Here is a 64,397-nt window from a genome sequence, read left to right as displayed (position 1 = left end):
GGGGGGGGGGGGAGCCACTCGCATCTGCCTCTGAGTGGCTACTGTGCTCTCAGCTGCAAACTGTTATCAGCAGTGTACACACAACAGCGAGGCTGAGAGTGGCAACCCTTACCATAATCAGCCCTGTGAGGAGGAACGTGCTCACAGCCATCATGGTGAAGCTGTCTAAGAACCAAGTGCACCAAATCACCCCATTAGTTATACCCCTGTTCTTCATAGCCTCTTTCAGACGCATTTCCTTCTCCAGCACTATACTCTTCACAGTCATGGAAACGGAATATATCCAAGCCAGCACCATGAAGATGGGAAAGGCGCGGTTTAAAGTGATCATGAAGCTACCAAATCAAGAAGAGATATTAATTAAATTTAGGTAAAACAAAGAAATATTGAGATGAAAAGCAAGAACAAAAAGGAGGGGGAGTGGAGAAGAATGCATTTACTAAACATAGGACTGGAAATTCTCAGTCTAAACATCAGTAACACAATGCTAGTGAACTACATAAAAAACATAAATATTAATGAACTAATAATAGTTGCTGCACTCTCATGAGACAGATAAACATTATTTCTATTTTGCAAAAAGATTCTAAGTGTTACTGAAGGGTACAAGTCATGGTGGCTCATGAAAACACATCTCCCTTCACAGTGAATTACCATAATGTTTTTGCTATGATGTACAAAGAATATTTTAAGACATATGTTAATGTTAACAGTTTGGGAACTTCACTGTCTTTTTATGCTCCCAAGATTCACTGGCAAAAGAATTAACTGAATTAAGCATCAAAAGCATCAGATGCTGCCAGCAAGTCTGCTGAAATTCATACAACCTATGACTTGGGGAATGAGTTGGGATTGTCCCACACAGCACCACTTAGAAATTGTGCATGAGAGTCTTAAAGCACCCAGCAATTCAAGTATTCATCAGAATTAAGACAAACTGCTTGTACTCACACATCATCCACAAAACATGGATATGGCATTTGCTGCAGATAAACTCCTAGTGGCACCTCAGTGTTGGTTTGAGTCTTTATAATTCCATGCTCAATCATGTCTTGAAGATATGCAAATCCTCCCCAGATATAGCGTAAATCATCCACAGGATCAGCTCGTGGACCAGGATCCCAGTACCTCAAAAAAAAAATTCATATGGAAATCATCTGGGTAAACAGTGGCTTTAGGGGAGGAGAAGAGGAGAAATCAATCAATCAATCTTAGCTACTGTGATTGTAGGGGCATTGCCTGGAGTTGTCTTTTGTAGATTTTGGTCTGTCAGGCCACACTGCTTGAGAAAGTATATGACCTGGAAAGTTCCTTCATTTCCTTTAATTTCCTCTACACAGAATAACAATTCTGGCCAAAAACGTACATAAATTAGTTACGTAGCAGAGTAACTGTTCTAGAACAGTATTTGGAATACAGTATCCTGGGAGCTTAAACGGAAATATCTGGATTGCAGATTGCAGACACCATTATATTCCTCTATGTAGACAGTTCCGAGGAATAATTTCTGCTTTCCCTTTAAGTGAATCCATTTGAGAGGGACTTGAGGAGGAACAGCAGAGGAGTTCTCTTGTGCAGAGGGAGGAGCGCTGGGTCACAATCCACATAGGATTTCCTTGTTTGCTTCTCCCAGTGATGGAATCAACTAAAAACTTAAGCAGGTTACCGAACAGAATTCTGAGCACAGCCATTCTCTTTGCCATGTATCCATGCATGTACCCACTGCCTGGCCTAACTGCCAAAAGAGTGACAGGACTTGGGTAAGTACCTGGCAGCCAGAGAGGGATTCTGCACTGCACTGAGTACTAACCACGGCTGTGGGATTTTATGCACGTATCCAACGCAAGTTCTAATGTCCTTATGTCTTTCATATTCCTGTTAGGGCAGGCAAGAACTGAGAAGAAACCATCACTTACCTGTCTTTGATTTTGTTTGTTTTCTCCACTGCATCTATGTCCATCCGGATCTTGTATTTCACATGTGGTGGAAGATTGCTGGTTCCAGGCTCTATGTTTGAGAAAATGATACCAGCCCAGAATTTGTTTTCCTCCAGCAAATGAAGAGCTTGATGAGTCAGTTGAGTTTCATCAAGACAACCTTCAAATTTATCCAAGGTCAAGCACTACAAAAATTCACAAAGAGAAAAATTGCATGAGAATAAATTAGTAAGAGGTGTATCATAAAGCAGACATCAGTGGTTGAAAACAGAAAAAGGAGGCATGTTCATCTGAAGCAGCTGCTATTTTCAGCTTTAAAAGCTTATGCTGAAACTATTAAAAGTTGACTCTCCTCCTTCCTGAAAGCTTCCCCATTCTTAGTCTAGTACTTATGCCAAATTCAAAATGTACAGCATTACCAATCTAAACTCAGAAACATCATTCTCCCTCAAAAGAACTGTAAACCTCAGATTTGGCATTGCTGTGGTCAATCTGAGTGGACGGAATAGTTTTGAAAGCATGTTATTCCTGATATTTAAGGCCCGCTTCTTTCTTCAAGCTCAAGAAACGTCCAATCCTGACAAGTAAGAAATCAAGCAAGGGTAGCAAATAAAGCAGCAGCTGCTCTTGCAGTTTGAGTATTACAGGGCAAATTTAAATGCACCTTTACAGAAATTATAGCCAGTACTAGGTTCAGCCAAACCCTACGGTGCTACATTTAGATAGAATGAAACAAAATAATTAAAATTTATTTAAGCCACTGTAATCATGCAGCCATGGAAATGTGATCTCTGCCACTTGGACTGTACTTGGAAGGTTGCCTCAAAATACAAATACCTGAATTGGAAGGGATAAAGATTCAGCACAGATGAGGATCCAGTATCAGGAAGTATCTCCACAGTCTGCATCCAGGAGATAAAATTAACTCAGCCATAAAATAAATCTGGCCACAAGAGTTTTTTAGCAGTCCAGCTGAATCAAAACACTGTCCTTTTTCAAGTTTTCAGGTGTTTTTTTCAGCCTAGGAACTGCCTGAGTGAACACCAAGGAGCTGAAGGATGACTGATCCATAAGAAAGGCAGATTAGCCATGGACTTCAGCTGAAAAACACTTTGTCAGGCAAAGCGCTGGGAAAGTCAGAGCATAAATTCAAAATCTAAAGTCTCTTAGGCATTTATTCCTATTTAATGTCAATCAACTAGTCAACTGATCTTACTATTGCGTCCCTACTGAATTCTGACATGTGATTAACCTGCTGCCTTAACACACTTCAGCTATCTCAATAATAAAACATAGCTTATCCTTCACAGCAAACTGTCTCTTTTGGTCACTATTGTGAAATGTATAATTCTTATTACGACTCCATATACAAGATATCAAGTAAAAATCCAAGTCCTTTATGTCCTCCCATTTAACTCCTACCTAACAGACATTGTAAGACAGAAAAATTGTGAATACTACAAATTGTCATTAGTTACCTGTAAAATTACAGACTTACGTTTTTATATTTAGCTTCCACCCTTCAGAATTGGCAAGACATTCCCAGAGAGTATAAGTATTTAACCCCTTCACAGACTAGGAAGACACATATTGAACTACCTTGCTTCATAAAATTCCAGGAGCCTAACTTGTTTGATCTTACCGAACTTCTCCTGCAGGTTAATAATGAAAAATTACTACCCATCAAAGTGCTCATAAATTGCTATTTAATGGGTAAACATCTTAAAGACTTCTTTATTTAACCTTTCCTTGGGAATGGCACTGGCAAAGTGCTGACAAACAACTGATCTTGTCTAAATTTTCACTGCAGAATAGACAGCGTCTGTACTGGTCTGTGAGGAGCAGTGTAGGTTCTTACCTAACAGTCCAGTTGCTAGATAATATTTGAAACAGAAAATGCAAATCCTTACAGGTCTTTTGTGTGAGTAGAATGAAACCAAAGCTTGCATAAGAACATAGGCTAAGACACCAGTCTTGTAGTAGTACACACAATTTGAAAGTGAAAAGAGATTTTATATTGTAATCTACTAGCCAAAAGCTAGAATTTCTTTTTCTGAAAAGTAATTGATTTGAAACGAAGGCAGCAGCCTCTACTTAGACTTTGAGTGAAATACAACACAGCTTGTGCCTTCATAAGCCTCACTATATCAAAATTCATTCATCAAACATTTGGAAAAATTTATTTCACATCTTCTCTCAGATATCATTTAACAATTTAAAATGATCCAATGAAGATGGGAAAACCAAAACTAAAAATACTAAGGACAGGTTTGGAAGATAAAACGAGAAAATATTAAGCATAAAGAGGTGACTAGGTAGCCCTCACAGACTAGCTGTTCTGTGGCCTGGGGTAGTCAAAGGGAAGAAGAGGAAATTCTTGAGGTGGTGAGGATGAGCACCCACTGCATATTTTGTGGGATTCTCAGCTACACCACAGCTTGCAACAGAGATCTGGAGTTTCAAACCAGTTGCTGGCAGCACACCTCTCCTCACCACACGCTATAGTAAGGAGTAGGGTGTCCCTGAAAGGGAGCTATTTGTTCCCATTGTGCTTGGCACAGCGTGAAAACATTCTCAAATGCTAACAACTCAGTGTAAATAGCAGATGTAAAACAATAAGCTCATTCCAAAGAACTTAAGGACACAAAGATCTATTACCAGGTACAGTAACTACCCTGATACATCAGATGTTCCAACATCATCCTGCTGCAAGCAACATATTTCACTCAGCTTGAGTAAGAAATTATTCTGCTAACATGATGCAAAAAGAACAACAGAAGAACCAGCAGAGCTTCGTGCAAAAGCTTCATTGTTCCCTCTTGTAACAGCTATAGGAAGACAGATAAATTCTCAGTTCCTGCCTTCTCGCAGGAGATGCATGGTCTTTTAGACTGAACCGGACTGGAATTGAGAGAGCTAGGCTTGTTCCCGTTGCTCACAGCTAGTATCAATTCTCTCTGTGAGCTTGAGATTCAGATTATTTAATCATTAAATAATAACTAAATACTTACTTCTCTTTCATAGTTGCTTATAAGATGTAATTTATAAAGACCTTGACCCTCATACAGCAGATGCTAAGTGTCGAGTTCCCAAGTATTAATATTACTGCCAACAGCAATGGTTTTTTTAAACTCCTGGAGCTAATCTGCAACATTACAGGGGCCACTAGTTTGGCTTGGGCTCATAAATTTGACTGCCCACAGCAGAGCAACCTCTTACTTGAAGTATCTTTCAAAGCATTTTTACAATGGCTTGGCATTTTCATCTGCATTTTCGGCATTTTTTATGTATGTAGTGAAACTTCACCACACTTTCTGCGCTCTGGTGCTCAAAAAGCCTCAGAAAGGCTCACTAAAAACACAGCACCCTAGAGAAGGGAAGTACTGATTCCAGGAAAGAGACATAGACATCTTGTCAGAAGGGGCAACAGAACAATTGGAAACTCCCTAATTTGTTTCAATGGAATTCTGATCAGGTGCTTAAAAACCTGAAGGGGGACTTCACAAACAACTGTTAGCTTCTTTGGTCCTGGTCTTGCTGAAGTTAGTGGCCTGCCAGTTAGTAACACTTACAAGAAAATGTTTCCTGGAGGTTTTGCATTCACTGCCTCTCAGAATCAAAGTATGTTCAGACGTTCAGCCAACGTTTTGAATACAGCGTTTGAGAATCATCAAATTAAAGAGTTTTTTCATAATAATTATTATTCATGTTCTCATACTGCTGCATTATTTTAAGAAAATGCTTTTAATATTGAGATTAAATTTGAAGGAAATGAAGATGTCTTATGCTTGTAACCTTCTTGTCTGTTGCCACAGCCCCCAAGTACAGCCTGCCCCGCTTTTAGATATTTTCTAGAAGTATTCCCAGCAGTGGGAGGGCTGACCTTACCTCCAGATACTGGCTGAGCAAGCGTAGAGCTTGGTCTGCAACACGGAAGATGTTTCGCCAGTCAAAGTCTGCCATTCCCTTCTCCCGGCTCCCTGGAGGCCCATTGTGGAGAAAGTTGATTATGTGTTCAGCAGTTAAGCCTTCAGCACCCAGCTGGCTGTTCAACAAGTTCCTCACTGTAGGGTGCTTCAGAGAGTCCTGAGGAAACACAGGACAGCCTCACTACAATGGTTCTTTTCACACGCCCCATTTAGCTAGAAAAGGTTTCCATTTCCATAGCTCTGAGATGTGAATTTTACAAAAGGGTATGCTAACGAGTTAATTTTATAAACGGACAGTTGCATAGCTGAACTGGAAGTGAGACCTGGGGAATGGATGAAATTTATCCCTGATTATTTATTGTATTGTTTTCTTATAAGCACGAGGATAAGTGTAATTTGGTGGACCCAGCAAAATCATGGTTCTACTGCCTACCACCTGTGCAGAACCCAAGAAAATCGAGTTAGCTGTTCTTGAAGGACATTTTAGAGAGACAAGGAAGCAGTGATTGCTGCCTTTGCTAAGGAGTCATTAGCCAGATTCTACGGTATCCATATCCGAGGTTTTGCCACAGAGATGCTGCAATGCATCTAAGACTAGGTTTAAGTAGTCCAACACCCTTAAAGACTACAAATTAGTCCTGCAAAGGCCATGCTTCCAGTCAAATCTTCCAAATTAATTCTCTTCTCCTTAGTATAAACAAAGGATGGTGAAAGACTGCTCTTACTGAGGATCCCTGCTAAGTTATAACATACACGGATCATATTCATTTGCAGGCTGTTTTGAAAGAAGTACCACAGCTGAGGTCCCACTTCTTCCCAAGATTTGGTCAAAAGTCTGAGGCGTTCAAGTTCCTCAAAAGTGGAGTTTGCCTGAGGAATAAAACAGCAGAAGAAAGTGTTAGATAGCTAAGGAGATAAAATCTCAGAATTTATAATTCAGTGGTAGTGAAACCTGTAACTTACAAATGTTGTCGTTTTTACTGTCAATAGTTAATAAATTGGTTAAAATAGCAGAAATAATAATAAACCTCAGAAAACTGTAAAATCCATCTGGAATCACAATCACTTAGGATAAATTTCTGTTATTTATGTAATGGAGAAAACAAGCGCACATTAGCCTTCCAGCCTAGGCCATTCTATGATTCTGTGATTAACCTCAATTAACTTAAATTCCTTTAAATACTCTGGTTTTAGGTAGAATGATTTCTTCCTCTCGTTTTTCTCTTGAATATTTCTCTCCATTAAGTATGAAGAAGAAAGATATTGATGTAGGTAGATGAACAAACGGGAGGAAGCTGGAGAAAACAAATGCTCTCATAGTTAGGATCTGAAATGTTGGCCTGCTGCAAATGTGATGTTTTCCTGTGTGAACTACAAGCAGCAGTTCTTCCCTGCCTTATACAGATGTCGAGAGTAAGTGAATTGGTGGTTATGAGGGGGTCAAAACCTAGGTCATATGTGACCTAGACTTAACTGCTAAGATTAATTTCACCTGACTTCAGGCACTTAGCTGAAGAGTCCAGGCTCCATCCCATTCTGATGAAGTGAAAATGATTTACCATTTCAACCATGATGTTGCTATTGGTTTGTGATCCCTCAGTGTCAGGTCTCAATGAGTCTATCCAAGCCTCATAACTGCATCTCTTAAATATTTACTGGCACAGAGCTGCGGATGTTGCTACCTTTGTAAAATACACGTTACTACTTTTACTAGTGTAAATGTGGAATTATGCCAACAGAAAGCTGCTTGAGCTAGAAAAAACATGTAGTGTGGACCAAGATGAGATGAATCAATGAGCATCTGCTTCCTGTTTTTAATACAAAGAGTAACTGTCCCTCCACTGATGATCATCAGAACAAGTGGAGTTCTAAGAAGAAAATCTGATTACTTTGACGTAGCCAGTCACTGTTTTTCAAGAGATGTTTCTTTGGATGCAATTTTTTAACAGTATACTTTTTTTTGTATTTCAGAACTTCTTACATTTTTTAGGATCCGACGTACAGAAGGTGAATCAGGAGTAAACAGAATTTTTCCCATCAGTAAGGGCTTCGCAGCACTCCAAGCGATTTTGGTTAAAGGGTTTGATTCCAAGTTCTGGATCAATGCATTACAAAAAGGTGCTAAAGACAGAAAGAAAGAAAGGAAGAAAGACAGTCTTTATGTAACCCTACTCAAATCCACATATAATGTCCTGCAGGACTTTTTACTGGCGATACGGACAGTTTAAAGCATTTTGAATCTGCATGGGTTAAGCATATTTTGCAATGCAGAAGTATAATGCCTAAATAGATGGCAAAGACTATTAAGTAGATCTTGTACTTGTAGAAATCATGGAAATTGGAAAAGTAAATGTAAATCTAACTATTTGGAAAGTGGCTGTTATTTATAAGGTATTTCAAAGGCAAGTAAACTAAGTAGCTGAGATCTCACTGAACAATTCTGAGCTCTAATTGTTTTTCTCCTATTTAATTAGCTCCTTTGTATTGCAGTTGATAGTGATACAAAGCTAATTTTTCTCCTGTTAGTTGTTAGTTCATACACAGTATAAATTATTGGACTGAAGATCCAGCAGGCTTTGATGTTGAACTCTGAAAGAGTTCAGAACTGGATCCTACAATGATTTAGAACTAAACATTTTAACGTGAACATTTCTATCTTATTCCAGCACCATGAAGTAATCAGTGTACCTAGATAGCATTCAACTATTTTGTTCCCTGGCTGAAGACATGGAGAACGGCCTTTCACAGATCTTTTGAAGGTTCAGACATAGGTAGAGCCAATTATCAACACCAACAGTGAAAGGCAGGAGTCTCTCTAGGGGTGAAGTCCTCACCGACACTTTGTAACCATGCAGCCATATTTATCATAGTGGAAGGGACACCGCAATCTACTAATCAGCTATAATATGGCTGTTAGTACAGAAAAAATTGCTGGTAGTATCAACATAAAGAAAAACTAAATAGCAAAGAGAAGGGCACACAATAAAATAACAAATGGTAGAAAAGAGAAAAGTTGCTTCTCTTAGCATTCTCTCCTATTACAATAGCAAGAATATAAGTGAGGAAATTAGAGCAATAAAAACTGGTAAATTGAAATATTTTCTATGTAAGATTTAATTAAGCTGTAGAACATTACTGCTACAAAATACACATACTTTTATACAGGAAGAGAACAGCCGTCACATATCAAATTGAGTATTTAAAAGGAGAGATTTAAAAACCCCTTTGCTCAAGGCCATTAATCAAGTTGAGACCCTTTAAAATTACTTATCTTGGAGAATAATTCCAGAATCTTCTTCAGAAGCATCTAGTTCCTCCAGAGATTCGTAGCATATATTAGAAGAAAAGACAGATGGACTGTCTTAATTATTATGATGACAATTTTTATGCCTTCACATTGAAACCAAATTCATATTACTGTCATTTCTCAATTCCTTGTCTTCTCTGTTTCCAGCTATGAAATAAGTATGAGGTAAAATTGTTTCATCTGTCTAATTTCCTGAATCAACTGTTAAAAAATGCAATCTAAGTTGCACCTGTGTACAGTCTCTGCAATAGTTTGGTGGAAAAACTTACTGGTTGCATTATCGTAAGGATAACTGGATTTCTTCCTTGTTGAGTCAATCCCCAGGAAAGCCTTGTAATTATTATCTTCATACCAGTTGAAGGAAAGCACTCTGGATCCACCTCCTTCTGGGTAGCCACAGAAAAGGTCTGACAGGGAGCTCACCAAGTGGGCTAAGGATTCTGGCCTTCTGCCTTGTGTAAATGGTTGCAGAACCATCAAAAGGTCTTGAATGCTTGACTTCCTGGCTAGCTGCGGTTAAGACAAGACTTTGTTAATTGCAGGTCTCAAAGGAGACAAGGATCTGACGATCTGATGGGGTCTCCATTGTGTCCAGACTAGATGCAGTCAGAACTTCAGCCTTTTGTCTCATCTGTCCTAGTACTGGGTATCATTTTCAGCTTGTGTTGTCTCATGTCTTTTCTGAAGAAGCAGCTTCATAATCACAAATGCTTGTCTACATTTAATTTGTAATGAGAGAAGAATGAACTTCTAAAGAATCAGTTCTTCCCATACAAGTCTATTTTATTTCTGATAAAGCAGGTAACTGAAACGTAAAAAGAACCAAGGAAAAGGAGGACTATGCACTACTTAGAAAAGCAATGTCCTCTATTATCAGACTACTTACCTTTTGCACTGCTTGGGAGACATTGGATAGCACCCTCCCCCAGGCCCTCAGGTCAGCACCTGGTGAGTTTCTGTCCAATACAGTGGGAAGCTGTGAACACATCAGAAATACAGATGAGTTCTGTGTAGCTTTTACATGACAGCAGCTGTTACAGTGAGAGAAGAAAATCTGAACGACATTTCTTTAGCTGAAATACTTCTGAGCTATTTGGAACAATGAGTCATCTAAGCCTGTCTTGTGGGACCACAAATCCAGGACCCATGTGCAGACTCATACAGCAGCCTATGTAATTGTTCTTATTAATATGAGGCTGAAACAGTCACAGGCCACTGAAAATATAGCTTGGGATTTCTTCTGCTTATCTAAACCCACCATGTCAAAAGGTAAAAAATGGAGAAGGAACTGGAATTTATGAGAAGCTGCTTCTCACAGAGGCCATTCTTCCAGTGAGACATACAGACACCTGGAAATTGAACTTAGCAAAGGCTGCAGTACAGAAACCCTCATTTGCCATGGAGGTAAATAACTGGTAGTACTTAATACTTGAGAGATTTCCTCAGTTTTGGAGACAGTCTGGTCCTCACTGTCTGTCAGGTCTGACAGAAACTATTGATTCTGCAGGCTTCTGCAGGCTCACCAAGTAGCCTTTCCAGCAGAAGTTAACACTTTAGTTATCATTGCTTTCTTAAGAAGGACGTAACATCATGACATGCTGTCACATATCACTTTGCTTGCATCACTGCATCCTTCTTTGTCAGCTGTCTAAAGAATCACACACGCGTTTGGGGTTAGAACTGTTAAGGCTTTCTCAGGCATCTATTTTTTCTGGTATTACAGCAAAATATGAAGCTGGACTTTTAGGTAGCTAGACTGTAATATTTATGAGGTAAGCCCCTAAAAGGACTTGTCCAGAACCATGTAGCTATACGTCCTGCTGATTCCCTGACATTCCTTTCAGTCAGTGAGTGGTTAAGCAAGCAGAAGACAGCTGCACTGAGTAGGTACACGGCAGGGAATCCCAAAGGCAAGAGCTTTTACAGAAAGCTTATGTTAGCATGTTCTGAGCTGTCAATTGCAGTTCAGGCAGGAAGCATACACACAAAATGCTTCAAAAATATACTTTTCCTTTGTCCTCTACAGGGAATCAGTCTCTGCAAAGATTATCCAGGATTCCTGGAGCACTTGCCTAACCTGACCTTTTTGAAACTATGAGACACAGGTATTGTAAACAATCCAAAGCAAAATAGAGAAAATATGGGATAAGTATGGAATTAAGAACCTCCTTCTTGTAGCTAGAGGAAAAGAAAAGAGAAATAGGGGCATAATTACACTTTGCTCCTCAAAATTATTTCTTGCAGGAGGCATTTGGTATGAATCGGATCTTAAAAGAAATATCCTTAAATGACTGGATTTGTATTCAGTTAGTTCATGTTCTCTAGGAGCACACATAAGACAGGATCAGCAGATATTACATACAAACGACACTCTCATCTGACCTAAATATCAGAGCATACAGTTGGGAATGTTTACTAACCCTAAGCACAGAGGAGAGTGGAAGCTTTTCTCCAAGTATTTTTCCAGCTACTTTCATATTCACTGGAAGCGAATATGGGGTCATGAAAAAAAAGGAAGAACATAAACACTGAAAAGTTTCTTTCCAACAATAGGAAGCCCTGTTCTGGAATCCACAGTCAGTTGTCTATCCTAAAATAAGCCCTACTCAAACAAGGAGCTTTGCAAAAACAAATTTTGTTATGTGATTTGTTATACTATACAACTGTAGCCTCAAGACCATGAAGTACAGAGTCACTGACAGTGTAAGAGTGCAGAAAATAACCTGGGTCTTGAATACACAGGTATTTCTAATGTAGAAGTATTAGAACTAATGTAGAATTCTAAGAAGTCCAATGAAGGTTCATTCTGCATATGTAACTGGGAGCAGATTTACACTCAGTTTGATTATATACCAAGTTCATGTGATGATACCGATCAAAGCCGCTGTTTCAGCAACATATGTCCATGCTTAGTGAAGAACTGCTCATTTGCCCCCAAAATTGCAATAGGGCATGCAAAGATTTTATTTTCGCTTATAAGGTTTAAGAAACTTCAACTGAAGCTTAAACAGGCAGCTTTTCAAGAACAGCAATGCTCCAGAAAGAGGCACATTTTCCTTGCTGTGGCTGAGCCAGACAGACAGTAAAGGAAGGGTCTTATTTTTCTATCTCTGCTTTGCTATCAAAAACGTGTGTTGATTTAATCTCTGGCAAAACTCCCTGGAGATTATGAAGGTTTTGAATGTATGCTTATGCACATACATACCCGAATATGTTGATCACAATCTACAAGATTCAACATGAAACATTAATTTCAAAGTGGTGGAGAAGCACATTGTAAAAATAGCTGTGGCAATGAGTTTTTATGCACAATCTACCTTCTAGTTTAACAGAAGACACTGAGATTTTGATTTAAAAGGGAGACTTCTGTTTGGAAAAAAAAAGAAATACATTAAAAAATACTATTGAGCAACTATAATGACAGGAGTGTGGGATAGCTTCTACCAGCCTGAGGTCTCATTGTGCTAGGCAGCTTGGTGCACCCACAAGGAATCAGGCTGTGCACACCCTTCCATCACAGACTTCCAATGCTCAGGGGGCAGCCTGGCAGACAGATCTTACAGTAACAGACCAGACTGCAAGCCTGCATCTGAACTCCCAGTTTTCACAACTCCAGATTTTGGTTTCAGGTTTATGTTCTTACCTCCCTTGTGAGTCTATTTTTGTTTAAACACAGACAAGTGCTTCATTAAATCTCATCTTTCCATTTTATTTGCTATGGTAGCAATATCATGATATGCTAACAGCTCAGTTCTAAAGCTGGGCAGGGCAGTATGCATATGCACATGAAGTCCTTAAAAGCAGAAAACCTCTTAGAAGTACTATAGCATTTATTCTCTGCTACTTCCAGCAAGCATCAGATACACAGAAATATCGGAGTGTATTTTTAGAAATGGAAAACAGCAGCTTTTCAAAGATGACCACATGTTCCTATCAGGACTGGCAAAATCACATGGGCATAATGAATGACTGTCAATGTTACAATAATCAAACAGTAATTTTTCTGGTGTGTCAATTAAAGCTTCTGGCATCCTCTGTTTCCAGTTCTGAGCAACTCAAAGCTGAAAAAAATTCATGCTAAATTAAACACTGCTGGGACAGAAAAGGCCAATCAATACTTTATATGTAACTTTAGCTGCTTATGTATCCTGCCTGCTGTGTACAGCAAACTGACAATGTGACAGTCTCATGACATGAAGTTATAAGGTGAAAACCAGTAAATTAAATTCAGCATTGAAAAATGTGATCATGACGATAGGGAAAAAATACCAAAGACATATGCACAGTGATGGGCTATAAGTTTGCCATCCCAACTCAAGCTGCATAGTGGCTTTGACTTCAGTGTAGAATTCTGTCCTGCTGGATAAAGCTAAGACATGAGGGGCTGCATGGGGTATTTTCAGAACCCTCAGCAAGGTCTTGCCACACACTGTTTTGCTACATAGACTGGAAAGACCAGATAACAGTTACACATACACTGATTTTAAAACTGCATCAGAATCCTTAAGTTCTGCTGTACTGTGAATTTCATCTGTTTCATTCCAAAGCATTCTGAGAGCTGTCTAGTGTCCTGCTGATGGCAGACTAACAATCACATATCCATAAATTTGTATTTGCAGGTGTAGATAAACAAGGACCACTTGGAACACTGGTGATATATTACGAAGAAAACTCTTGCAGCCAAACTATCAGCCAAAAAAATGACAACATAAGACAGGATGACTGTGTTAATACTCACCAGCTGAAATAGCTTAAAGAAATCAACATTTGCATACAAGGCATCTTCTACCTTCTGTAGGCTTTCCTGGGACAAGGCACACATGGCCTTGTGCACAGAAGGGAGACCTCTTCGGCTGCTGAAGATAATAAAGCGGTCCAGGAGCATGTGACTGCAAGCAATGTCCTTCAAAGTCAAGTCAGGGACACCGTAGGCAAACTGTAACCAAAACCAATGTTTCATTTACTGTTCTGGAACTTTCATACCATTCAGAAACAATTAAAGATTTATCAGAAGTGAACAACTTGATATCAGCCCCTCTTAATATTTTAATGAATGGCAGAAGGATGCAGTCAGCTGAAGCCCCAGCTCTTGAGCCACTCTCATCTGAAGTTATGCTAGATTGCCTTGCCTTCCACCACATCTTTCCTGTTCTCATTGTGAAAGTTCTTGTGAGTCTTCTTCCCTGTCTCTCTGTCACCTAAGCACACCTGATGCCAGGCCACTCATCCTTGTGGTAAAGGAGACATAGCTATGGTTTGCTTGGAAGTATTTCCCCAGGATCACTCTACCTGTCATGTCTAGACTAGTTCTATTTCTGTCAGTTGCTCTAAGAGAAAAAGGTCAGTTTCACTGATTCTTAAACTTGATTTCCCTCAGTATTTTATTTCACTTATGACTGTTCCACTCCAATGCTTCCCCACAGCCATTATTGTCACTATACACAGGCATACAGCCAGGCTTTACAAAATTATTTTATATTGAACACCATCCATTTACTGATTATCACTTCTGATATAAACATGCAATGGAAGAAACAATTATTGTCTTTAGTGTGCAGTCCCTTGGAACAGATTAATTTACAGTTAAATCAATGTAAATAATAACTCTGTAGAAATAAGTAGATTTATCTGGGATTTGCTTTGTTGTAATGGAATATTCTCCGTAATGCATGATTAAGTTCTGCCTGCTTTATAATGGACAGAGTACACGGCAATATAATAAAAAGTAGCACTGAAAATTGCTCATAAGCTCATGTTCAATCCTTTGTCCATCTCCTTTCCTTGTAAGGAAAAAACTCACAACACTGTGTTTGAGACGAATACAGAGTTTCCAACCAGAACTCTGCACTGACAATATCATTAGGCTAAACAAATTTAATGAGCTGCACAAAAAAATAAATCATTGAAATCTTTGCAGAACATAATTGGTTTTAGAAAAATAACCTGCTGAGCATTCCAGTCTTGAAGATATTTGGATCAAACCAAGCATACCACACCTATAGGTGCACATTTATTTCCTATTTAAACAAGTTAACAAGACCATCTAATAGATTCTGAACATTATCAATATATCTGCAAATCTTTATATATTTTTATCACAGAATCACAGAATGTTAGGGTTTGGAAGGGTCCTTAGAAGATTATCCAGTCCAACCACCTTGCTTTGGCAAGGATCACCTAGAGTAGGTCACACAGGAATTTGTCCCGGTGGCTTCTGAATGTCTCCAGAGAGGGAGACTCCACAGCCTTCTGGTGTGTCACTTGCTCCTTTCAGTTTTGTGTCATCATATATTATATATATACCTGTAAATTTCCTATACTTAGCAATGAAGACTTGTTTGTGGTGCCTGTAAAGAGATATTTAAAAACCCAGAGGAATGAGAAAAAAACTTAATTCAGTTGCTTTAGAAAGTGGATTCAAGCTTGAGGAGTTATTCATTAAGTGCTTCAGATATCAGAAGCAACCAACAGAACTGCAAAGGTGGCTGTTGGAAGTCCGCATTCAGAATAGGAAAGGCAGGGGAAGAGAGTTCTAGTACAACACTTTTATCTGGACTACCCTGAGTTTCAACTTATGGAGCTGCAGTTGACAATAAAAGCATCTCAACTATACACACATTGTGTATTAGGATTCTGATGCCAAATAGGGATGTGAATTTCTAGAAAAAGTACTTGAAAGGTAATGTCACTATCATCACTACAGCTGTACCCATGTAAAGGCACTGTTAACGAAGTTGGACAGTGTGGAGACAGGCAGAATGCAAAAGAGGAAAATGCAACTGACAGGTACAGTCTGGCTTCCAAAAAAAGAAACATCCCCATCCTCCCTCATATTGGAACATTTGAAATGGATTTAACTAATTTTATGACAGCGAAAGAATTTGCTGATTTGCTCAGTCACTTATGTCTTGAGGATGTGTGTGATAAGAACAGTGTCCTTTAACCATAAACACCGAGTCTGGCATGGTCCTCATCATCCAGTGTGAAAGGCACTGAAAAGGAGCTGCACAGAGAGGCAGCCTGTGGACCTTGTTTTGACTTGTGAAAGGAGGAAACTGTGACATTAACATCACTGAGAAGGATTAAACAAAGAAAAAAAAAAAAAGGTTATTTACAAACTGTAGCTGCATTTCAAGAATGTTCATGAACAGATGGGATTAGAAAAACACCAAACCTCCGCCCTTCCAATTTTTCCGGTAGGGTGGGCTGTTGCCAATCTTTCCTGAACTTATTGTGCTTTAACATCAGTCTGTTATCCTTATCTTAGAATGACTCAAAAGAGCAAGGCCTCAGAGGAAAACTTCAGTACTTTTTGTTTTTTTTTCAATCAACATGTCACTGTTCGGCCAAAGCTAGCAAGATGAAGTCCAAATTATTTTTTTTCAGTTGGCTGTTCGATCAGGTTTAGCTTTCAGCTCTGTGTGTTATTTCCTGCACTCCTAGGCAGCTCAGACCAAGATCTGCAGCCAGCTGTTGGCAACCGCAAGGCTCTGGTAAACAAGTTGCTTTCAGGTTGATCAGCTCTGTGCCATCAGAGCCAGGATGAGGGGGTGTACAGCAGTGTGCGAGCAGAGAGTAGAGCAACACAGAATCGTAGAATGGCCTAGGCTGGAAGGGACCTCAGAGATCATTTTAATCCAGCCTCCCTGTCACCAGGGACACCACCTCTCGACTAGATCAGGCAACACGTGGGGACCGAACAGGAATTGAACCCGCGAGGCTGGCATTGTTAGTGCCACACTCAACTGAGCTAACTGACCCCCTAATGAACTAGAGATGAACTATTACAGTTGAGGCTTAAGACGACCACAGATCTAGGTTCTACCCCAGGCTCTGTAACTTCTACCTCAATCAACCATAAGTCATCCCAAGCATCTTGCTTATCAAGAAGGTCTATAGGAATTAAGTGATTCGTCTACAATAGGAGGTGTTCAGTTCCTATTGAAAATAATCCTCTTGTGGCCTTTTGAAAATTATAGATTTGTGTTTCTGCAACCTTTGCTGTTGGAGGAAGCATTCACAATACTTTCTTTCCTCATAGATGTAAATCAGCTCATGTGAGATATCCTGTATCCCTGTGATTACTGCTAACAAGAAAACTTTACGGAGGAGAGCAAAAATGGTACTTAACACCAGGTCTCCTCCAGTTTTCTCTCTAAATGATGTTCAGATTTCTTTTATTTCCAGCATACAGAGAACTACATCTCTTTCTACATCAATACAAAAAATAGAACAGAAAGACACCATGTTCCAGCATGTTTCAACCATGCTTTCAGTGACAGTGTTGAAAAGTCCAGTTCTGCATACACTGGCAAGCAGAGGTTTTAATAGCAGATGAAGGAATGCCACTGGGAAGCTAATAGACACTAACACAGCAGAACAGTTCTCCTGGCACTGCAGATCTCTGATAAAAAAGAGGTTAGGAATTAAAAGTGAAAGAGAAGCCCAACAGGGCATCTGTATGCGTGTATACCAGCAAGGAAGCAAATTTTCACCTTCTCAGCTGATATGGAGATACGAAAATAAGTAGGATGTATCAATTGACACTGGCTTTGGTATGGTCTTGTGGTGCTTCTCCATGACAAAGTGAGGAGAGGGGAGGGCTTTCTCTGGTGCTAATCAAGAATATAGCAGATAAATACTCTGATTACTAGTCACACCAGCTGGAAGCTGCAGTGCACAAAAGCACATGCAACTTCATTAATGCTCTCCCTCTTTCTGGCCACACAGTTCCAAGCATTTGTGTTTTATGTGGCAGTGAAAAAGAGGAATTGTACCTTTCAGCCTCAGTTACTCACTTGCTTCCACCCCCACACTAACACAGCGCAGAAATTGTTTCAGAGTTCTGATTCAGCAACATTCATTCATTAATACAGCATTCCTCACAGAGCTTCCAGCCACTAACACATGCAGAGGCAGAGACAGGCCGGACTTGGTCAAACACAGTCACTGCTTAGCTGATACAGGAAAGATCTGACCTGCAGTTTTCATTCTGAATTTTCTGAGCAGATCTATTATTCAATCAAAATTTAGGAAAGTGAGTCTGCTGCTCCACTCCCATCTATTCATGTGAGATAATGCCATAACGCCACCATATTGCTTTGCTGACATTGGGGCAGAGAATTTAAATGTCAAATTCATAACCTCAAACAGTACTCTCCTATTCATCACAACTGCTGTCTCAAAAGGATGCACAGCTGCCTTATGCTTTTGAGCCAGTCTTTAACAATGGGGACGGATGCATTGCTTGGCAGTATTGTTTCTTGATGCTCATTATTTGGGAGCAACGACAGCATTGAACCTACATTTCGTGCATATTCAAGGTGGTTTTTTAAAGACGAAAGAAACACTTCCTCACCTAAATTCACAAAAAAACAAAGGGAGAAGTTGTACAACCAGCTTATAAGGCAGCAGGTATTCCAGGCACAAGGCCCTCACCGAGGCTACTTTGCACATAAAACTCCAGAGACTGCATTCCACACAGGTAACAGCTTGGCAACTGTTACACTCCACCCACCTGTTCGGGGCGCACTTGAGCATTAATAAGCTGGAAAACAACCATATCTGTGAGGCCGACATCTTCCAACAAGAAAGAAGTGAGGGTCTCCCCATCTTTCAAAATGTCAAGAATTCGTATTCCTCTTCCTGGATGAAGAAAGGAGTGCCAGAGGTCAGTGAGATATCAAACAAAGGAAGTTAAAGAACAGCTCATACCCTGGCTTAAACTGCAAAAAGTATGTACTTTGGCTCATATACTTAGTGGTGACTAGTGGGGTTGAAAACTATTTTTGAAATTCAAAATAGTTTTAAACCTTTGTTGGAGGATGATAATCAGAAAATGTGGTGTCATGACTCTACATATCTGATCTCTCAAATATGTTTTAGACTAGAACTTCAGCAATGGAAGTATTGAAAGGATCTCTGACTGCATTTGAAAGTCTGCCTTTTTGTCTGAGGTAATGTTTCATTTTAAATATTCAGATTCAAATGTGCTACTGTTGTTAGTATCCTTTCTTCTAGGCCTTGTGTGAATAACTTTAGTCAATCCTTTACACTTACACTAATTTATCACTTTCTGTTGATTAATCTTAGCTAGTTAATCTTACTCTATAGTTTTGCAAAAATGGCCCCTTAAAAATCTTTTTTGGGAAAAAACACGTTTTCCTTTGAGAATCATATATTGTTTGTAGTTTAACAGTCTTACTAAACTAGATCACCAACTATTAAACTAAAAACTGGCAAATATACAGGCAAACCACTGGGACTACACACTTAAATTAAACACACATGAGAGGCCATCAAATTTCCCTAATACTGTATAAAACAATATTCAAAATATTGCTGCTTTTAAAAGTCAGAGCGCCAATCTTTTTTATCTTGCCTGTGTTAGTGAACTCTAACTTTGTATGGTCCAAGTGAATGTTGCTCTTGTCCATTCAATGTTATAGCCTTTATTAAAGGTAGTTCACATAGGATCAACAAGCAGTTCAGGAAAGAATGCTTGAAAAGCGCTAGTTCCTTGAGTCTTCAGAACAGGCGATTGAAACTGATAGGTGCAGCACATATCATACTGACATGAGAAATGTAGCTTTAGACATCTCCACATAAACATGCACAAATTTGCTGCTGAGCATCTCCATTCTGTGAGTTGAGTCTTACCAGAGTTTGACAACTAACTTCCAAAATTCCATCTGAAATAAGCATATTCTGTCCTACGGCCGCAAGGGCTGAGTAGAACTTCTTCAATTGCTCCTCCATGTATTTATTCAAGCTGTAAACAGTGAAAACAATAGCAGGGGCCTGTCCCTCATATTCTCAGCGATATCCTCTCTGGCACCCAGGCATTGTGGAGGAAAAAGCAGACTGCAGGAACACATCTCATCAGATGTGTCAGTACAAGAGGGAAATGGGACAAGGAAGGAGGACTCAAGATGTAGACGAGGTTTAAGGAATCAGGAAAAGGAACAATCTCAATTCTGATATTTGTTAATTTTTCATTGCTCAGTTCTGCACCTCTAACAGTATTCTGGTAAGATTGTTACAGGCAATTTGGTTGCCTCATCGTTACTTAAAATCACAGAATCCTAGAATGTCAGGGGTTGGAAGGGACCTCAAAAGATCATCGAGTCCAGCCCCCCTGCCAGAGCAGGATCACCTACAGTAGGTCACACAGGAACACGCCCAGGCAGGTTTTGAATGTCTCCAGAGAGGGAGACTCCACAGTCTCCCTGGTCAGCCTGTGCCAGGGCTCTGTCACCCTTGCAGTGAAAAAGTATTTCCTAACATTTTTGTGGAACTTCCCATGCTCCAGTTTGCGTCTGTTGTCCCTTGTCCTGTCATGGGACATCACTGAGAAGAGCCTGGCTCTGTCCTCCTCACATATTTATAAACATTAATGAGATCACTCCTCAGTCTCCTCTTCTCCAAGCTAAAGAGACGCAGCTCCTTCAGTCTTTCCTCATAAGGGAGATGTTCCACTCCCTTTAGCATCTTTGTGGCTGCGCTGGACTCTCTCCAGCAGTTCCCTGTCTCTCTTGAGCTGAGGGGCACAGAACTGGACACAAGGTTCCCGATGTGGCCTCACCAGAGCAGAGTAGAGAGGGAGGAGAACCTCTCTCGACCTACCAGCTACTCCCCTTCTAATACACCCCAGGATGCCATTGGCCTTCTTGGCCACGAGGGCACACTGCTGGCTCATGGTCATCCTGCTGTCCACTAGAACCCTCAGGTCCCTTTCCCCTGTGCTACTCTCCAGCAGGTCAGTCCCCAATCTGAACTGGTACTTGGGGTTTTTCTTTCCCAGGTGCAAGTCTCTTCACTTGCCCTTGTTGTATTTCATAAAATTTCTCTTCCCCCAACTCTCCAGCCTGTCCAGGTCTCTCTGAATGGCAGCACAGCCTTCTGGTGTGTCAGCCACTCCTCCCAGTTTTGTGACATCGGCAAACTTGCTGACAGTGCCACTCTATTCCCTCATCCAGGTCATTGAGTTAGAAACATCTGTTAAGACAGTGGAGCATGTGTATTAGAGGCTTCACACACATTTTATTACAAATATAAGGAGACTGACTATTTGATTTTAATAATTATATTATTCTTGCGGCAAAGGACTTGAGAAAGGGATAGATGAATTCCCAAAGCTAGGGCATTTTAGTGCCTTTAAGTTTTAGGAGTATCTTTTCAAATTCTGTACTTCAAGCTGAAATATTAAATAAAAAGTTTATTATTAGTCCATCTCCTGTTTATTCCCAGGACTATATTTTGAGACTGGGATGTAAAAATTAATGGAGTCATATAAATTGTAATCCGGTCTATAAGAAGTATGCAATGCCTTCTCTCTCTAAACACATCATAAAAACAAGAAAAAAGCGTTTCCTTCTTCACCGTTCCAAGCTTACACTTGCAATGAAGCATCTCTTGGCTCTTCTCTGGGTTATGCTACTAGTATATATTCAGGCATATTCCCAGCTTTCCATTCCTCTGCACCTTCCAGTCATACTTTCCCACTGCTTCTGCCTCTACTGAAATAACAATTAATGAAATCTCTTAACCCAGGTGTTTTACTTCGAGTGGTAAGATACCAATGGTTTTGTGGTTTATCTACTGTTACTTAAGGAAATGGTTGAAGAATGGAGCTAATTGCCTCTCTTCTTTCTCTCAAACGGAAGGTGTTCGTTACAACACTGGATTAGTTCTAACTTACCCTCTTTAGCAGTAAACAGAGTAACAGCCACATGTGAAATACATTATAATGTTGTCAGTTTGCAGAGTAACTACTAGTCACCTCTCACAAGGAAAAATTCTACAGTCTAAAGGATATAGACAAAACAATTACCTGCAATTCTTTCAGGATTAGTTCTCATTGTTTCCATAAACTGAGTCATAATGATCAGTTCTTCCCAGATTCTTCCAAGGTCATGGATCTCGGGGCTTTCCAGTAAGAGCTCTTGAGCATCTTTATATACCCTTGCAAGGCTGAAGGAAGAAATAGCAAACCAACAATAAATTAAGATGAATGACACTTGAGAAACTTCACACACACACACAAAAAGGCAAAGTTGTCTTTCTGTGTTAGACATGAAGAAAAAATAAATGATTTTGTCCCCAGTCTTGAAACGCCAAGTTCAGTTTTATGGTGATAACTGAGTAGTTTCAGGTAGTGTGGGATTCAGCTGGATTTGAAAGTCCACAGGAGGTTTAAGAGGGCTACTGGTGTGGCAGAAAGTTGGCCTCTCACCCACCTTCCTCGTTAGCCATGCTGATCTTGCTGGAGAGACAGGGCTTTCCCAAGGTAGTGTTCACCTCATAGCTACGGTGCAAATCTGCTCTGGGTCTGGTACCAGCTCAGCTCCAGTGGCTGGATGGGGCGCTCTGCGCACACGCAGCCCTTTTCAGCCAGCTAAGAGACATGGAATCACTCAGACATAGAATCCTCCTCCCTCTCCCAGCTCAGTGCCCTCCAATGCTGTTTAGATCCCTTCAAAACATTTATTCCAGGAGAGGCAGGAAAACAGGAGTGAGAAGCTGTCACAGGCAGCTGTTCACCTACTGCTTCTGGGTTGGAATATGCAGTTCAAGCAAGGCTGCAATCAGATCCTGTGTTCATGAACAAGTACAAAAAAAAAAGAAAAATCTTATTAGCAGCAAGGGAAGCCACTACATTTCTTTAACGGTGCCATGTTTTTCCATACATGGAATGGTATATCTCAGTCTTCGTGACTTATTTTATGTTACAGGAAGCAAGCAAACAGGAAGGGCTAAATTCTTTCAGAAAATACAATATATTTGCTTCCTCTGTAATGCACTGAATTTACTCTGACTCACAAAGGGACAGCTTGCTCTGTAATAAGCAACCTTTATGGTGTGATTGCACCCCACCAAAAAAAATGAGGCCAGCTGACTATTTTAAATCCTGTTCTCTAGGAACAAAGGTCGAATGCTAAGTTATTTCCAAGCTACGGACTTTCATGTGACTGGAGCTTTAATGGCCTTGACATTGTTAGGTCATGAATTTTAATCATTGGATACTCCAAAGTGGACTATTTGCAAAGGGAGATTTGAAGCATTTTTTATAGCTATTCTAACAGGTTTTTACTCTAAGGGTATTTGTCTGCTCTGCTGTCTTTCATGACTCAGCTATAACAAACTGCAATAAAGCACTCCCACAGCTCCTTCTCACTAACAGTCTGGAAATCTCCCATTCTCCTGTTTTGTTAATAAGCTTAGAATCTGAAGGTTAGTATGCTGATTAAAGCCTCACACATATATAGCCAAAACAGGCACTATATTAAGAAGTGGCAGCTCAGATTTTCCTCTGCTATTACTTCATCAGAGCTCATGTTCAGAAGGGATATCCCAAGTGATTAGAAAAGAAACCTTAAGGGTTTCATATTCTTATATCAAAAAGATTTGTCCCGAGATACTCACTAAGCAGTAGGCAATAAGAAGGATGGACTTCCTTAAGTGAGCCCATGTTCCTTAGAGACTAGTAAAACTGAACTCTTTCTTGGAAAGGCCAGGCCCATCACGAGCTTGTTGCAGATTTGCTGACCATTGTTGGAATTAAACCGATGTGCTCAAACTGCAAATTTTTGTCCTCCAGTATATGCACTCCAGTGTCTTCCTAAATGCTCACCATTGCCCTTCTCATTTGCGCCACAGAATAAGTCTTTAAAATATCGCTTAGTGCACTGAGGGACATTTCTAAGCAGGCTGAGGATACTCCATCCTTTCTTCTTGCATCATTCATGCCCAAGAACACTCAACAGATGCCAAGAGCAGGCTACTAGCAGACCTGTACTACAGCAACCCAGTCTCACACACAGAGCTCTGCTTACATGGAGTTGTTGTAGTTGGACACAACACCTGGACCCTCTCCATGGGTTGGGCTGCGAAAACAGGGGTTGTTCATGTTACAGAAGATGCCATGCAACCATGGCAGCGTTCCTGCAGATGGCATTGCCTTGTTTGGGAAGTGACCTAGAGTACAGAAACACAAAACACACATGATTAGGTGAATCTCAATATCGTGATGGGTTGGCTCACTACAGAAGAAACCTGATGGAAATCATATAGGTTTCTCTTTTACTAAGAAAAAAAAAAGTCATCAATATAAGCAATATGGCTATTTTCAACTAAACTCTATAACTTGACAGAATCTGGAGACCTTGCGTAAGTTGAACCAAAAAGCATCTCGCAAGATGCTCTACCCTTCATTGGTAATTCTTACAATATATGGCTATAAATAACGAAACCAATCAAAGTAAAGGCCCAGCAAACAGGTTCCCGTGTTTCTGCCTGAGAACTTCTAATCGTTATCTAGCACAAGTCAGACCATCAAAACATCTTAAATGTTCTTACATTCATGTTGGCGATACGGTGGATTAGCTTTCCTCAACCAGACAAGGGCAAGAAATAGTGACAGAGGCCATAGAAGCTCCACCAGAAAACGAAGCTGGAGGAAAAAGGGAAAAATCAGTTCAAAATAAGTTTTACAGATGAACCATGTGTAGCCACCAAGTGACTAGAGAGCTAAGAGCCCTTCTCACAGTAGCAATGCCCAGCACAGGATGTGCCCATGGTTGTCCCTTGCCTGTTTCACCAGTTGGAAAGGACATCCAGAAGTACAAAATTTCATCGGAGCCCTGTGAAGCAGCACCATTAACTCAGTGGCTTCTCCACCTCTTTAGAAGTGACATTTAAGCATCCTGACTGAGGTAAAAAGAGACAGCAGGTAGTACTAATTGCCAGACAGACCATATATAAGTCTAAACAGGTTTTTATACAAAGTGGATGACTCTGTAACAATACAGGAAAAAAAAGATTAGATGAGAGGCAGGAATAGTGTGTGATTAACCCACACTTCCACAATGCTGGCCTCATTCATAGTCTGCCAGGGCACTGTGCTTACCCAGAGATACAAAGACTTAAGCATAAGCTTGCATTCTTTGATCTTTACTTTTGCTTTTTGTCATCCTTCATTTCAACATTATTAATTTTCTAATACAGGTAAATACGCATACGTTAAGATCAAACGCCTTTTTAAACAACACAGAAGACCCCATCAAAGGCCACTTTATTGCCCAGATCTTTCAGTACGCTTAGGACAGTCACCAGCTCCCAGTCATGACAGAAAATCAAGGGCACTGCTTTACCACAGAACAACGTCCTGCCTGGTTTTCAGTCTGTTTCCTCCGCTCCTGTGTTTCAGTTTGTTTTACTGCCTGTGTGTTTTGGCAGAGGTCTGCAGCTACAGCCCTTTGATCCTGTGACACAGGCTTTGGGCTCTGAGGACCAGCTATGGTTATTTTTGTGTCCGACCACGTGGCACTTCTTTTTTCCTCCCTGCAAGAGCTAGAACAAACTCTATCCAGAGCTGGGGTCATAGCACATGCACAGGAAAGGGCTCTGTGCTTCCTTTCCTTTGCTCCTGCCTGCCTGACCAGGCACCAAATATGTTACAATAATGTGTACAGCAGCAGACTCATAGACAAAATGGGTCACGTGAATTGTGGTTTTTTCGTTTTTTCAAATGGAGCCATGCAGGACAAAAGATACCCACAGTGTAATCAAGTACAGGATTTTGGAGCTGTCCTGTTTTTTCCACTGTAACTCTGTCTAATAGCTTTAGTTAAGCACAGCTTATGCTTACAGTAAAAGGGTAAAAAGAGTTACACCAGGCAGTAAGTTCTTACTTCACGCTTTTTCTCTTTATGTTTTCTTTTTAAAAATAGAACAAAAAAAATCCACCAACTAGGAAGTTATGCATGCCTGTCGTTTTAACGCCAAGCAAAAATCTCACCAGCAGCAAAGAGCAGATTACACAGCTATTAGAGAAGGAAATTTGTCATTGTACAGCTGTTCTTGACAGTTGTGGTGCCTGTAGCTCAGAATACAGTATTACAGACCCTTCTCAGCAGGCATCCACAAGGTCTGATTAACACCCATCCATTTGACAAGACAAGCACTGCACACCGTAACAGAGGGGTAAGAACTGGGGAGTCTCCTTGGTTGTTGTCTTTGCTGCAGAGTTAATACGGGTTATTGCTCAGATGTCGATTCTTATTTCATTCTCAGGGAATAGAAAATCCTCAGACTTGAATTCAGTAATTCCTTTCTGTCTGAGTTAACACGTTTGGAAGGGATTGAAAGCTAAAGCACAAGGGAAGCTTTCTTTTGAGCTGTTACACAATGTGTCGTGTGGTAAGGTCGGAGCAAGTGCTGTTAGAGCTGTGATTCCTTCCTGCGATCCTTTTCCTGAGGACACACAGGTGTCTCAGAACTCACTGCAGGATCAGAGAGAAGCCCCAAAGGCTGCAGAAATCCCACAGGCAGAAATCCCAGCAATGTGCACAGGAAAATGTAATACTGAGACAGAAATGTAATGGACCAAGCACAGTGATTAGACCCTGTAAATGTGACAGGCTTAAACTGTGGCTGTGGATCAGCTATTACCTCTGTAATGAAGTCTTTTCTCTTGTGAATTAGACTAAATGATGAACCTGAGTAGAAGACTGGGTACACCTCCATTTATGGCACTGCATGATAGTTAACTGATTTTCCCTAAACACATTTTATAGCTACTTTTGACATTATGGATTTTTGGTTTGGCTGTCTTGCTTCTCTGTGTGGACAAAAAAACCCAGATACGTTTATATATTAGAAAATTATTTTTACTGACTCTGTTATAAAATTGTTTACTCTTCACAGCAGAGAAGATATTTCTTTGCTGTTTGTTGTTTACAAACTAGGAATGATCATCACAGAAGAGTAAAGAAAATCCCAATGAAAGTATTCTGTGTTCATTCTGTAAAGAGGAGGTTTGCAAACTGTGCCAAACAAGACCACATTTGATTCTGAGGAATTCATTATTCCTACATGCTGATAAATGCACCAGTCACTTCATCCAGTGGAGTGGATGGTCCAAAGCTGAAACCCAAAGGCTAATACTTCACCTTTTGTCTTTTCCGGAGGATCCAGTTCTTCCAGAGTAGAAGTCTGACTTGCCTGAAGAAGTTCATTCTTCTGCATCAACAGTTCTGGTTAACCTGCGGCAAAAGATGCGTTGCCATTTCTCAGCTGACAGCTGAAACAGACCTCAGAGCAAAATAACAGCTTTCTGCTCTTATATTGTTATCGTAGAGATTGGTTCCTTTCAACGTCTGCACCATTTAATTTTGCACTTGATACGCTATCACATGTGAAAAATCATGGGTTTCCTTTGTTTGGAGCCTGTTTCCTGTGACACTTTTACTGGCGCCAAAAAGCAACAGAAAGAAGCATCATCTCTTTCTACTGGAAAAATAAGTCCTTGGCACTGAATCCAGCTACTAACTTGGACTTGCAACAAATAAAAGCAGTTAATTGTTGTATCATTTATCAGATAATATCTGTGCTTTCAAACTATTTTTTCCAAGAAAAGTTGGATTTGCAACTGGGCATTAGTTTATATAAAACTGTTTAGTTATTATGAGAAAGACAGAATTGAGTTTTCCATTCAGACACTATAAGTGTATATTTATCAACACAGTCTGGAAAGGATTTTTGTAAAAGCAAATCCATTTTGTTATTTTATTAAAAAAATACAGGATCTCATATATTTATGCTTTTAAATTCAGTAACTCCCACTATATTTTAGCAGAGATACAACAAAATTTTAACAATTGTACATCCTGTTTTCTAGGTTCGTGACTCATTTTAACCACCATTTTTATCTTCAAAAGCAAAGAGAATTTGACATATAAATCTAAATAGGGAACTGTTAAAGAATAAACTTTTTGAATTTGCTAGCCGTATCAACTTCCTATTTTATAGTAGCCTTATAGGACCTAAATGATTGAAGAGTGATTTCTTCATGAATGGTTAGTAAGTGGGAGAGTGTGGAAAAGGAAATGGAAGTTAGATATCGGAAAGCACTTTCTAACGATAAGAATGCTGAAGTAGCAGAACTGATTGCATGGGAGGGCTGCGAGGCCTCCACTGCTGGAGACCACTCAAACTTTTATTAAGACTTACAGGGGTAACACGGCTCATGGATTAGAGGATTCATTGAGTCTCTCTTGCCGTTTTTCCAGAATTTTGTTTCAGGAAAATCTATTAAGTGGAAGAGATTTTGTCTAATTTTAAGAGACAAGATATGAAAGACACGTCAGAGTATTTTGGCCCAATATGTCAACAAAGCATTAGTTTAAATTAGATAAAAACCAGTAATAATTATTTGACTGTTTCAGAAAATCATCACAGGTCCACATGTTATGAACTGAAAAGCAATTTTGACCTCAAGCAGGGAGGAGATGGCCAGCATCTGGGAAGAGCTGGCACAAGCCCTGACTAACCCTGCTGGAAAGAAATCCTAAGGAATGTGCAGACCTCTTCTGACACACCAGGCATGGAAGAGACTGGAGCAGAATATTTAGGGCCAAACGTTGCTAGAATTGGCTGTGCTACTTATCATGAATCAAATAACAAAACAGCAATTCTGTAGAAAGAATATCCATGCAAAACCACTGATGCCAAAACCTGGAGTATTTTCCATATTTTGTAGATCAACAGTTTTATGCAATTTTCCGTGTCACTCCATCAACCCTGATTAAGTTACAGAGGACTACGAAAAGTAGAGACTAGCTTCAGAAAGCTAACACTGTTCTAAAAAGAAAATGGATTAACGCTTGATGGTTTGAAGAGATGGCTGTTGCACCCCAGAAGTGTATTTTGAGCGGATGTCCACTTTGGATAAAAGCTAAGGGGCACAAAGTATAACCCACAGCTTGGTGATTCAGTGCTGTCAACTATGGGCAGTCAGAGGGCTTTCTAACACTCTTGCACAGCCCAGGGATCACCAACTTGCTGCTGCTCACAGAACTGTAGAATAGTTTGGGTCAGAAGGGACCTTAAAAATTATCTAGTTCCAACCTCACTGCCATGGGCAGGAACACCTTCCACTACATCAGGTTGCTCAAAGCCCCATCCAGCCTGGCCTTGAACACTTCTTGGGTCATCCACAGCCTCTCTGGGCAACCTGTTCCAGTGTCTCACCACCCTCACAGTGAAGAATTTCTTCCTTAAATCTGATTTAAATCTACCTTCTTTCAGTTTAAAGCCCCTTTACTCCCCTTAAAGTCATTACTCATTGTCATCACTTCATGCCCTTGTAAAAAGGGCCTCCCCATCTTTCCTGCAGGCCCCCTTTAGGTACTCTGCAAGGCTGTTATAGGGTCTCCTTGGAGTCTTCTCTAGGCTGAACCACCTGAAGAATTCATTCTGAAGAACGAGTTCTGCAGCTGAACAAATGTGGAAGAGCCAGTTTTGTGCCAGCAGCTCTCGCTTTCCTCTAAACCCCAGATGGACACTGCAATCTTTCTGCATTAGCTATGGAAGGAAAGTTCAAGTCATCATGTTAAGGCATAAAATCTGTACTCTGTCAATTGCCTGGCCTCTCCTCTTCTTCCTGGCTCAGAGCCATCCATCATTATGAGTTTTTACCTCAGTGAGACATTCCCTAAGTAGAACAGGGAGTTTTAGCTCATGTTTCTTAATTTCTCAGTATGTTTGACATGCCTGCACCACCCTGTAGCTTTCACTACTATTAATGAGAAAAATTTGTAGTGCAAGGCCATAAATGGGATTAGGATTGCCAGATAAAATGGCTGTCAGCATTTGCTCTGGAAAATCTGGCTATTTTTCAGAAACAAAAAATGTAAGTAATAAAGGAGCCAAAACCAATAACCTCAGGAAAAACAAGGTTATCCCGATTGTGCTTGCTGTTAAACCTTCAAGGTTTTTACATTTAATTTTGCTAGTTACATTTGTCGATAGGGATGAAGAGAGATATTCCTTATAAGAGGACTAACTCAATGACAGATAACCTAATTAATATGCACAAAGGAACTGCCCTAAGAAAGCAACTACTACAATGATTGCCAAGGCTAAAATTTTGCTGCATAAATCAGAATTTAAAAGTACTTTTCCCTTTGACATAAACAAAACTATTTAAGTTACAGCTTTAATACATGAAGTGCAATCAACATATAAACCTTAAAGAAATATTCTACTTTGCTCAGCAAACACACTTTAGAATCAACTCTAATTTTAGGATGAGCAAGAATCACTTATATTTCCCAGGCAGCTTTGTTTATAAAACTGTCACGAGGAGGGAAAGAACTTTCCTAAATGAAACAGTTTCACAGGTGTGCTAAAAGTATATTAACCTTAAACTGCTTAGAAATCTGAATTAGAAAGATGCACATAAGACAGCAGTGTAGAAAAAAACCCTGTAAATAATTCAATCAGAAGACACTGAACTTATCATAAGATAAGCCTCAGATTCTGTAGCAGTGCAGAATAAATAAGGAATAATTAATATTCAATCCCAAAATATTCTTTCCCACCTGGATGTTACTCAGACTAACACAGAGCTGTGTCGTTAAGATTCAAGCTCTACTAATTTAAGTAGAGCAAAACACTATAATGAAATAACGGAATAGGACCATGATAAAAATCGTACTTAGCAATAACGTGCTGAGAACTCTACTTGGGCTCAGGAGGTATGTGAACTTCTGGAGTCATGGCGGAGATCTAGCTTCATTCTTTAAAGGCAGCACTCTGCTCACAACATCAACTGTGGCTTGAGACAGCTGCAATTAGAAACAGCACAGGCACTAGAAAAAGCTCAGTTTCCAAAAAAGCAAAGTTTATTAACATACATATTTAACCCCCTCCTAAAACCAGAAAAAGCCACACACACTTTCAAACTGTTCATTCAGTTTTTCATTAAGAACGTAATGCAAATGATGACTGTTACTATTTAGAATTGTATATGCTTGCTGCCTAAAGACAACGTGCTCAAGGGATGTGATTTATAACCACGGCCTAAGAAAATATGTGTTTTCTTAATTTTCTTTTTGCAGGAACTGACTTCCTTTCCAGGGGGCTGATTTTAAGCATGGGAAGACTCTTGAGTCTCAACTCAAGCAAATAAAAAATAGCACTTAGTTTTTACTTTATCTTTTTGTTCCCCTAGAAGTTTATGCTATAACAATAGAACACAGAAGAACGATTCGCCGCATACATTCAGAAAGAAAACTCATATGTATTGTTGACAGAAGATGTGAAAGTGAAATATATAATTGGTTATATCAGTCACTACCTCTAGTTTTAACACATCATATAATAAATCTAAATACTGATTTTAAATCAGAAGGAATAATTTTTTTTTTAAAAAGTGTCTTAATTTCCCAAAGTTCAGTCCTATCTTACAACCTCTAGGACAATATCAGAAGAAAAAAAAATCTCACAGGTTAAAAATATCTTAATGCAGTAATAATAATAAAAGGCCTTTTCTTCACTCTTTTTTCTGGCTTTTGCACTTCAGCAGGCAAATATGGTAACTTTTTATCACCTAGACTTTCTTGCTAGACAGCATATATTCTAGTGTTACAGCTGGCACCACAAAAAAGGTCTCTGGGTTAGGAATGAAGTTAACCATTTATTTTTCAGCTGATAGTACAGGAGAGGATGAAGACAGTCACGCAGTGAATTAGATATTTCTATGTTTTACTTTACGCGAGGTGAGAGCAAGGCCTAGAAACGAGGTAAGCAAATTAGTATCATGTGGAGTAAGGTTTCACATTTTGACTGGCTGCCAACTCTAATTTCATCCTGGAGGTTCAGTAGAACATTCCCGGCCTGCAGATTGTCAACTGCAGTTAGCAAAGGGTCCTCTTACCCTGCTTATACTGTATCAGTTACATCTTATTATCAAAATCAAGAATTTCTCTCAGTTGAATATTTCTATAAGCCATTGTGTTCTGAATCTAATCATTAGCTACAATATGCTCCTGCTTTTTCTGAAAAGTCTGACCTCCAGGGATACTGACATACCACAGCCTTCCTCATTACCATCAGGTTAAGATACCATAAACTACCCCCACGGAGTATGGTCTGATCCAGGAACAAACAAGAACCAAGTGAATATCGAATGTGTTGTAGATTTTCATCTGTAAGGGCTGAAAGAGATGGTAATGCAGCAAAACTTCACGCTGGGCAATGGCTCTGCTGAGCACTGTCTCAGCTTGCCTCTCTCATTGCCTCCCTGTGACTGTTCTTCCAAGTCAAAGGATGTGGCAGTGTTTGCCCGTTTCTTTCTCCTTCACAGGGCTTTTGGAGAGGCCCTCAAGAATCCTCCATGAAACTCTGTTTTACTGAATTTAACAACCGGTAGGTACATGCCAGACCACACTGCAGCTCTGACAGCAGGGCACCACACTTACACACCGCTTCCTTCCCCGTGACATCTCAGGATCTCTGTCAGCTAAACCACCAACTTTAGTCTGGCTTCCTTTGCTAAGGATAACACGGCAACCTCCTCTCTTATAAGTGGCTTTGATCTAATTTCTGCTGGACAGATGTTCCTATCACAGCCGAGACTCAGCCTGCTGCAATCTTGACAGAGAAACAAAGGGCTTTATAAAAGCACAGAGACATCAATGGCAGCACAAAGCCGAGAAACTAGTGCTGCTGCTGCCCAGCTGGAGACTGTGTTTCAGCACTACGACTACGTCTGAGGCAGTCAGACCATAATAACAGTTCCACAATTCAGCAAACAGCATTTTAACTCTGAGATTCTAAGTCAAGCTATTTTAAGAAAATGTATCTTCTTTTTTCGTGCTGCTGGCATGTAGAGGTACAGCTCTAACAGATTAGTTTAATCTCTTCTAATTAGATTTTTTACATCACAATTGGATGATGGTGGGGCATAGTTATTTTCTATGTTTAACTACATGAGCTCTGCCTGCGACCCATTTTTGCTTTGTAAAGCACAGGATCTTTGAAAGTAAACACAGAAAGCTTATGTGGGGCCTATCATTTCACATGGGAGGGGAAAATACAGTTCAGTTTACGGAGCACACTTGCACAATTTCTCTGGTAGCTCTACCCACAGCTGTCACTCCCTCTTAGGCATTTCCTAACGATCTGTAATTTGTTGCCAGCAGCAAAAAAGGAGGCATCCCATTTACGTATTAGAACATAACAAAAGCAGTGAGTAGAAGCACAGATTTGGTGATGGTTCTCGCATTATGCCTACAATAGACACCCGATAACATAAAAATTCCCTGTGATGTACTTCATGAATGCTTACATGCAATACACAGGGTTCTATGGCATGTGTGTTCTCATATGCCATAGTTCTAACAGCTCTTTTGAATACCAGCATTTTAATAGTTTTTGTATTTCCAGGCTTATTCTTGACTTTTGGCTACAGATCAAAATCTGGTTATATGCTGTTTGTCCAGCAAATTATAAAAACATTCTTAGTAAACTCCCCAGCAATGTAAGAAAAGATGTCTCTAAAATTAATCATTTTTAAAATTACCTGAAATGATAGATTTGAAAATATGCACATTCATATGTACTCAGTGTGCTCATGGGGCCAAAACTTCTAATTTTCAGGAACAATGCTTCCCAGCATGCAGACAGTTTCTTAACTGGTGAGATATGCTTCCTTACATGTGTAGAAGAGTATGTCCCTACACACAGCCTCACTAGAGAGCTAACAATTAATGCTCACACAGTGTTGCCCAGGTAAACCATGAGAATGTGCATGTATAAATTTATCTTATATACATACAGACACACCTATGTGTGTGTAAAGAAAACCACACATACACATGCTGAGGTTTTCCAAGTTACGTTTTGCACCCAGTTCTCTTAAACTCCTAGGGAAACCCACAATGAAAAGTTTTAAATTTTTCCTAATGTGTTTCAGAGGCCTCCCTCCGTGAAATAGGTAAGGAGTGACCTGAAGGACAATAATGGAAAGTTCTGGCAAGCTGGGGTCAGATACGCCTGCCATTAAAAAACTTAAAGAAAGGAGACAAAGTGAGGAAATGAGTTGACTACTGAAACAGGTAGCAAAGAACAAGTTACAGAGAAACGAGCACACAGAAACTGGTGGAAGCTGTATTATTTACAAGGTTGCTGTTAAAATGGCTCAAGGGGAGAGCTGACAAGAAGTTAGAGATAGTAACAAAAGGCCTAATGAAACTTCTGTTTGAAAGGTATATTTCTAAGGATGAAAGAGAATCACAGTCAGATTCCTCCACACATCACACACAGGGAAATATGGTTAAAAAAGCACAAAGAACACCAAGTACAAACTTAGAAGGCATGTTTTTTACTTCTTGCATAATCCAGTTTACTTTACAGATACTCTTCCATCATCCAGCAGCATAATGGCTGAAGAGTGAGGATTTTCTTAAACACCTTCCTAGGTGAACTAGAAACAGAATTACCCTTGCTCTACAAAGACCAACAAGCACAGAGATAAAACATTTTGTTCAGAAAGACTTGTCTCCAAAGCATCCTCCTATAAAACTTACTTCGACACTGTCATGTATTACATAAAATAGCATTTTTTGTAAATATCAAACATTGCCCCTCAGCTTTGCTAGTGGAAAGTTCAAGCGGTTTGTCCCATTTTCCCAACATATTAAGTCTAGATGTACATCGACAAGTGGAATGGCCCAGTAAGAACAAAATTATAGTGATACAGTCACTGAGTGGTGCGGACGTAGCACTCCTGCACTAAATGTTTGGGAGTTAATTCACAAGAGCTCCAGTCTGCCCCATGGACTGAACGTGCATTGCAGCTCCAGTACATCAGGTACACTTGCTGAACCCCATGTTCCAGTTTAGTCTCATCCAAAATCAACCAGTTTGTGTGTTCTGAGATCACTCTGTACTGTGAACCACAGTGATACTGTAACAGGAGTCATTTAAGAAGTACAAACACGCTCTGGACAAAGTTACCAATGTTAGCACAGGCACACTAATGGCCTTTGCAGAATGTTCCACGTTGGCTTTCAGATGAACTCAGTGAGGCCTCTGCTACACTACAGAAATTTATGAACTCCTGGATTTGCAAGCGAACAAGGATTTCTTAAAATAGAAGCAATAAAAAACTGGAAAACTTACCATAAAAGCTTACCTCACAGGTGAGCACTGCTGCGCTATGGGAAAGAGAAAGGTTTCTCAAGGAATGTTCAGCTTGGCTGCAAAGAAACATATCTCATATGCAGTTAGTGCTTGCAGAATAACACTGCTCAATTGTAAGGAGATTGTTTTAATCCCCTGCTTGATACAGAACAGCTCAATCTGCGAGTTTAAGGACTCCTGAATAAAAATCCTCACCAAATATCCAGTATGACCAGCACAAGCACAAAAAAGTCTGTGCTAGGATGCTGCTATTTCTGAAAGTTGTTCTTCAGATCTAAACAAACCCTGCATTTGAAAAGATGGTCTCAGAAGAGTAGTTCTGGTAGCATTAGGGGCCCTGCTAAACAAACAGCTGTCATGACTAATTAGGTCAGGGCTTTGTGGAAGTCGGTACTCTGCCAAAGCTCTAAGAGGGATGAGGCAGTGCATTACGACTTGAGAAAACGCAATTACCAAGAAAACCTGACACAGAAAGGTTTCCTCCCCAGAGGGCAGGCCGCAGGGCGCTGGCACTTAGCTTGACCCAGAGGCCGGGTCCCCTGGGCAGGCGGGTGGGATTACTGCGATTCAGTGGGGGCGAAACGATTTCAAATACAAGACCTCAGGAAATCTGCATCAGAACCGAAAGAAACAATAGGGGCCGTTAGCAACATTTCCAGCCAAAAAGAAAGGCAAAGTCTTTTCCCCTCGGCCTGAGCCTGGTCAGCTGAGGCCGGTCACGTCCGGCCCGGCAGGAGGCAGCCGCAGCCCCCGGGGCCTGTTGAGGGCTTCCTCACGCAGAGGTGAAGGCCTCAGTGTTACCAGCCCCAACAAAACACAGCCTTGAGTCAAGGTGCAAAACTTACAAAAATTTACACATTAAGAAGTCCCACACTGGCCCTTAAGCCCCTGCCTCCCGGCCTCTCCCGCCGCAGGCTGCCCATCCCCGGTCTGGAGGGAAGGTTCTGGAAGATGCCTCCAGTGCCTCCCTCGCCCACCACAGCCCCGGCCGTGGCTAGCAGGGTCACAGCTCTTAAACAAGCTTCCAGGGTTTTTCATTTCAAAAGCAGTGCACTTGCTCCCTCACTTGTACTGCATAAAAAGAATCAAAGACATTAAAAAAGCAGGGACATGCAAAACAACCTCCCATCTATGTCAAGAAGCCTTTATCCCTCGTCATATTTTATTACGCAGCTCGCTATACCAGTCTGGGCAGAAAGCAGCATCTGGCACCTTCAGCTCGTCTGTAGTATGAGGCAGCTCCCACAAGAAATAGCTCTTAGCATCGCCTTTGCCAAGAGTGCAAGCCATGCTCCCGTGGATATGTGACAAGGAATCAGCAGTTCAGCATTGCAAGTGTAGTATTTTTTGTTCTGGAAATTAAAATCAGATCACGCCCACTGAATTCACTGTGGGAGTTTATCTGAGGTATTTTGGGAAGAAGGGCAAAAGGAATGGAGTAGGAAGTCCAGTATATTTTATGCTGTAAAACCAGAAAAATGATTCTTTGCTTTTCCTGTCCTCTGAGAGTCCTCTTGGCTCTTATATCAGTAGAAAATACCAAGCCAAAAAACTGTGTCTCATTAAGAAAAGCATGCCACCCCCCATTCCCAGAAGACAGATGCATCAGAGTACTATACTATTGCAAAGGCCAAATATCTGTATTTTAATAAGTTAGAAGAAATCCAGATATAGAAGCCATAGAGTCAATGAAATGTTAACAAGTTAATATATTTTAAAGCAAATATAACAGTGTACACATAAAAACCATTTAATACAAGGTGAAAACCATTAGATGCACCTACTAATGGAGATTTTTGGTTACTTTCAGTTCTTTCACTGAAACTTGGAAACAGTGCTCTTCATTTCAGTTACACCAGGTTAAGTGATGAAACTGATCTACAGCAAGCAAATCACTGCCTTTTCATTCACCTGGGAAAGACACCACCACTGCAACTGATAGTCTCTCCAGAACAGCATCCAAATGAAAACAGGCTGTGCATATTTGCCCCACTCGCTAAGCTCTACAAGAAACCAGATGTGGATTGATTGCTGCTTCTAAATAGTAAAGCTCAGTAAGTGCATCCTTGCTGTACAAAAAAAATAATAAAAAAATATTAAAGTGACAACATAGAAAACTGGCAACAAATAACCATGTCTGCCTAAAATATACACATATGATACATTATTATGGGCCATGCTGGCCAGTACGTAAGTCTGTTCAGAGGCAAAGCTTTAATTGCACAGATTAGAAAACTGAACAAATGCTTTTACAGAGCAAAGCACAAGCTTTGGTTTATGCTTAGACAGTGAACATTAAACCTTCCATTTTATTATAACATCTATTATGAAAAATGGCTCCTTTCACTGCTACGTGCAATAGGTGTTTCTATATGAAAGAGGACTCCAATTCCATGCAATGAAATGAAGCTCAGTGTCTTACTCAATGAACCCATTAGCTGTATCTAGACAGGGAATGCATTTAAATCTTTATGAAAAGCTTCTGAATTACAGAAAGTTTGACTTATTTCCTTCACAATTCCCTAGCCCTCCCCCCATTTTTAAAATGCTGCATATATAAAAATAACTCAAATATGGCACAGAAGTAGGATTCTCAAGGGAAGGCAAGGGGCAAAGGGAAGCCTCCACTGGCAACATCAACAAATTGCATACAGTCCAAGAGGAATTTGCACCCTATACAAAATGAGCTTCCCTGTGTTCCAGTTCCTGGATCCGTTTTGGTCTCAGTCTCTGGTAAGTAGGCTTCACATCTGTGGGGTGAATATCCTCTGAGCTAGTTTTTTGTTCATTTGTGTTTTGCTCAGGATCACCTGATGGAAGTGCAGAGCTCCTAGCCAGTTTCACAGTATCATCCTGGGGAAGCAGAGAGCTAGCAAGGGTTGGTGCACAAGCTTTTGCTGAAGAGCTCTCTTCATTTGATTTTGGTTTGTTAGAGGGTGGTTTATAAAATGTCCCTGGGGGTGGCTGCAATGTTCTTGGTGCCCTGAAAGCAGCAAGAGGATTGGCATCGGGACCATTCCCTTCTGTTGCTGTCCTTCCTGACCTGACAGAAACAGAATATGGCTTACTAGGAAGAATGGCATTAGCTGAATTGTTACCAGTGCTGCATGACGAAGATAGGGCACCTGCAGTTCCACTCTCAAGTGTTCGGTTCTCCTGGGGCACATTAGTCATGATCATTGCTGTCCTTACTGTGATATCATACTGTTTATATTGCTTGTCCCAAGTTTTCTGGAGCATCTGAGTGTCATAACAAGGAAGTCTGCAGCAGGTATCAACAGCAGGGAGTGCCTTCACCTCTGAAACTTCTTCAATAGTAGGGCTCCTGCCAAGCTTCTCTGGACTTACTGCTCCTGCGTTTCGTGAGTTTCTTTCATTCAAAACACACGAAGGAAGTATTCGTTCTACAGGCAGGCTCACAGGGCGACTAGCTGGTTTTGTCCTTGGAACCCGCAATGGAACTTTCATAATCTGACGGTTAGGTTTTGCAGGACCTAAGTTAATTCTACAGCTGTCTTCACCTGGAGAAACAAACGAGTCATTGTCTCTCTCTGAAGCTGGACTCACAGTATCACCTAAAACCACAAAAATAGATGTGACTGGATCCTTTTACCAAATACAAAGAGAAGTCAGCAAGACTTTTGCCAGCAGAATATTAACTTTATTAATGATACCTTGATGGTTGTGTTAGCATTTCAATTGAAGTGAAACACATACTGTACAGATGTAACCAAACAAGACACTAAGGATGAAACAGGCAGAGAGACACTGCGCCTCTTTTTTTTCCTAGTGCTTTCCCATGCCTGAATATTTTCAGTTTTAATATGTTTCAGAATGTTGCACTGTTAAGGCATAGAACATGACTGAAAAGGGTTAATTTATTATTAAAAGAATTAAGTTTAAATTAAAATTAAAATTAAGTTTAAATTAAAAGGGTTAATTTATTATTACTCCTAACTAACAGTAGATGAAATCACATACCTACATTAAAACAAACCACTGTAGTAGCATAGGCAGATAAACTGAAACAAGGCAAACCTGGCTTTTTTGAAGCAGAAATATTAATATCCAAAATGCTGGTAGCTGACGATTCTGTCAGAGAATTACTCTTCCCAGAACTTTCTGGTTTAGTTCCAGTGAGTGGCAATGATACACATTCTAAGAGAAAACAATAGGCATCATAGCGGATTTCAGAAATTCACAGTCATAGCATATTATCTTTCTTTAAAAAAAAAAAACACAGAAAAAACCCCAAAACACTTGTGTATTTGTACCAAATACTTTAAGCTGTGATTCCATAAACAGAGGCTTCTTGACAGCCTTTAGAAAGACATAATTCTCTGTTCCTCTTACAAAGATAAAATGTATCAAAAGGAGTGATAAACAGGTTTTATTACTTGCTTCTGCCTAAATTGAAGAGCTGCATACACTACAATCTAATGCATCCATGACTTTTTATTCACCCACCCCAAGACTTAGTAAAAGCACACTAACCAGTTATAGATGCATCTACTTGTTCTTTTGTATTCTTGCTATTGTTTGATTCCAAATGCAGTGCAGCTGTTTCTGAAGGTCTGCTTTCACTTGGAGCTATCCAAATGCCCTGTTAACAAAAGTAAATGAGTGCTCAAGAGGAAAGGAACTTCCTAAAAAAACCACCAAAAAACCAAAACAAAACTACAAAGACTTAATAGAAACGTGCCCTGGGACACAGAATTTAAGATGGCACAGGTAACACTCTGGCAGCACAAGAAAAGTCACATACTTCCTTTACAGCAACGAAGGACTTCCTCTGCTGCTGTGGCTCCCTGTCTTCTGCTGATACAGCAACTCTGATTGTAATGGTAGTTTCTTCAGACTGAGATGTGCTCAGAAGTGGTTTCAATGAAACATCAAATATTTTTTCATAGTATTTTATAAGTATCTCCACTATCCGGGCCTGATAAGGGTAATCCACAAGTGATGACAAAGAAACTGTAGCATCTGTTTGACGTGGCCTGATCAGAGTTGGGCCAAATATTATGCCAAGGTTGCTGGCTGACATTTTATTTTCATCAGACTGTTCTGTAACCCTGTATAAAGAGAAAAAAACCCACAAACCGAATCCCAAGAGTTAGTGGATTTTACTACTTCAGAAATATTTGTCTAAGCATGTCTAAAGAGGCTAAAAAGACAATAAAACCCCTGAAGTTGGGTTTGGTAGGCAGACAATCTTCAGTGCAGACTGCATTTAACAGCAGCTTGCACTAAGCAGTTTTCGCACAGGGTGTTTTTACTTCCTGTTTGGCTCATGTTATTTGTGTCTGTTTGGCATTTCTAGGGAATGTCTCTCATTCTAATTTTGTGGCCAAACATTAACCATTTTTATCCGTAGTCATCAGTTTTTTACATCCTCATCACAGATCATCATATAATCCAGCATTTGAAGGACAAAGATGTGAAATGTAACTGGAGAATGGTTATTAACAGACATAACAGAGGTTTCAGTTTTCTTTTAATAGCCAACAAATCACTGCCCTATGTGGGTCATATCCTGATTTAAATCACACCTAGGTCCCTTCAGCTGCCAATAGTTACTACTTGCTGACCCCAGTGCTAGCAGAGAATCAAGAATAATGGGGCTCAGCTCTTCACCCTCCTTTCTTTCCTTTTCATATTCTTCTCCCACCTGAGAATTCTCTACACTGGAAAAAGAAACAGCACCAGAACAATGTCTTCTAAGGCATATGCAAATTCTACAGTCATCAAAAGGGTACAAGAGTTTTCTAGTTTGCAGCATGTGGCAGTTTACTTTTTCAACATCGTTTTGCATATAGAGTCCTTTCTCACCTGTGAAGGTGTCCAATAAGATACTGAAGAGTGTTATAGTTTGGTACAGGCAGTTGTTTCAGAAGATCTTTCATTTTAATGATGATTCTATTCAGTTCCATACAGATTGACTGTCTTTTCTTTGATTTGGGGCTAGCTTGTTTAGCATTGAATTCCTCATTAGCATTCTGGCTTTCTTTTGCAAGTCCAATGAACTCATTGTAGAGCCGAAACAGAATCAGGGGTTCCGGAAGCTGAAGAAACAAGAACACTTCAGAAACACATTCAATTCTGAATTTTAACTTTGTTTCCTTCCTGTTTTTGTTCTGCTCTGTCTGGTCTAGCATCTCCTCTTAGATCATGACATTGCTCAATCCTTTTAAATTTTGTCAAATGCAATCCCAGATAACAAAAACCCTCTTCACTACACCTTCCTCTGGAACTCTTTTGCTAGCACTTTCCTGTGAGCATTTATTGATACAGAGAGAGATTTCAAAAAAGTGATTGTTCTGAGGGAGGGTCTTACACTGCATATGTACAAATACCATGATAAAAGAGCAGTTATTTATTTTTCCAGTCTTTGATAGTATATTACATGTGGCATCAAGTTTGATCCATATTCCATTTTTTAAATCGGATTTTAGGACACATAACATTCACTTTTAATTGTGATTTAAGTAATAACAGTCATTTCCATACTGATAGAATAATAAAATAAATAAATACACAAATCCTTCAAACTTGACCTGGCTATTTGCATTTCCCCAGCTTAGATAAAAGCAAAAAGTAGGAAGGCTAGTTAAAACTCAAAATAATTAACTTTAAGAATTAATAGGGCTTCACTCAGGATTCTGTCTAAAAACGTGTTAACTGTATGTTTTCAGCACTCACTGTTCCTTCATTTAAAACGAGACAATTTACCTAAAATCCACATCAATGGATCAGCTACAAAGGAAGTAGTAAGAATAGAGGAAAACATGTTACCTGACTTTTTTTTAAAATTATGAGCCCTACTCAAAACACAGCAGAGTGCCTCAGACTGGTACCCTAGTATGATGTATATAATACACTACATTTTTACTTGAATAAGTAGGCAGAGTACATCTTTGTAAATTTTCAAAAGCATTTAACTTGGTGTTGATGACCATAGGATTGGAATGCTCATCTCTGACAGCCTGTCTAAGGAAGAGGACAGGACCATGCAGTTAAGGATTATTCCTTCCCAGGTTAACTAGTTTTCAGTGACTCGGTAATTTCACTGGCCTCATTTTTTTCAGATATGTACTAAAACTGTTTTAGAAAATTCAGTCATGAATCTTTAAAACGCCATTTTGAAAGAAAAATATGGATAATCCCTCTACAAGGAACACATCATCATGACCACCGTGAATGTTTCATGAACTTTTTGTTAGCACATATTAACAGCAATATATTAGCATCTGTCTACAGGCAAGAATATAGGAACGTTTTAAACTTCACATAACACTAGGAAATGAAGTAACTGGAAAGGTTTTAAAAATTAAAGCTTCACTACAAGTAGATTAACAACAGCTTATTCTGTGTATACTACTAATACTTAAAGAGACATTATGCCCATGTAGAACATAGACTGTAATACCAGCAGCTTTCCCCACCTCTGTCACAGGCTCCATGTGAAAATAAAGCAGCCTACTGCAAATATACAAGGCACTAATTTAATCTTCTGCTGGAGGACTGGTGAAAAGATTATTTTTTTTCCTCTTGCACTGAAAAAATAGACTGCACTGCTTTGGTTTCCATCTGACTTCTCAAGTACATACCTGGCGGAGATACAACTTGAGAACATTGCTGATATCATGTGCATAGAGTTCAGAAAGCTCCACCAAATCCTTTCCATTTTCAAAAGCTTGACAAAGCTTTTCAACTCTAGATTTGGCTCCATTCACACGATAGATGCCCTGAAATTGAAAGACCAGCACAAGTACTTTAATTTGAAAAGCAAGTGTAAAACAGAAGATAGTATCAACAGTACAGCATTAACATCTTAAGGGATTTATTTTTTAAAAAGGTTGTTTGTGCTTAAGTTTGAACTTAAGTTCAACTTAAGTTGCATAAACAAACTTTAGCATACCTTGACATTCAGCGCTCTGCTTTCAATTTCTGATGTACACTTTTTGATGATGAAAGGAACGCCATCAGGAACACTTTTAGCAGCTTGGGCAAATTCCACTCCAAACAAGTGAAGCCTTCCATGAAGTTTTTTGTGCCCACATTGAATAGCCAAAGTCTCTAAACATTTTTTATGGCATGCAAGTGAACACTATAGGGGAGGAAAAAAAAGCACATGGTTTGATACAGTCTGACACTGTAAGAAATATCTCTGCTGTTCTTCACCCCATATATGAGCAAGAAGAAAGATTTATTAGTCTGTTGTGCTTTTACTTTGAGTTCATGATGATTCTACAAGCCATAAAGCCTTACTTTTTATACAGAAAAAAAATGCAATTTTCCAAAACTCCCAACTTTACAAAAATCCCAAACAGCAATTTAAACTACTTTTCAGTTTACCTCCTCACATTCAGCTCCATGAAATACGACTAAGCTGTCACATTCTCTGCATTTAGATGGTGCTCTCAGCTTCCGTAGTTTGTGTGTCTGTGCTGCTTTGGACATATTAGCGTTTCTAAAAGGTCCTGGAGAATTTGTGGTTTCAGATGTCAGATCATTTAAACCTGGAGAGAATTTCTCTGTTACAGTCATTTTAATATCTACTGTTGCGTTAGGGTATTTATTTGGATTTTTTAGAACCATGCTGCATAACAACACAGAATTCTGTAAGTAACAGCAACCATCAAAGTAATCAAAACCATTTCAATCGTAAAGCAAAACAATGTTACAGTTTAGATAATGGAGACACTAACTATCAAATAAACCTACATAAAAGTGGAATTAAATAATCAGTTTTACATTTTTTAACTGTTTCAATGTTTTTCCTGTTTTAATAGCACATGAAAATATTAGGACATTTAATTACAACTGCTCTGCAGTTCAGGCAACTATTCATTCTACGTATTTCAAAATCCTGCACTAGAGGATGAAAGATAACATTATGGTTTGGTCTGTAGTGTTTCTGAAATACTTAAAAAGGAACACTTTGCAGCAGGGAAGGATGAACACACAGAGAAGAACTCATAAAATAAAGAATCACTGATTCTCAGACTCCTATGATAACATCAAAATATTTTCTAGAGGATTCTAAAACAGAATACCAACTGGTGCTTTTTGTAATCAATTTTTTTCAAGCAATTTACTTAAAATCCTATTGACAACTCTGTGAACCAAAATCCTTGGTTTTACAGATAAAACCTTGACATATACACTTAATTGCCCAGAAAGCTTCTTAGAAGCTCATATATTGATTAAACAACACCACTCCAAGTGAAAGTTTGCATGCATTAACATGTCTAGAACCATTCTATGATCCTGACACCATGCTCAAAATCTGGATCTAAATTAGTGTTGTTAACCACAGGCTCATTCCTAGAGGGCAAAGTATACTTCCAGGAAATACAGACTAAGAATTTCCTAAAGGCTTTAGGAAGTAGCAAGTGCTACAAATATTTCAGAAATAGTTTGTAAATACTGCAGACATCCCACAGAACTCTAACTGGATTATCAAAAATTCAGGTTTCAGTACCTGTGGCAATATTGTTTTTATAGAGCCAAAATTTCTTTGAAAATTAGAAATGGTCTGGTCAAACCTGAGACAGACATTACTAAACTTGCTTATCTAATTTGAAAAGGGTAACTCTCAGCTATTACCCTGAGCATTTGGATCCACTTTCTTCCACTTGGCCAGTTACCATCTCTCCATATATATGCATTTCACTTCCATGTTCAGAAGTGATCTTATACACCTCAGTGCCATCCAGCTGATTTGAAATGCAAGTGTCTGGAGGGAATGGTTGGTGGATCTTTTACATTTACCTCGGGAGGGTGAAGACACTAGAAATGTTCCACCTTTCATTAAAATGCCCCCTTCAATTAAAATGTCCTGAACATTACTCTTCAGCTCTCAATCCCAAGTAGATGCATGCTGAATTGAAAAACCCTAAGCACACTCAAAAGAACAGCCACGCTGGACAACACAAAGCATTTTCAGGGGACTTCAAGTATGAAAAGAACATTACCACAGTCTGAGGGAGATGGTGGCTCTCTTTCATCAAGATCATCTGCAGATGACATAGTACCAGTGGAAGGTGTTCGGGGAAGTCGTCTTTTAAAATCCCCTAGCAGACAAGAAAAATTTTCAGGAAGCTGTAAGTATCAGTTCCACCCAACTGCTCCTTTTCATTATAGGCTCTCTCCAACACTTGTTAAACTAACAAGCATCCTTATTAATGTAAAATAGTCCAAAGAAAAGACTTCAAATTAGTATAACAGTGAGTGTAGCTGTACCTGGGCTAGCAGATGGAGAATCCATGGATCGCGACTCGCTGCTTCCCCCTGCACTTTCAGAATCACTGCACATGCCTCCACTCTGGTTGCCAACTGACCATGATCTGAATGGTGGTGGCCCTCGCATCACTTTTGAGAAGAAAATCCGCAAATTCCAAACATCAATGGCAAAATTACACTCATTTTCTTTAAGAACTAACTAAGATTATGTTCAAAATAGGAAAACACTACAACAGACACAAATGTGCAATATGATGAAAAAATCCACACCATATGTTTTTGTATAAGCTTCAGAATGCAAGAAAATTAATTTCGGAAACTTGACAATTGTGTTTTTGCAGGACTCGAAATCATGGTAGGATTTACAAAACCAATGGATTTTAAATTGCTAAAGTTAACTGAAACAGTTCAGTACACTTAGCTTGCCAGTACTTGCTGTTTGAATTACATCTCACCTTTCTTGTCAAAGAACCTAGGTATGCTGTTTTCCATTTGTCCTTATGCTCAAGTAAATAACTGGTTTTTTAATAGGCTTCAAACTTTGAAATATATTTTAATTCTTTCAGTGCTACAATTCTGACAGCAAGACATCAAGCACCTGTTTTTCTCTAATATTTTTATTTAAAGACTGAACTCCAGATAAAATACAGAAGAACTACCTTGGATATCTGTGCTGCTGGAAGATCTCTTCTCTCCAATCTTTTGTGAACGATGATAAATTGGGCTTCCCACATCATCTAATGTCTGAGTAGGAAAATCTCCTGAACACTGAGATAAGTTACCATGTGATGTATGGACACTGTTGGTTGATTGCTTATTAAAAACCCTTCAGAGAGAAGAAAGTAATTTGAAGAGCAAATAAGAAATAATTAAATGAGAACCAATGTATTTTTTTTGAAGTCCCTGGGAACTAAAAATGCTTCATTTAATTGCTGTTCCTGACTATAACATATTTGACAAGCAATTATTTAAGCACAAATTAAAAAAAATAAAGAGAAGGGTAGGAATCTATTTTTATTTAAATATGTGCAATTTCCCAGTGTTTTCTCCTCCCTTCCATAAATCAGATTTTCTATATCTCTGCAAGGTATTACAACGTTTATTTTGCAGACTTAGAAAAACAGTAAATGTGTACATCTAAAGATCAGAATAATTCAGAGGCTATTGCATCCTACATCTAATGCTTTCCCGCAAAAGATTCTCTGCCCAGCCAAGAGAACCATTCACCTTTAAATATATAGGCATTAAAATTCTGTGCCTTTTAAAAGCACAGAAAATACGTTGAAGCTGCCAGAGAGCTTACAGCCAGTTCATAGTGAAAGTCTGTTTTCAAGGTAAGGACAGAAAACTATTAACAGTAGTTAACATAAAATGCTAAAGCACCCTGTGGACAAAATGGCTTGCTAGCCAAGTTTAACAGCAGGAAGCTGTTCCTTAATCAGTTCTACCCAATTCAACTGAAGGAAATAAAGAGTTAAAAACCATTAAAATTTGCATTTGCCCAAGCTACTGTCTTTGTAAAGGCAGACCTAAACACTAAATAATGATCACTCCAAGTACACCAAGAATCACAAGGCGATGTCAAAGAAAACAAACGGCAAGGAGAGGGGAGGAGAAAAAGACCACTCCTATAAATCGTCAGCCGTAAAGAGCTGGGAGAGCACACAGAGTTTGAAATTTCATGCTCATTAATTTCTCAGGGAGTTGCACAGTTAAATCCCTCTAAGTTGAAGTTTATGAGTATGGCCTAAATCAGTCTTAAAAGGCAGGAAATTTACAGACAAGAACTAGGAATCTCAGCTTTAACTTTGAATTTCCTGGCTTTTGTTGGTACAAGTCTGACTCAAGCATTAGGTTTTTTGTATTTTGTTTCCTTTTGAAAGATGATGACGACACTTTCCTGTAGAACTGTGAAACACATGGATTGGAATGGATATTCCAGTGCTTCAGTGCCAAGATGACTATTTTACAAGATTTTACACCAAGTTAAAGGTGGAAAAGCTTTTGGCATAATGACACGAGCAGTTGTCTTTTTGTCTTGTAGTCTTTATCTCTACATTAGCTGTATCTTTAGTAGATTAACAGTAAAACTGCTATTTTACTCAGGTTGGAAAAACGGTAATTAAATTGTAACATAGGGACATGTAGACTCTAAACTTTTTATTCACATAGCACAAGACAGAAATCTAGCAACACTTCCTGCCAAAAAGTTCCCAGTTGTAAATAACATTAAAGAAGGTATTGTAGCAGCAAGGCCCGCAGAAGAAAACTACCTCCTCAGACTTTCTGAACTGATTTTCAAGTACTACCACCCCACCACACTACAGAGTTCAAAATTTAGATTTTTTTATATTAACCAGTATCTACATTAAAATAGTAGCAAGTCAATTCTCGGACAATAGTTGCCAATGTTTTAGCAAATCTTATTACACAATATAACATTCTGCTTCAGAATTCAAAGTCAAGTTTTAATGTCAACATTATGTATAACCTACCAGAAGATGAGTCAAAGAAAGAGAATGGTAAAGCACGATAGAACACCAAGATTCATTTAATTCCTCCAAAAATGTCTCACTTAAACACGCGTGACTATCATTTAATTCTAAACCAAGCAAGTGTCACGTGCGGTTTGGGACTCACCCATCAACCTGTGAACTCCGGGTTTCAAAAGAACCTGATTCAATAGGAACACCTTCCTTTGGTAAGCTTTTCACAAACTCCGAATACTGGTGACCAGGGTCATAGAGCTTGGCACTCTCACAGAGGGACTGGCAGTTAACTGGAAGAGATACAACCTGAGCGTGCTGCAGCTGGAACAAGTTAACTGTTACCTGTTGAGGGGGGAAAAAATAATTCAATATTTGCAGATCATTTACTAGGTATTTCACTTGTACTTAGCTCAATCCAAAATAATGTCTCAGGAGAAAATTGCTTAAACAGTAAAAGTAGAAAAATTCTAGGAAATAGTAACATTTGTAGGGATAAAATTTGTGCAAGGTTCCTGTCAACTGCAAGAACTTTATTTGTAGTATAGATGCTAGTATTCCTCTTCTCTCTAGGTTACTGAATCCTCCAGCTAGCAAATGCAATTCCAGTGCCTGCCCACTTTGGGATGTTCAAGATAAACAGGAAGGGTTTTTGCATTTTTCATGCTCTGGAGAGAATTATTAGTCACCACTGCAGTGATAAAGTAGTTGTAGTTTCAAACCCAGACGAGCTCCATATCACCTTGAGACAAAAAATGGACAAAACTCATGGACAAGCCCAATAAAACAGATGAACTGAACGTTTTTTGTTAAATTACATGAAACTTCTAAAATAGTTTATCATAGAGCAGAGACCACAGAAGGGGACACTGCATGGCTGCTTCTTCAGCTTCGGGGTTGCAAAGTAGCGTGCAATTTAGCTGTACTTGAATTGACAAGTTTGTCTAAGCTTTCTGCTGGTCTTTGGGTTGTTTTTTGGGCTGCTTGAAAAGGTGTGTGGGTTTGGTTGACTTTTTTTTTTTTTTACTTTCTCTCCCTGCGCAAGCATTAAATTGTCTTTGTCTCATCTAAAAAAAGCACTCATCTTGGAAAAACTATTTGAAGCAACTATAGATGGGGCTTTCACTTAGTCTTAAGAATATTTACATATCTGTGCCAAACATTTTAAAAAGCATGCTTACAGCTTTAAGAGTAAGATCACACTGGTAAATAAGCTCCCGAAGCTGTGTTAAGATATCACTTTTAAAGCTTTCCAAATCATTTCTTTTTTCTTCAACCTCTGCCATGCTTGCTTTATAGTGTTCATTGGCCTCTTCAGCCTAGAGAAAATACAAGTATAAAGGGTTGAGAGATTGCAGGCCTTGATAGAAGTGATAAAACAACCACACAAGATGTGTGTAATTGGAGTCCCATTTAGGATAAAATCCCAAGAGAGAACAGCAGGATTAAAATTAAGAATTATGAACAGAACACTTGCTCAGATGCTCCCATTGCTTAAGCATGAGTGAAAACAGTGCAGGCTTAACTTTAAGAGCAAGGAACAAAAATCCTTACTTTTTGAAGAGCTTCTTCTTCTAACCTTCGTCTTTTTTCAAGTTGCTTGGTGAAATCTTTCACAAAGCTTCCACTTGAACCAAGATGTTCCTCCTCAGCACGAGCAGTGCAAGTTTTTGCCTTTTCATACTCATCTTGACGTTGCATATACAGGAACTTTGCTTTTCTTAGAGCAGTTTCCAGCTCTTGCTGCAGAATGCACCAAAAGGAAAAAGCCAAAAGAATTAATAACTGCAATTTTAGGTTTAGGTTATTATGCACAGGCTTGTAACACTGCAGTTCAGTCAAAGAAAGACAATCTCTTACAAATACAAGTATGTCATGAAATTGACAGTTACATACTTCAGTCAATAAGTCCTATAGGTTCTAGATGTGCATTTAAATGCCTAACAGCCCAGTTTGAAAGTTTTATCCTTTTGAAGAAATTTAGATTTTTTAAAAAATGAATTTATAACACTGTTATAAAGGAAATACCAACCATTTTTTTCTGTTCTCGCTGCCAAAGCTCCTTGATATCTTTCCTCTGTCTATCCAACTCATTTTTCCTCCCGAGAAGAGGCTAGATAGGAAACATTAATAGAGTACATAAAAGGCTTAGAGATGGCAAATTTGTTCTTCTGAATAATGTGTGGTAGTACAAAACTTTTAAAAAACCTAAACAATACCTTGGTCTTTTTCTTTAAGCTTACCTGCACAAATTTGTTAGACTGGAGAGCAGCAGCTGTTTGTTGCCAAAGTTGATTGTTCTCAATATCATTTTGAAAAGCATTAATAAATATTGATTGGAATGGCATATAATCCTAAAATTGCACAGAACAAAATATCAATGTTCTAGGTAAGGCAGAGGTGTTCTGAGATTCTAAACGTCTCTATAACTGAACTAGATTTTCAATTGAATTTAATAAGATATTTATATGTGTGTGGAAGTTAGAACTAGGTATGAATATAAAAAGTGCCTAACTTCTCAGCTATATTTTATTTAATAGGAACACACTCTGAAAGAGAAATCTACAAGCCCAAAAGCATAGTCCAAAGCATAATCCAAAGCACAGAAGATATTAGACAGAAAAAAAAAAAGCATACTGTGAAATCTAGTAGGCTATTCTGCATTTTCAGTAAAAATAAATGTATATATCCAAATTTCCATAGGAGATGGGAAGACATTTCCATAGGAGATGGGTGATACAGTGTAAATCAATACTGTATTGACTTAAAATCCATTCTTCAACATCCCCAAAGTTTTACTTTTGGGCAAAGTATCCAATACATATTTAAGGCTTTGAAATAAAGCCCCTAAGATGTACTCACCTGGTGTCCAACAACAGCTTTAGCAGTTTCAGCCATTTTTGCTAAGTTTTTAGCACATTCCACCTCTGTTAAAAAAAAAATTGCAGTTACTGTTTGCACTAACAGTTGTACCACATACAAAATGCTTTTTACATTTCTTCCTCTAACAAATAGGCTCCAGAGGCGAGCACCTTCACTTTGTTACAGGCCTGTAATTATAGGAAATGTGCAATAGTTCCATCCACTTCAGCGGAACAGTTCCTAATTTAGAAATCACATTATTGACAGTCTGCAGCACAGAGGCCTGACAACAGACTTAATTTCACCATGACAAAGCTGATTAAATGCCAGAAAGAGCCACTCACCCAAGCTAAGCTTTTTTTCTACCCATGCGACTACATCCTTGGTATATTTTGACCACGCTTTAGCATAGGACAGAGCTGATTCAATTCCACTGTCATTTCTTAGGAGCATGCTATCAACCTCCTCTGCTCGAAGATGTCCTGCAAATAAAGCATCGAACACAAAGAAGTGAATTTTGGACATGACCACACGCTGAGAGCAAAGCCAGTATTAGCCAACTGTGAATGCTTAAGTAGCTCTGATCTTGAGTTGGTCTTTAATGCTAGTTGATTCTAAACAGGATTGACAGAGGTTTTAGAACAAATTAAAGGGTCATAGTATTTTATCTGGAGTAGTCATATGGTCAGCATAACTTTCTTTACGAAAGCGACCCAACAAAACACCGATCATATGATAACGTACAGAAGTGCTTCAGGCCTTGGTTGTCCCTTCCCCGCTGGCCTTAAAAAGCAACCCAGGTTGGTTATTCAGAAAACCATAAAACGTCTGCAATAGCAAATCTTTTACAGTGAAGTTTTAATGGCAGCATCGGTGCAAAAACATGACCAAGTAACTTATTTGTAACATTTTGAAAGATGAAAAGACACCTATAGAATGGCGCTTATTAAGTAAATGACCTACCTTGAATATCATCCCTTTCATGCAGTGAACCCCCAAACTCCACAGAAAGATTCTCGAAAGACTGGTGTACAAAAAGCAAAAACATTAAGTTAGCAAAGAAAAGCTCTCACTGGACCTGACAGGTGAACAAAATAAATGTCATCATCTGTCCCTTTCTTTTTTTGCAGATAAAGCAACAAACTGTACTGTAACTCCCTCTTATCTAAGGCACAGTGCCTTCTAAGCTGCCATAGCTGTTGATGGAAACATAATGAATAGCAAAGAATCATTATGTACCTTTAAATCAACAATCGTGAAAGGCTGAGATGAAAACATTAACTGCTTACCAAATCAGGTCGACATTTAAGTAACCTTCAGCTTTTTCTAGATCCCCACCTGTCTTTTAAAAAGCATTTTACACAGACCTTCTGTCATATTAATATAGAGCCAGCATTCAACAAGCCGTTACAACACTGTATTTCTTTCTCAAGGGAATAAAGTTATGATTTCTCCTATATTACTTGAAGGTGTTCACTGTAGGCACTACAGCTGACTAGTAACATTTGCTAATGAAGCCCTGGCAAACAGTATGATTTGACAGAATTTAATCCAATAATAAAAAGGAATTTAGCAAAAGGTTTTCTCTCTACCTTTGTTTTCATGCTGCATTTTGCTACCGCTTTAATTGTGCAGACTGAACTATTTGTAGGACTGTGTTGTAAACCAGGCTGCTGAACAAATAAAAAAATTACCTAGTAAGCATCATCCCATTTTAAAAACCAAGAAACATAACCCTACATCGTTTAAAATTTCTAAACTAATCTTGAAAATTTAAAAGCAGAAAGCAGGCAGAAGATAAAGGCTGAGAAATAGCTGCAAAGTGGCTTTAAGCTTTATAAGAACAGCTTGTTTCCATTTTAGACTTTGGTGCTGTTTTATTTTCAGACTTAAAGCTAAAATGGAATAATGTAATAATGATGCAAATAGTTCTTTTTTGTTTATTTTAAATATAACTGGAAACTGATCACAAATCATACAAAAATCATTCATTGTTAACTTTGCAGCAAAAGCAGGTTTTCTGTATACCAAAACATGCAAAGTATTAATCAGTTACATTGAACAGAATCAAACCAGTTTAAAAAACGTCTCAATTTCTAAGAAAGTGGAATACTAGTACAATTTTTGTCTAATAAAAGAATTTCAGTAAAATGAAAGGGCTTTTTCAAAACAGCTGGGAAATTCATGGAAAGCTATCAACGAAACAGTAAATAAGTAGGTAACACTTCTCAACTTTAATCAGTACTTTCTGCTTCTTTTCCCCCTCTCACTCTGACAAAGGCAAATCTCTGAACACATTTTAAAAATTTTATTCTTCTCCTTTATTATGCTCTCACACCTACATAGCATCAAACAGCATTCAAATAGCTTGTTGAGTAATGAAAGGTCAGACATGCCTGTCTCATCTCTTCCAATGTATTCTAAAGCTCTTGTTTTTAATTAAGAAATATCTTTGCTTCCACCTTGTACTTCTGGTTGTACTACAAGGGCTAAAATGAGAACAATTACATTTGCTAAGAGGGGGTATACATATCATTTAACTTAAGCTTCCAAGTGGAATGCCTGAACTAAAGAATGTAGACTCCCCTGCAGTAGATAGAAGCAAGATCAGCTCCCTCCCCCTTAGAGCAATCCACAACATCTTAGTTAGGGAAGTCCCTAACTTAAAAGGAGATTAAAAACTCTTTCCTTAATTAACCTTCAAAGCATTTACATGTTAAATTCTACCAAAATATTATGCTCTAATCTATTTAGGTTACAGCTGGCTGTTACATTCAACCATTGAATATAAACATCTACACAAATCAAAAGTTAATACAGCTACTTAAATATTACGCATTTAACTCCTGCTAACACGCAGCTCCTAGCTGGTCTCCAAATCAGTCTCTGAATTGCAAATCAAAGCAAAATGCTTCACCTGTTAAATGTGTATTTGCCTCAATGAAAATGCACTTAGATTTAGGACAGACTTCCAAGAAATTGAACCACATTATCCTACCTGCTCCAAAATTTATAATTGTTCCCTTGCAAAGTAGGAAAACCAAATTATACAGCAAAAAAAGAGTTTTAAAACATAAGCTGGTGACTTCTGGAACATCTAAGAAAGGAATTCTTTCTTCACTCTGCTATATTTTAATTTCCTGTTGGTCTTCCCCCACCCCATATTCAGAAAAGTGATCTTTTTACCCAAGCACTTACTTCACAATACAATATACAATAACATATTTTTGCATTGCAAAATTAAAATGTGGGCAAATGTGGGCAAATTCAGGACCTTCCTTCTGCTGGTGAACCAATTAGCCACAGTAGTCCTTGTTCAAATCATCTCATTTAAGTTATACAAGATGCTGGCTTCTATGCCACTTTATTTCACACTTTTTTATCAGCAACGTAATTCTAAGTCTTCTGGAACCAGTTTTCAGAGTAGGTTCCTTCTGCCCACATTGTTTGCAAAGATGAGTTTTGTAGCAGCTACAAAAGCAGAACTTCTGCGATTATCCATCCTTCTTGTGTGTTATCATACTGAAAATTTGAAAAGCCTGCTTCTCAGCTGTAGCTGCACAGCATTGCTATGATCAAGCCTATAGGAAGGAACTCTAAGCCTTGAGTACATTTCAGTGAAGCCTTTAAAATAACTCCACGTTCTAAAATTTTTAACCTTACTACAACTTAGCTTATCAATTATCAGCTGTGTTTTCCTTGCATCTAACTTTTAATTTTACTTTTATTTACTTGAAAATCTGCTTCTAGATGCACAAAAAGTCAGAAGAGAATTTAGTACTGAGCATTTTTTTAATCTCACCTTCAAAGTGTTTAAAGGGGAGCTTAAAACACTAACATTTATCTTCAACTACCTATAAGGTGACAGTGCTATTTCAGTTCTCTTAATGAACTGTTGAAACAGCTACAACACAAACTGAGCTCTGGAACAAGAAAAGGTTATTTTGCAATGAATATTAGTCTTCAAAAGCAAAAAAGAGGTCATTAAACCTTTAGCTTCTACGTCTAACAGGTCTATTCTAACTATTCTGGCATGTAAATCATTCAAGTATCTTTTAAGTATTCAGTTCTCTTCACTTAACCAATTTGAAAATCTCAAATACAACTACAGCAGGTTATCACTTACAAATTTAAGCACTAGCCCTGTTGAGTCATTACTGCCCTTTAGAATACATTCAAATACCTGAAACCCTAAATGTATTTTTTTCATGGGCTTAATCTTGTCTTAAGACTTGTTTTAAGACTCCAAGTGTCCCAGCACCATGACGCATAGTTTCAGTGGAAATGAAAAAAAACCCTAAAATCTCTCTTAAAAGACATCATTCCGCACTCGAAGAGAACGTGTTTAGCCTACCCGACTTCTCCGAGATACAGGAAGTCCCAGTGACGAGCCATTGTCTACATCTCCCATAAGGAAGTCTGAAACACTGCCAGAAAAACAAAGAATTGTGTTACTTCATTACTTTACCTAACCAAGCAATTTCAGATCACTAACAACAACAATTCAGCTAGTGTTTCCAAAACCCTTTAAAAGTTCTGCAATTTTATAAGTAGTCTTATATTCTCTGCAATTTCTGTACCATCATTTTCACTTTAAAGAAAAACAAACAACAAAAACACCCAAAGACAGACATAAAATTTTTCTGAATGTAGTTAATTTAAATTGCTTTATCAGCTAATATTTGTCAAAAAGAAAATTAAAGTTTTGGTTGTTTGGTCTTATTTTGATTCAGCTTCATTGAGCTCTTTAAAATCTCCTTCTGGAATCCAACTTACACGTTTCCAAAGGTGAATGCCAAAGTTTCAATAGAAGAAAATATTTCACTGAAGAGTTCTCTTTTGTTTTCTTCGTTAACTTCTTTGAAGTTCACCGCTTAGGAAGAAAATGAAAACCAAAGAGTGAGTTAACCAAGCAAGTTTACTAGGCCTGAAGTCTCCCACAGAACATTCAACATTATACTTTTCCTAACAATTGAAAAAACACAGTTTTAAAGAAGATTAGTTGAAAAGTAGACACTAAAGGAAAGAAATTTACAGAATGCAGATTCTTCCTACAAAGAAATCTAGTTACTCTTTCATGTACTCTGTCTTCCCACTTAAGTATCAGCTTTGTATGGGAACATGATGGTAATGTTAAGGGAAGAGAGAAAGTCATTTATCAGCAAGAGTAAAATCACACAGCAGCAGCAACACCACAAAGGGGGTCACAAGTGCAGTCAAGTATTTGAAAAACTGTTTCTTTTCTGGGTAGAAATATCAACATTCAGAACAGCAGCAGTAGTTTATGGCAGTGCCCCCCCCCAACTGTACGCAATACTGCATATCCATCCAGAACACAGGATTTCTGGCTTGATAACAAACAGCTATCAAAACGCAGCATACAGAGCAAAATTTGTTTAATTATTAGCAAAAGCCCCACAGTTGTGCCTGTTAAAAATGGGGAATAAACTCAGCATAAACTGCTGGTGTTTCAAAATAGGAGCAGCATTCCTGGATAAACTACATGGATTAAACTGGTGATCAAGAGAAGTATTTAGCCACTCAACACAGCCTTTAACATGCATCCAGGACAAAATGGAATAATGAGACAAGGAAAGTGATTCAACCAGAGTTTCTATTAACAACTACTGGACAAGGAGGAGGAAGAGGGAGAAGGAAGAAGACAAAAAGCACAACCATTTTAGCCTGTTTCCGATTTAACTCCTTAATCATTGGTGACTAGAAAACAGTATTTATTTTTAAAAAGCTTAACCTTCTAAAGCTTCGTGATATTCTTAATTATCTAGATGCTTAAGTTACAGAGATACTGCAATGACACACATAAGGCATTAACCCCTATTAATTACTTTTTGCAAAACCTGTGCCAACATAAATTTGTGAATCCTTCTTACATTTCAAGCATAAATATGGAAATAATGGACTACAATGACTTCTAGAAGTAGCAAAAATTCAATCATGTTAAAGTGTTGCCTGTTTTATACACATTTTCTTAGCAAATTAAAATAACAGAATTTAATCTTAAAAAGTATTCAAACTTCCTGCCAGGTGCCTAAACACTAATGGGTAACAAACAAAGAAAGTACAGTAATCTGCTCCCCCATTAGACTTCCTTTGTGAAAGGAAAAGTTTTTAACCAGTAAATTAACACAGTTGAATCTATTCTTTTTTATACAGCAAGCCAACAGGCCCAATCAATATTTTTATGAGAACTATTTCTATACAAAGCTATTAGAGAAAAGATGTATTATTCTCATAGGCTATTTTCACAACTACTTGCAGATCTGGAAAAATGTTATAATAAGCCCACAGGGGAAAACAAAATATTGCCATGTTATAAAAATATTAAGTCTCTGTTGCCACAGTTCATTGCTAAACTAAGGCTTCTACTTCTTCATTCTTCTATGCTTTGTAATTACACAAAAAAATGCCTCTGGCACTTTTGTTTGAAATGAGACTCATTAAAGCTCCACAGATGATTTTTTTTTTTTAACAACTTCGCAAACAGCAGTAGAATTCTTTTATTTTTTTAAAGTCAGATTAGTTGAAGACAGCTTTCAAGCAATAACGCTGCTTATAAATCTAAACTTTGTATTCCAAACTATTAAGCAACAGCAATTACTACAAGAACTATTGATTACCAGCCACTAGTGAGTGGAAAAATCATTGGAGTGCCAGCATGAAACAAACTGTTTCAAAATTAAAAGGAAGCAACAAAAACTGTCTCTACATTCAAAGTACTTACCACTGAAACTTTCATATATCCATTAGCTGCAGTGTCTTCAGAGAACGAGCACTTCTTTCACTTTGCTAACATGACATTAATATAGATAGTCTCTCCCTAAAGAAATGCCGTCTGTTTCACTCTGCCTTCCTGTTCCAGGAAGAGTTCTGTTAAGCTCTGCACTTCATGTACCAGAGAAGTCCTTTCTTTTCAGGGTCCATCACAAATGGAACAACCAATATCAAGTTTTTCTGAACTACCACTTCTCCTGAAAAAGGTTTGTCCAAGCTCTTAGCAATACAGTGAAATACAAACAGCTTTCTTCTAGCTTACCACCACTGGAATGCTGATGTACTTAACATCAACTTTACACCATGCACGCTCTTTCCCCAGGACATCCTGACTGCACACAATAGCTACTGACAACAATGAACTATAGTAATCTTTCCATGTCTGGAAATGACAGCTATCTATCTATAGTTCTCCAGATTTCAAAGCAAGTATACAACTTAACAACACTTAAGTAAGACTTCAGATGGCACATAATGACCTTTAAAAAAATAAACTTATGATAGCAATACATTAAAATACAGAATCCAGTACCTGAAACTCAGACTTAGCTTGCAGTAAAGTGGATCTAGCTAGCAAAGCTATCTTCAGTCTGAGGTGGGTTTGGCAACCTCATCAAAATGCTGCAAGACACTGCAAAGTTTCAACTCTTGCATCATGCAATCAAAAGCTTTCTGAATCAAGCTGAAATCAGGCTGAAGAACCCACAACAACCGTGGAAGTTTTGGGAGCCAGAATCCCAGAAGCTGAAACGGTGCCTGAGGAAATTTGAGCAATGCTGCTGAAACCATGAAGGAGAGGCTGTCAGCTGTCAAGAGCAAAGTGCAACTGAGGCCTTTAAAAGATGATGCTTAAACAGCTCGGAGCAACCACAGCATAGCACACAAGCTTCTGCAATTCTCTCTTGTCCCTTTTCCAGTCAAATCAGGGCAGCACAGCCCAGGACACCCAGGGGACACAACCATGCCAGAGTCTGCGGGAGTTCACTTGCTTCCTCCTTCCCTCTCCCCATAGACACATGCAGGACTGGCAGCAGGAAAGGTACCTCAGCTGTCTGCAGAACCTGCACAAGTCTAAACTACATCAGCTTACAGAATTTACTCTTTGCAGGTCAATTGATACAGTACCACCATCATCCATTTCCTTAGAGAGGAATACACCTTCAACCCATACTTTACTAGCTGACTTTTAAACAGTAAGCAACTGGCTGCCTTTTGTTGGAACTGAATACCTTTGCAACCAATTTTCTGTCCTTACATTTTGAACAATGCTTTCAACAACCTTTGAGAACTATTTCATAAACAAAAACACCACTCAAGGAAACAAACAAAAAAAGCAACAGATCAAAAAAGACCACTCCCTCTCTTAAAAGTAAACTTAATACTTCTTGTTATTACCTCTCATCTTTAAAAGCACAATGGGACAAGGAACCTGAGTAAAGAGCAGTCAAATACAGACTGGAAAGAGGCAGAAGTAGTATTCTCAGTATCCCACAGCTAGAGAGGATCAGCAGGCTGTCCAGGCCCGCTGTTCTACATTTAGTAATCTGTACCATATAATTTCACCAGCCACTACCAAATTTGGCAGCCTCTCAAACTTTAGCTGAATGCCAACAAGAGTTTGAAAAACTGTGTTTTAGTCCCTCCATAATAATTTTGCTCTGAATTTACACCACAGATACACCAACAAAACTGAAGTTACTTCACCTTGGTAGAGGTATTTAACTCTGTCGCATAATGATTAGAAACACACATATTTGAAAAGGGAATTTCTACCAGATGGGTGCAATTTTCAGCTTTAGCAGGAATTTGCATTCATTCTAGTGATTATATTAAGTCAAAAGGTACAATTTAGAGCAAAGGAACAGTACAAACTTCAATTCAGCATGGGATCAGGAGAACCATGTCCTCTGGGGCCATCAACTATTTAAAGACTGAGTGAGAAAATAACTATGAGAATGATGGTGTGCCAGACTGGGAAGTGACTTCCAGAAATAGGTGTCAAAACAGGTTCTAAGATGCTTCAGTAAGTCTCAATTCTTCCAGATCAAGTGAGATGTCATTTAAAAGGCGCTCTTTAGAAAGCACTCAAGTAAGCACATATAAGTAGTAGGATCCAAGCAAAGAGGCCTCGCGAACCGTGTCATGTCCAAGATATAACCAGAGAAATCAAGTTTCTTTCCTGTAAGTTTTCCTGCAACCTCAGTCTAAAATGGTAACAGGTCGACATTATCTGCTCTGCCAAACATCATTCTCTGCAGCAAGATTAAGGTAACATGCCTTCAATTTGTCCAAAAAGAAAAGCAATAGGCATCCAAGGCAGAACTACAAGCACATTCATAACATTCCCACTGAAGGACCTAAGAAATGGCTGAGAGGCTTGAAGGAGCAGCACAAACACTCTAATTTTTGCTACCGTTCAAAATATTCCCACTTGCAGTAACTGCAAGTTAAGGGGGTGGTCTGCCTGCACTGGACACTACATTTAAACCACAGCACAATTTGTCGTACTTGTGAGAATACTTCACAAGCCAGAGTCACTGGTTACAAAGTTACTGGAATTGATTTTGTGTTCCAAAGACAAACTAGATTTGAAACCCTGGCATTTCACAAAGAATCACAAAGGTCTTCCTAGACTCTAAACAAGTTACACTTCTATTTCAGGGTGGGTAGAAATCACACATAAATCCCAACTTGTTTCTATTTCATCCTTTCCTAAATAAATATCAGAATTTTCTGTGCCAGGTTTATCTTCTTCCTAGTCATAAATCTGACTACAGAAACAGAGTGCTTCCACATCTTTTTATAGTTCTGTCCTCCAAAGACAAGAAACAGATGAGTCAGATGAACTTCTGTCATAATGTCACATTAACACAGCCTGGGAAGACAGAGGAAAAAGGATACGGATTCTGTCCTACCAGCTCCTCACATTCTTGAAGCTTCCTGTTTATTCAAAAGTTCCATTACTTTTAGTGAAATAACCACAGCTGAAAACCCGTGAACCCATGTGTTACTGACAGGCCACTGTAAGCAAACTTGAGGTCTGACATGCTTACAATTCACCACAACATGCTGTATTTTTACTTCATCTTCCTCAGGTCCAGCAGTCATACACTTCAGTTTGAATACAAACATGGAACAGTATGATCCTCACACAAAAACCAGCTGTAAAAACCAAACAGGTGCTAAAGACAACCTGCTTACACCTTTACCAGAGGTTATGCTGAAGGAAGGCAGGCTATTTTCACACAGCAAAGGTTTTGCTATTCTCAGAGTAGCAGGAGCAAAGTACCAGTCAGAAAGAGCTGAAGCCCTGTAACTCCCCACTTTCATCTCCAGACACATAAGCAAACACTGGTAGGCATTACTAAAGTCTTCATATGAAAGTACTTGTTTATATCAAAGGCTACAAATATTGAGGCAGGACTGACCCCGACCACCACTCTTTAGTGTGATCCAGAGCTCCCTTTCCTTGCAATTAACTTGGGAACTCTGTGAGGCCAGGTCACACGGCACTAGACCACAGAAATGACAATTTGCCATGGTGGGAGTTTGTGTTTGCTTGAGGCAAAGAACAACTGGACAGTTTACTCCAGGCTCTCTATTCGAGGTCCAGAACATAGGCTGCTTGTGAGACAGATGAAGAACTCAATGAGAAATTAGTGAAAAATGCTATGACCAGCAGTTGCATGCCATAATTTTTTATTTCATCAGAAAAGGCTTTTTATTTATTCAATCCTCAAAGACAATTTGTATCAGACCAGCACTGTATCATCCTTTGGATTCTGTAGCAGGAATCCTAAAGCTGGATTTTCAGTAGTGTCACACTGTTGCCAGTGAGAAAAGTATTCACAGAGTAATGTAACTAAGAAGGGGAAAAAAAAAAGTCAAAACTTGAGCTCAGCTGCAACTCAAGGACAAAGGCTGTTACTATAACAAAATCAACTCCTTTCATGCCTTTTTTCTTTGAGGTTTCTCATCATACAAGATAATATTTAATATGGTTCAAATGAGCTATGGTTGAACACAGACTTTTCAGATATACCTAAAGTATACCCTTACAACTTGACCCACTTAAATTTGACAGACAATGGGAAGACATGACTGTACCGCTTTTAAGTGGTATTCTTACAACAATAAAGAGTACAACTACTTTCAAGATTCTGTAGTAATACAGTATGCACAGTGCTTTCTTCACAGTAGCTTTTCTTTGAATATAGAAAATAATGCAATTCCTCCATGACTGTAGCTCCTCATAAACTCGATATATTAACAGTGAGTGAACTCTACAATGTGAATATTAGAAGGTAGTTTTATTGCAAATGTAAATATATTAATTATATGAACTAAAATCTGTTCAGGAGGAAGTGAAAAAATTATTTGTGAATATTGTGAGTATTGCCAAAAAGGGCTTAGTACTAAAGTTATTTATTCTGCTCACTATCAGGAGAAATGAGTCCTAAAATAACTATTCCAAGACCAGCTATTCTTCAAATCAGGCAGAACAAATGCATATAAGAAAAATATAGAAAACACCGGTGCATCTACCCAGGGTTCTGTACTACTGTACAATGGAACAGCAGGCACCGAGCTTTAAAAAAAAATAAATACTATGACATCAGATTCAGAAGTCTGCAAGTACTCTACAGGAATGGATTATGTAATGCAACAAAGTGCTTAATTCTTCACTTCAGAAGCAGAAGGGGAGGAAGAATAATACATAAATATTACACATAATACATAAATATAAATACAAAAAATCAGGAAAACTGGTTCAGGACTAGAACCACAGAAAGTGACCTTGGACTTTACATGGACTTCAAATCGAACACAAAAATTGACAAAAAGGCCAACATAATTACAGAATCGATCAACAAGGTTATCATGTGAGACAAGGAAAATAATTCTACTGTTTTACTCTGTAATAGTAAACTTAGGACAGTATAGACAATGATCAATTTGGGGCATTGCACACCATGGACAAGGAGAGATATTTTTAAAACACAGTACAGCAAAGGTTGGTGTAATTTGATTTACTTGCATACCTTAAGTCAGTTCTCCTCAATGTTTCTTAAATTAAAGAAAGAGCATTTGAACATTTCCCTGAGTCCACTGACATTAAGGGAGAGTGGTAGACACACTGGAGTCTTATGATAGCACCTAGGCATGGAAGCAGCTTGTCTAAAGTGGACATAGAATTATGTTCACTAAACATTTAACCTGTTCTCACATGTAAGTATCTGATTACCATCATACATATGTACTTAACTGTTGAAGAAAAACTCAAGATCAAAGGCTTGTGCTTTTGATATTTACTGTAGGTTTGCAGCTAGCTTCCTATAAACAGAATTTTATTACATCAACAGGAGAAAAAGCTTTTTAAGATCACTTTTCACTTAGAAAAGATATTTTTAAACAAGTGTTAGAATCATAGAATTGTGGAAGAGATCTAGAAGATCATCGAGTCCAGCCTTTGTCCCATCTCTATCAACCTACTAAACAATTTCCCCCAATGAAACATCCACCCGTCTCTTAAACACCTCCAGGGACGGTGACTCAGCCTCACTGGGCAGCCTGTTCCAATGGCTGACAACCCTTTCAGTATAGAAATTCTTCCTAATATCTAGCCTGAATCTCCCTGGTGCAAATTTAAATCCATTTGCTCTCATCCTATCACTCTCCATGAGGGAGAACAGACCAACCCCTGCCTCCCTTCAGGTAGCTGAAGAGAGCAATGGGTTCTCCCCTCAATCTCTTCTTCTCTAGGCCAAATAGTCCCAGACCCCCCAGCCTTTCTTCAAAAGAAGCTCTTTATCAGCTGGGTAGCCCGCCTCTGTACAGGAAGCAGTACTCAAGGTGCGGCCTCACCAAAGCTGAGTACAGGGGCATGATCACCTCCCTGGTCCTGCTGACAACACCAAGGTGTTAAGGTATTACTCAAAAAAAAAGTGCTTATTCTGTACATATAGAATTCTATCTATAACTCCAAGCCTGAGTCAATCATTTCACTAATTGCAATTCTCCAAGAATATGAAAGGTAGTAATTCCTTACCTTTTACTTTTGCAATAACTGTTCCTGCAGCACTAAGAATATCAACTGAGTTGAGAGTCTGATGCTTATTTATCACTGCTTTCAAAACACGTAGCAACTCCCCAAGGCGTTCATGTACTACCTGATGCAGGCCATCTTGATTTTCTGAAAAAAAAAAAAAAAAAAAAAGGAGAAACTACATTAAAATAGTGAATTAATGTCCAATTACCTTACAAACCACTTTGATGGCATTCAGGTGCAGTAAAGTCTAGGCCATATGGAAGCTGTGGAAGCTGGGCCTGCCTAGAACAAAGTTGTTAAAAAAAAAAAAAAGAGTTACACTAGCATTTGAAAACAGTTCACTTACAATGTTCTATGCCATTTCCACGTAAACTCATTTCTCCCCAAAAAGTCGAGGAACTGTACTTAAAAGCCCCCACCCTACACTAATACCCTAAGGTTTCTGAATTACACCATCTTTTTCTTGTGGGATACAGCTAATTTTTTTCCTAGTAGCTGGTACAGCGCTGTGTTTTGGATTCAGCATGAGAATGTTTGTAACACACTGATGTTTTAGTTGTTGCCAAGTAGTGCTTATCCCAAGTTAAGGATTTTCAGTTTCCCATGCTCTGCCAGCAAACAGGTACATGAGAAGTTGGGAGTGAGCATGGCCAGGACTTCTGTGGGGAAGCAGCTGGGGAGGGATTGTTGCTCAGGCATCAGTCAGCAGGTGGTGAGCAACTATACTGTGCATCACTTGTCTTTCCTTGGGTTTTATTTCTCTGTTTTTTGTTCTATTCCTTTTCATTACTATTATTATTA

General features: G+C 38.9%; 2 protein-coding genes across 2 annotated transcripts in view; both read right to left on the bottom strand.

The window, feature by feature from the left end:
• The window catches only part of ABCA4 (ATP-binding cassette, sub-family A (ABC1), member 4), a gene marked incomplete at its 3' end in the record, with an annotated part of 31,015 nt that extends 3,825 nt beyond the window's left edge, over positions 1-27,190 (bottom strand). Inside the window, exons 1-14 of the mRNA XM_009875085.1 lie at positions 27,125-27,190; positions 24,531-24,624; positions 24,008-24,149; positions 22,006-22,145; positions 18,691-18,818; positions 13,912-14,109; positions 10,060-10,149; positions 9,443-9,683; positions 7,848-7,987; positions 6,620-6,736; positions 5,826-6,023; positions 1,917-2,122; positions 952-1,128; positions 113-335 (exon numbers count right to left, since the gene is read on the bottom strand). Of these exons, the coding sequence (XP_009873387.1) occupies positions 113-335; positions 952-1,128; positions 1,917-2,122; positions 5,826-6,023; positions 6,620-6,736; positions 7,848-7,987; positions 9,443-9,683; positions 10,060-10,149; positions 13,912-14,109; positions 18,691-18,818; positions 22,006-22,145; positions 24,008-24,149; positions 24,531-24,624; positions 27,125-27,190 (2,160 nt within the window). The remainder of the gene's footprint in view (positions 1-112; positions 336-951; positions 1,129-1,916; positions 2,123-5,825; positions 6,024-6,619; positions 6,737-7,847; positions 7,988-9,442; positions 9,684-10,059; positions 10,150-13,911; positions 14,110-18,690; positions 18,819-22,005; positions 22,146-24,007; positions 24,150-24,530; positions 24,625-27,124) is intronic.
• Positions 27,191-37,783: 10,593 nt separating this feature from the next.
• ARHGAP29 (Rho GTPase activating protein 29) lies at positions 37,784-63,743 on the bottom strand. The gene is made up of 22 exons (XM_009875084.1): positions 63,597-63,743; positions 55,532-55,628; positions 55,110-55,182; positions 51,719-51,779; positions 51,100-51,237; positions 50,756-50,820; positions 50,137-50,247; positions 49,926-50,006; positions 49,448-49,636; positions 49,075-49,212; positions 48,048-48,238; positions 46,067-46,233; positions 45,408-45,536; positions 45,140-45,238; positions 43,518-43,681; positions 43,081-43,269; positions 42,770-42,907; positions 40,992-41,224; positions 39,928-40,234; positions 39,657-39,765; positions 39,201-39,320; positions 37,784-38,737 (listed from the first exon to the last, which is right to left on the bottom strand). The coding sequence occupies exons 3-22, from the start codon at positions 55,164-55,166 to the stop codon at positions 37,836-37,838; spliced, it is 3,588 nt and encodes a 1,195-aa protein (XP_009873386.1). The 5' UTR covers positions 55,167-55,182; positions 55,532-55,628; positions 63,597-63,743; the 3' UTR covers positions 37,784-37,835.
• Positions 63,744-64,397: the final 654 nt, after the last annotated feature.

Source organism: Apaloderma vittatum, unplaced genomic scaffold, assembly GCF_000703405.1.
Source record: "Apaloderma vittatum isolate BGI_N311 unplaced genomic scaffold, ASM70340v1 scaffold7248, whole genome shotgun sequence".
NCBI lineage: Eukaryota > Metazoa > Chordata > Aves > Trogoniformes > Trogonidae > Apaloderma > Apaloderma vittatum.
The sequence above is the reverse complement of the archived record's forward strand: the minus strand, read 5'-3'. Positions and strand labels throughout refer to the sequence as shown.

Excerpts from the sequence above, each read along its gene's own strand:
- ARHGAP29 (XM_009875084.1), bottom strand. The coding sequence starts at position 55,166 with ATGGGAGATGTAGACAATGGCTCGTCACTGGGACTTCCTGTATCTCGG. Across the intron at positions 39,766-39,927 it reads CCTTCGTTGCTGTAAAGGAA|GGCATTTGGATAGCTCCAAG; the intron begins GTATGTGACTTT and ends TTTTGTTAACAG. Across the intron at positions 38,738-39,200 it reads TTCTGCTTCAAAAAAGCCAG|GTGATACTGTGAGTCCAGCT; the intron begins GTTTGCCTTGTT and ends TTGTGGTTTTAG.